The 66,877-nt window shown below is 50.4% G+C and overlaps 1 protein-coding gene and 3 long non-coding RNA genes across 4 annotated transcripts; 2 read left to right on the forward strand and 2 right to left on the reverse strand.

The window, feature by feature from the left end:
* Positions 1–29,782: 29,782 nt before the first annotated feature.
* On the reverse strand, positions 29,783–38,605 carry LOC115287323. The gene is made up of 6 exons (XR_003906403.1): positions 38,043–38,605; positions 34,156–34,562; positions 32,670–33,918; positions 32,253–32,324; positions 31,079–31,206; positions 29,783–30,384 (listed from the first exon to the last, which is right to left on the reverse strand). It is a non-coding gene; the product is annotated as an uncharacterized LOC115287323 (long non-coding RNA).
* An 8,580-nt stretch (positions 38,606–47,185) lies between these two features.
* LOC115286327 lies at positions 47,186–47,871 on the forward strand. Its single transcript, XR_003905996.1, has 2 exons — positions 47,186–47,329; positions 47,612–47,871. It is a non-coding gene; the product is annotated as an uncharacterized LOC115286327 (long non-coding RNA).
* Positions 47,872–48,564: 693 nt separating this feature from the next.
* On the forward strand, positions 48,565–49,515 carry LOC115286326. The gene is made up of 2 exons (XR_003905995.1): positions 48,565–49,159; positions 49,259–49,515. It is a non-coding gene; the product is annotated as an uncharacterized LOC115286326 (long non-coding RNA).
* Positions 49,516–55,966: 6,451 nt separating this feature from the next.
* Positions 55,967–57,286, reverse strand: TEX44 (testis expressed 44). The gene has a single exon (XM_029932899.1). The coding sequence runs from the start codon at positions 57,226–57,228 to the stop codon at positions 56,041–56,043; it is 1,188 nt and encodes a 395-aa protein (XP_029788759.1). The 5' UTR covers positions 57,229–57,286; the 3' UTR covers positions 55,967–56,040.
* Positions 57,287–66,877: the final 9,591 nt, after the last annotated feature.

The following is a 66,877-nucleotide window of genomic DNA, read 5'->3' on the forward strand; positions in this document are numbered from 1 at the left end:
CTGGAAGGTGCATGTCCCAGCATGCCCGTGGCCCAGGCCGAGGAGGCTGCAGGTCTGAACAGCTGCACTGTCTTTGTCTGCCGCCTGCTCCAGGGGGAGTTTGTCAGGGGATTCCGGTCCCTAAGCGGCCTTTGTTGTCTCGTTGGTGATGGAAAAGCCCCGCACCGGTGGCACCTGCCCAGTGTCACAGAGAGCTGGCCTCGAACTCAGGAACTGTGAGATCATGACCTGAGCCGAAATCAGGAGTCCGGTTGTTTCACCAGTACTGCGCCATTCTTACTGCCTGCGACACTGAAGGACTTTGCTTTCTTAGACTAGTTATGGGAGCGAACTTTCTGGATTTTGTGAGGACTGAATCTTCGACACCCTCTTTTGGAATGCTTCTTGCATCCATGGTGAAGCCATTAAAAGACTGACTTACTGGTTTGAGTTACTACTGAGATTAATGTAAGCTCCCTATCAGTGGCCAGATAATGGATCCTCTGAATTAGCTGTATTTGAAAGTGAAAATTTTAAATTAAAAAAGGTTTTTTAACTGTTTTATTTATTTTTGAGACAGAGAGGGGGAGGGGCAGAGGGACAGAGAGACACAGAATGTGAAGCAGGCTCCAGGTTCTGAGCTGTCAGCACAGAGCCTGACGCGGGGCTCGAACCCACAAACATGAGAATTCATGACATCAGCTGAAGTCGGAGGCCCAACCACCTTGGCGCCCTGAAAGTGAAAAGTTTAGAGAGTCTCATCTGCAATCGGCTTACTGGCACCTATGGAAAAAAAAAAAAAGAGGACCCAAAGGAACATAATAAATGGTTAGTCTTAGGGACTCCCTTAAGATGAAAGAACAGAAATTAGACTTAGATAAAAAAATTAAAGTCCACATTCAGCATAAATTCCCTTTCTCAAAATCCTGCTCGTCTGCCTGTTTTAGCTTCCTTTTCCCTGTGACGTTTACAGAGAGCATCCCGGCTTGATCTCCGGGTCCCAGGTACTGGTTGCGTGTGTACCTGCGGAGGACCGGAAGTGAATTTAGAAGAAGCACCAAGCTCGGTAGCTACGCTGTGCCAGCCTCGGGTTTTCTTATACCATGTCCTTTGCTGGAACACCTTGGATCCCAACCACAAAGAATTCATACAAATAGAGACAGGCAGTAGATCTTTTAAATTATAAAAATTCTCTTACCTCCACTTTCAGAATATGCTACCAAATTTAGAGAAGAGTTGGAAAGATCACCAGCCATTCATAGGGCACCTGCATGGCTCAGTTAAGCCCCTGACTCTTGGTTTTGGCTCAGGTCATCATGTCAGTTCATGAGTTTGAGCCCTGCACTGGGCTCCTCCACACAGTGCAGAGCCTGCTTGGGATTCTCTCTCCCTCGTCCTCTGCCTCTCCCCCACTCTCTCTCTCTGTCAAAATTAATAAACTTTAAAAATTTTTAAAAGAGGGACGCCTGGGTGGCTCAGTCAGTTAAGCGTCCAGCTTCTGGCTTTGGCTCAGGTCATGATCTCACAGTTCGTGGGTTTGAGCCCGGCATCGGGCTCTGTGCTCACAGCTCAGAGCCTGGAGCCTGCTTCAGATTCTGTGTCTCCCTCTCTCTCTGACCCTCCCCTGCTTGCGCTCTGTCTGTCTCTCAAAAATTAAAAAATAAATAAATAAAATAACACTAAAATTTTTAAAAGAAAGAAAAATCACTGGCCATTCGCAATCCCACTCCTGGGGACCTTGACTCGCAGCTAAGGGGTGTTCTTCTCACCCTTGATTAAACTGTAGCTGACAGACCAGGCAGGCTGGCTCCCTCAGGAAAATCCCCTTCATAGAGTAAACAGATGACCAGAATTTCTCGTAGGCGCTACTATAAATGTTGTTCAGGAACTGATAGAACCAACAGTAAAGGTTTTTCCCTCTAAGGTAAACTGGTCCAAGGTTGAGTTATGCACTCAGAAAGAAAGCCTTTGTTAAAGCACTTTATACAGACTTTTCAAAGGCATATTGCATTAAACCCTGAAGCTCTAGAACATAGAAATCTTTTGATTTCCACTTTATTTGGAAATCTCCTCTCTGAAAAAAGAAGCAAATTGAAGATAATGTAGTTGGTTGGGTGGATCAGCACCTTAATATCATTTAGGCTTCAACCCAATTCTTTGAGAAATTAAAAGCCGTGGTTTCTTTCTTACAAATGCGACTCTACAAATAATTCAAAGTCCACTTCTCTTTCCCACCCCCACAAAGCTCTCCTATTCATCTCAAAATGCTTGCAGTGTTGTTTCCATAATATGTGGGACATTGTGTCTACAACATTTGGGACACTGGAAACAGAATTGTCCTACATTTGAGAAAAAAAAGAAAAATTTAAATAATGTCTCTAGACCTCTGATAAGAAGGAAATATACTCAAAGCTTCTTGGAGAAAACTTGGATATTTCCTTTATGCCTTAGTGATGTAGATTTTCTACCCCATCTTTTCTAGGACCCAATAGCCAGCTTTTTGACACGCAAACTTTAGAGAGAAGTTTTTTAAAAAATATGTTATTTTTTAGGGGCACCTGGATGGCTCAGTTGGTTAAGCATCTGACTTAGGCTTGGGTTGTGATCTCACGGTTCGTGGGTTCGAGCCCCGTGTTGGGCTCTGTGCCGACAGCTCAGAGCCTGGAGCCTGTCTTCAGATTCTGTGTTTCCTTCCCTCTCTCTCTCTGACCCTCCCCTGCTCACGCTCTCTCTCTCTCTCTCTCTCTGTCTCTCAAAAATTAATAAAAACATTAAAAAATATTTTATTTTCTAAGTAAGCTCTACACTCGGTGTGGGGCTCAAACCCCCAACATCAAGACTCACATGCTCTACCAGCTAAGCCAGCAGAATGCCCTTAGGGAGAGGTTTCTTATCAGCAGGACAAAAGAGGAATTGTTTGTAAATTGGGCTAATGAAAAATCTTAAAGATCCTCTCCACAAATATTAGTAAACAGCTTTAGCTGTGGTGCCTGTCCGGCTCAGTCAGTAGAGCATGCAGGTCTTGATCTGGGGGCTGTGAGTGTGAGCCCCATGTTGGGTGTAGAGATTACCTTAAAAAATGCTTAAGCCTTCTGAGCAGGTGAACTTAACTTATTTCAACTTCCAAAATAAAATTTGAATCCTACTATTCTTTTATAAATCAGTGTCGTTTGTAATGATCGTACCTGACTCTAAAATTCTAATATTCTAGAAAGAAAGCTATATATATGGTCTCTGTATTCGTCTGTATGGTTGTGTGTGTCTACATTTGTATATTGTAGACATGTGATGTGTTCCTATTTCCTGATGGTATCGCCGTTATTGATTTGTAAAAGAACGCTTCAGTTGGTTTGAAATCAGCGCTTATATAAATTAAATATTCCTAAACCCTCAGAAATGTAATAGATACAATTACAAATGCTCTTCCAGTTCACATGATCCAGGAAAATATTCAGTAACTAAAGCTGGTTTAAGTTTGTTGGTTTAATTAAAATAGACCTGATTTCAGGGGCATCTGGGTGGCTCAGTCGGTTAAGCGTCCACCTCTTGATTTCGGCTCAGGTCATGATCTCAGGCTTTGTGGGTTTGAGCCCCGCATTTGACTCCGCGCTGACAGCACAAAGACTGCTTGGGATTCTGTCTCTCGCTCTCTCTGCCTCTCTCTCTCTCTCTTGCTCTCAAAATAAAGTTTAAAACCCATGTGTTCAGAATTATCAGCATTAAACATGATACAGGCATACAACTTTCATTCTACCTGAGATTACTAGTCAAAAAATTCATGTCGTCTCTGGGGCACCTGGGTAGCTCTGTCGGTTAAGCATCAAACTCTTGGTTTCAGCTCAGGTCATGATCTCAGGTTCTTGAGATCAAGCCCCACCTCGGGGTCTGTGCTGGCAGCTCGGAGAGTGTTTGAGGTCCTCTCTCCTGCCGCCCTTCCCCTGCTCATGCTTTCTCGCTTTCTCAAAATAAATAAATAAATAAACTTAAAAAAAACTATGTCATTTCTGTCACAAAATTTGTCAGCAAGAAGAAGAGCTTGGGATGACGGCCGACTGTCTGATGTCTCATAAAACTCTGCTGGGGAGTCCAAGCATGATTGTTAGGAACAAGTGACTTGGTTGTGGTTGGAACAAGAACTTTCAAGTGAACTTCTCAGCCATAATTACATTTTATGGTGTGTGTACTTAAAATAACTTCCAAAATCATTTAATAACTTCCACCAATAGAGTTTTGCTAAGCTAAGTGATAGAAATTCATTGACTATGTAGATAATTTCCAAGTAAGATAAAATCTTGAACCATTAATTACTGAACATGGGTTTATCTACTTTTTGCTTCTAAAAGACATTTATTTGGATGTGTTAGTACTACATTGGCAAATTGCACTAAAAAACAGGCATATGCTTCTAGATATTATGAAATGTATTCATAAATTTGCCAATCTAAAGATGCTATATAACAATTTACATTGCTAAGTTCTTAGTTCTCACTAGGAATTCAGGTTTCATAGGGTTAGGAATTTTAATAAATGACATTAAAACTACAAGAAGTAGGGGTGCCTGGGTGGCTCAGTTGGTTGAGCATCCAGCTTCGGCTCAGGTCATGATCTTGCGGTTCGTGGGTTTGAGCCCTGCGTCAGGCTCTGTGCTGACAGCTCAGAAGCTGGAGCCTGTCTTTGGATTCTGTGTCTCCCTCTGTCTCTGACCCTCCTCTGCTCATGCTGTCTCTCTCTCTTTCTCAAAGATCAATAAAACATTTAAAAATTATTTTTCTAATTTTAAACTATAAGAAGTAATAAAGAAACAACTCTACAAGGAAGGTAAGATGTGCTTTTGGTAAGAAGAGGTATGAGATATGAAGATGCATTTTGTCAAGGGAAAAAAAAAGTAAACCTATCCTACAGTAAAACTGGTTATTTCAGATTGGAAAGAGTATTAAAGGCCTAAAAGGTATAGAAAGTAAGGAAGAGAGAGAGACAAAAAAGGAGCTAGAATTTTACCTTGTGTAATCCAGCTGGCTAAAACTAAATTATTATTTTAAGGGTTCTAAAAATAAACTTTAATGTTAATAGTGGACTTAACGTAAAGTGAACTTCTTTTGCTTTCATCTACCGAAAATATAAAATTTTCCTGAACTATTGGTCTGCTCTTGATAATAAGAAATTTAACAAGTTTTTCTTTATCTTTTAAGTAATCTGGAGGGCAAAGATTTTGTGTCTTACCAAAATAATTTCCTATGCTTCATGTTATCTTAATTAGGTCTTTGATTACTTAAGGAAACTAAGTCTTCTCAATATAAAAAGTTCTAAGTTTTGCTTATTACTATGTAAACTTAGGTATTTGCCTTCAAAATCTTTTGTCACTTTAGTTAAAAATTTTTTTTTAACCTTTTGTACATTTTTGAGAGACAGAACACAAGTAGGGGAGGGGCAGAGAGAGAGGGAGATACAGAATCCCAAGCAGGATCCAGGCTCTGAGCTGTTAGTGCAGAACCCAACACAGGTCTCCAACTCACAAACTGTGAGATCATGACCTGAGCCAAAGTTGGTTGCTTAGCCTGAGCCACCCAAGAGCCCCTGTCATTTTAGTTAAATAGATAAATAAGTATTGTTTCATAATGATTTGTGATCCTATATGTCAAGTCTTCAAATCTTTTGCCTTTTATTTTTAAAGTAAGCTTTACACCCAAAGTGGGGCTTGAATTCACAGCCCCAAGATCAAGAGTCACACAGTCCACAGATTGAGCCAGCCAGGCACCCCTCAAGCCCTCAAATCTTTTGATATTTTGGATAGATCTCTGAAAAACAAATTCTAAGTGAAGTCTTTCTGACCTTCAAGTAACTTTGTTTCCTAGAGGAACATCTTATCTCTCCTTACACAATGAGAGACATTAAAACTAATTAGGTTTATTTGATATGTTAAATTACATGGGAAACTTTGTCAAATAAGAATATTAAACCTTGGGGGCCCCTGGGTGGCTCAGTCAGTTAAGTGTCCAATTCTTGGTTTCAGCTTAGGTCTTGATCTCATGGTTCCTGAGTTCAAGCACTGCATCAGACTCTGCTGTGATGACCGTGTGTTTCCTGCTGGGATTCTCTCTCTCTCTTTCTCTCTCTCTCTCTGCGCCTCCTCTGTGTATTCTCTCTCTCAAAAATAAATAAATAGATAAAGATGAAAAAAAATAACTAAACCTTCTTTACCTTGTATTTGTAAGGCATATGTTAACATAAGTGTTCCAGAAATTACATAAAATTCCCAAAATTCCGTTATGTCCAGGAATGATGTTACCAGTCTTAATGCTAGTTATTGTCTTAAAATATCATATGTCCTAGAAATAATCACATTTCCTTGTTGATTACATTATGATGAATTCTTCTTAGATCTTTAACCATGGCCATTAAACGCCATTGTCATTTACAGAGAGTTATTGTTTTACTCTGCTGCTTTTGCAAAAATGTTCTGGCAAAAGTGCTTCTTCTTCAAGGAAATTCATGGAAAGGACTTTGACAACCATAGGTTTCTGATAACATTAAGATCATTAGCCTGAACAGGGTAAGAATTTCCAGAACTAATGGAAAAACTGGATGTAAGCAGAACAAGAATTACATGAGACTGAATGAACTGAGGAGGACTATTATAACTTTTTATGACTTTTTGTTTGAAATATTGCTGGTTCCTTAATGTTTTATTTCTCTAGACTTAAGGAAACTTTTTTCTCTTTTGCTTCCTTTTTTAAAAAATAATTATATATATACATGTTGTAAGGTTTAATAGATGGAGGCAGAGATGGGAGGAAAGAAAGAGACCAAGTTATGGAGCCAAGGAAGCCTTTATTGGGATCTGCGATTTCCGGGCGAGGTTCCATGACCCTGGGAGTGGGGAGTCAGGGAAGTCGCGCCTGGTAGGGAGGGGCGAGGTGATTTATGGGCGAAAGACTTCCGGTCTGGTCCTGGGAGGGCAGACCACCAAATAAGGGCATTTCAGGGACAGGGCCGTGGTGGGATGGGATAGGTTGCCTCCTCTGTCAGGGTGATGGGAAGCTGGAGCTTCATGATTGGCTGTTTTCAAACTGGCGCGGAACATTTCAGGACTGCAGGTGAGGGGTGGGGGTCATCGGTGCACGGTGTTTTTCTCCAACCCACAGCAAAATGGCAGCTAGTCACCATGCCAAGGTGACTCCCAAGGTGACTCTTACACATATATATACACATACATGCATATATATATTTATTTTTCTTTTTTTTTGTGAGGGAGAGAGAAAGAGCAAGAGCAGGAAAGGGACAAGAGAGAATCTTAAGCAGGCTTCACACTCAGCACAGAGCCTGATGTGGGGCTCAGTCTCATAACCGTGAGGTCATGACCTGAGCGGAAGCCAAGAGTCAGAAGCTCAACCAGCTGAGCCACCCAGGTGCCCTTTCACCTCTTTTTTTTTAAATTTTTTTATGTTTTTATTTATTTTTGATACAGAGAGAGACAGAGCATGAGAGGGGGAGGGGCAGAGAGAGAAGGAGACACAGAACCAGAAGCAGGCTCCAGGCTCTGAGCTAGCTGTCAGCACAGAGCCCAACGCGGGGCTCGAACCCACAAACGTGAGATCTGACCTGAGCCGAAGTTGGAGGCTTAACCAACTGAGCCACCCAGGCGCCCCCTTTCACTTCTTTCTTAAGCTAACTATGACTTACAGCAATTTGGTAAAGCACACCTTTGTAAACAAAGATGAAACATTTACTTTTTCTCCCTGCCTGATCCCTCCGGTATTGGGAACCTTAGCGAATATTCTTTATGATAGTGTATGTATTTGCTTAGGTTCAGTATGAATCTGTTCTCCTGTGATAGGACACCATTGGAAACATTGGTTATAAATTCCCAAGTCTTTGACTGGAATGTCATATTTGAGAATAAAGGCATAGGCTCAGGTATGATCAGACAGCTTTAAGGAACTAATGTTGACTTTTATAGAGTCAATAAAGCCCTTGAAAAAAATTGGTCCGGTATCCTGCTCACAGGGTTCCCAGCAGTTTTACTAGGTGAGTGAAGAGGAAAGTCCATCTCCAGCAGCCTCAGGAACCTTAGGATATTTTGGGGACCTCATGAGAAAAAGAATACACCCAAATCTATACGTACCACAGGCGAAGTCCAATGGTGAGTCATTGGCTTGGCCTCTCAGCCTCTAGAGGCTTTTAAAAGTCCAATATGAGATTGGAGGAGAAGTTCTAGCAAAGCAGAGTTGAAAGAGCCAGATGGTAAATCATTATTCTTGCTTCACCTAAGTAAATAATCAGGCCAAGGTTATCCAAACTAGACTTAATTCTCAAGCAGATTTGTCTTACAGTGGTTATCTTTGGTAGAAATGGGGCTGACTATAGAGAGAAAATTAGGTTTCTGCTGTTGGCACAATCCTGTCTCCCTGTCTCTCTGCCCCTCCCCCTCACACACTCACAAAAATGAATAAATGTTAAAAAAATAAAATACAATAGAAAATTATGACTCAGTGGAAACGATAGTACCCCCTTGTGGATATCAGATTCTAGCCCTTCTAATTGTCTCCCAGGCTTTGTTGCTGCCTATAAACTCGCGTGAGCTCTGAATTCTTCTAGTTCTATCTAATATTTAGCTATAGCTCTTCAAACTAACATTTCTGATTTTCTGACTATTGAATGTACATGAGGAATCATATTTTTCTACTTAAAAACATTTATTTGAGAGAGAGCATAAGTGGGGGGAAGGGCAGAGGGAGGAGAGAGAGAGAGAGAGAGAGAGAGAGAGAGTGTCTCAAGCAGGCCCCACATCCGGTGCACAGCCCAACACGGGGCTTGATCTCAAGACTGAGGTTGTGACCTGAGCTGAAATCAAGAGTCAGACACTTATCTGACTGAGCCACGACAGGTGCCCCTACTTTCTTTTTTTTCTTTTTTTTTTTTTTTTTGGGTTTATTTATTTAAGTAAACTCTACATCCAATGTGGAGCTTGAAGTCAGGACCCCAAGACCCAGAGTCTCATTCTCCACTAACTGAGCCATCCAGATGCTCCTCTTCTACATTTTTATAAAATACTTAATTAAAAAAATTAAAAAAAAATTTTTTTTAAATGTTTTTATTTATTTTTGATACAGAGAGAGACAGAGCATAGAGGGGGAGGAGCAGAGAGAGAAGGAGACACAGAACTGGAAACAGGCTCCAGGCTCTGAGCTAGCTGCCAGCACAGAGCCCGACGTGGGGCTCGAACCCATGAACGTGAGATCTGACCTGAGCTGAAGTCGGAGGCTTAACCTACTGAGCCACCCAGGCGCCCTAAAGAAATTTTTTTTAATGTATGTTTATTTTTTAAAGTGAGAGTGAGCATGAGCAGGGGAGGAGCAGAGAGAGAAGGTGACACAGAATCTGAAGCAGGTTCCAGGCTCTGAGCTGTCAGCACAGAGCCCAACGGGGGACTTGAACCCATGGACTGTGAGATCATGACCTGAGCCGAAGTAGGAAACTCAGTCAACTGAGACACCCAGGCGTCTCTAAAGATTTTATTTTTAAGAGGTGCCAGGGTGTTTCATTTGGTTGAGTGTCCCTCCCCTGGTTGTGCTCTGTCTCTATCTCTTAAAAATAAGTAGATGTTAAAAACAAAAAAGATTTTATTTTTAAGTGGGGCACCTGGGTGGACCAGTCTGTTGAGCATCCAACTTCCTCTCAGGTCATGATCTCATGGGTTCGAGCCCTGCTTTGGGCTCTGTGCTGACAGCTCAGAGTCTGGAGCCTGCTTTAGATTCTATGTCTCCACCCAGTCTCACTGCATTTGAAGAGGTTTCCAGCCACATATCTGGAAATCTTCTCGGCTGGCTGCCCTCAGAACTCAGAAATCGGGAATATAATCTTCTCCAATCATTATCCATTGTTTTTCTTTTGTTTCCATAGAAATGCCTTTTATTAAATATCTGATTGCTTTCACAATAGGCCTAACTTTGAGAGCCCACCTGCATTTCTGTCTCCTAGAATGAGACATAACTGTTTAACTGAACTGGCGTATTCTTGGGACTAAGAGACCGGTTCAATGAGACGGGTCAATCTACTGATTCACCTGACGGACTGTGAAGCTTCTTGGGAAAGTTTCAGAGATGGGACTGAAGGGGAACAGGATGTGCCACCCCAAAAGGTGCCACTTTGGCATGTAGATTACTCTGACCTGAGGGCAGTCAAGTCCCAGCAGACTCAAGAAAAACGTTTATCTCTCCCTTAATTGCCTAAAAGAAATTTAGATGGGGAGCCTGACCCAGAAAGAGAGCTATTACCGTATTACCATATATACATGTATACACACACACACACACACACACACACACTATACACAATATATAAGACCTGAAAGACTCACCTGCATGGCAGGACCAACATCTGCCTGGGAGATCTCTGTTCTTCTCATCTTCCTGCAAACTGCCCTCCTCCCCTTTGGAGGCCCAGTCCCTTCCCTTTCCCTAGCTCAGGATAGCATGTCATCGCTTGACTGACTTTGGGTCTCATTTAAAAAAATATTTTTTTAATGTTTACATTTGAGAGGCAGGGAGAAAGAGTGTGAGCAGGGCAAGGGCAGAGAGAGAGACACACACGCACAGAATCTAAAGCAGAGCTGTCAGCACAGAGCCCGACACGGGGCTCAAACTCATGAACTGTGAGATCATGACCTGAGCTGAAGTCAGAGACTTAACTGACTGAGCTACGCAGGCGCCCCTTAAATTAAAAAAAAATTAAATAATTTTCAACATATGATAAAGTAGAAGAGGGGCACCTGCGTGGCTCAGTCGATTAAGCATCCAGCTCTTGATTTTGGCTCAGGTCATGATCTCAGGAACTCAAAGTTTAAGATTCTCTCCCTCCCTCTCCCTCTGCTCCTCCCCTGCTTGTGTTCTCTCAACTCTATCTCAAAAAAAAAAAAATAATAAGAATATGATTCCTTATGTACATTCAACAACACTTATTCCCATTTTTCAGTTCTTGGCAGATGGTTTTTGTTCCACAACTGGATGAGGGAGGCACACCCTGTAGGTAGGAACCATTTTGTAAGGATCTGGGGAAACTGGTTAAATGGGCAGGTTGAGAAATGCATGCTTGCCTAGGCAGCTCCGGCACTTAATGGAAGGGTCAGGGGAGGGCAGTACCCCACTCCTACTCTGCCCCTGACCACCCGGTCTGTGGGGCTAGGCTCCTCTGGGAAGCTGGCGCTAGTACTATGATGAAGTTGTCTCCAAACAAAAGGACACCAGTGCCCCTCAGGTGTAAGGGACCCAGCAGTCAAGCTCATACTTAGGGCACCAGGAACTGTCTGGCAGCCACATTTTAGTGGACATTGACAGGGTGTGGATTCAAAGGAGCAAGTTCAGCAGGGTAGAGGGCCTCTAGGTCAAGTACTCCAGAACCTCCCTACACAAGTAAGGCTGTGGGCCAGGAAGCTGGTTAGATATGCAGAGTCTTGGGCCGCCTGGATGGCTTAGTTGGTTGAGCATCCAACTTTGGCTCATGTCATGATCTTGTGGTTCACGAGTTCGAGCCCTGTGTCCAGCTCCAGCAGGGCTCCCTGAAGGATGGATGGTGTCAGCAAAAGGGAGCAAGAGAGCCCCAGCTTCTTTCTGCTCACCAGGCAGGCATCTCTGCACTGACCCCATAGTCAGCTTTATTTACTGAAAAAATGTATGGGGTACAAAACAGAAGTGGCAACTGCCTTAGACACTAATTTCTGATGACAAATTCTTTGGTATGTAAAAATTTCCCAGAACATAGATTGGTAGAAGACTCAAGCATAACCTTTATCAACAGTGATTGAAGTAGGTGACTAGATGTTTATCATATGGGGAAGGAAGGGATCTTTAGCATTCAAATACAAGGCAAAGTTTTTAGCAGAGCGAAGGCAAGAGTTAGTTCTTTTTGTGAGCAGGGGTCAATAGCCTGCTTTCGAGGGGAAGAAAACAAGGTTTTCTCTGGAAATGTAACATTTGCTCCTATAATCATAAAAGAAGAAACTCCTATAACAAGTTTTTTCACAAGGTACAATTCACAAAGTTTTAGCATAAGAAGGCAAGTCCCTCCTGATATCAGTCAGTCAGGCGCCTGGAGGGTAGGTGCTCAAGCAGAAATTGAGTGGGGTTGAGTGGGTGTAGACGCAGGTCACCATCTGATGGTGGGAGACCTTGCAGACCCACCTTGCCTCACAAGGGGATTTTTCCTCTACTTATGAGTTCAGGAAAAACTGGCTTCCTGGACGGCTCTGTGCTGACGGCTCAGAGCCTGGAGCCTGCTTTGGATTCTGTGTCTCTCTCTCTCTGTCCCTCCCCCACTCACTCTCTGTCTTTCTATCACAAATAAAATATTAAAAAAATTTTTTTTATTTCCAAGAATGAAAAAAAAGAAACCCTGTAGAGCCCCACCCCAGAGCTACCGAATCAGAATCTGCATTTTAACAAAGCCTCCAGGGATTCCTGACACATTTCACATCAGAGACGGGCTTCTCTAAAGCGCTCAAGTGTGGCCTTTTGAAGACAAAATTACTCCAAATCTAGAACCTCAACAATTCTGGGCTGGCAAGCAGCTGGTCCATCCCTTATCAGAAAATGTATCAGTTCCTTTGGCAAGACCCCAGAGGGGGCGTCTCCAAGATAATCCGGCATCCCCTCCATCCACAGGCCGTCCGCTAGCTAGGCAAAGCCCCTTTCTGGCCTTGGTGAGTTACTGTTGGACGGGCAGGCTGTGGGCATGGCAAAGGGGCAGCTCAACCGGAGAAGGTCCTGCTAGGATATCCCCTGTCTATCATCCCTGCTGGAAATTCCAAGCCCTCAAGCTGAAGTTTAAGGAAGACTTTTCCTGTGTTAATCACAAACCCATTTGCAGCTCCTGTTCAGTGGACGGAGGACAGTACTTCGGAAAAAGGAAGTATTTGAAAAAGACTTTTTCTTATTTTTTAATTTTTAATTTAAAATTTTAAAAGTTTGCCTATTTTGAGAAAGAGAGAGAGAACATGAGTAGGAGGGGCCGGGGGTGGAGAGAGAGAGAGAGAGAATGAGAGAATCCCAGGCAGGTGCCTCACTGCCAGCATGGGCTTGAACTCACAAACTGTGAGATCATGACCTGAACTGAAATCAAGAGTCAATGCTTAACGAACTAAGCCACCCGGGTGCCCCTATTTTATAATTTTTTTAAAGTCCGATGGCAGTACATGCTTGTGGTTAATTTTTTTTGAAAAATGCTGACACCCATACAAATAAAATGCAGAAGCCTGTGTCTCTTCTCCCCTTGCTCCTGCTACCCCCAAGGTACCTTCAACAGTTTGCTGTATATCTTCACAGATCTATTTCTTGGCATTTAACACCATCACTCATGCGCGTGCGCGCACACACACACACATGTGCATACACTTCCTGAAATCTTTCAATTTTATCCCTTTTCCTCAGCCTTTTGCACTTCCTTCTTAAGAGATTATTACTACTTGAGTATTCAACCCTCTATTGGCTAAACTCATTAACTGATTTTCAAAAAATGGGTGAGTCCACCAGGTCAAACAAAATTATCAAAAGATTGATAATGTAGAATCTAGTTGAGGGGGTAAATGGGCATCCATTTGGTCTATTTTCTTGTGCATTTCAAATTTTTTAGGTGAAAAAACAAAGCAAATAAGCAAACTGGAAAGGAATATGCCTCGAGACAGAAAATAAGACTGTTGGGGGCGAACCCGGGCTCATTCAGTAGAGCCTGCAACTCTTAATCTTGGGGTTGTAAGTTCAAGCCCATTGTTAAGTGTAGAGATTACTTAAAAAAATAAAATCATTTATTTACATGTTTATTTACCTGAGAGAGAGAGCATGCGTGGACGCATGTGTGAGTGGGAGAGATGCAGAGAGAGAGGGAGACACAGAATCTGAAGCAGGTTCCAGCCTCTGAGCTGTCAGCACAGAGCCTGATGAGGGGCTCACACCCACCAACCCACCAGCAGCGAGATCATGACCTGAGCTAAAGTCGGACACTTAACCGACTGAGCCACCCAGGCGCCCAAAAAAAAAGGAAGACTATCAGTAAATTGCATCTGGCTGCCCTGTTATTTTTTTTTAATATTAAAAAAAAATGTTTGTTTATTTTGAGAGAAAGAGAGACCGAAACCAAAGCAGCTCCAGGCTCCCAGCTCTCAGCATAGAGCCTGAGGCAGTGCTCAAACCCAGTAAAAGCAGGATCAGGATCTGAGCCAAAGTCGGGATGCCTAACTGTGCCACCCAGGCGCCCCTTTTAGGTTCTTTTGTTAAAGAACAAAAATTCAACTGAGTGAATTGAAGATCTAATTGGCTTTATTCAGCAACCGACAGAATTGGTCAGTATCCTCTCTAGCAAGTAGAGGGGAACCTCCAAGCTTGTACAAAATGGAAAGTTTTTATAGGAACGAGGGTGGAGCAAGGAAGTTATTAGCAAAAGAGAAGAAAGGATTACTTGAGGCAAAGTCACTTTCCTAAAGGGGAAGGGCCGGGAAGGCCTTGTTAGGCCCATTATCTCATGTTCCTTTGGGGGATGCAGAGGACCATGTGACAGGAGTTCAAGCCCTACATTGGTCAAAAAAAAAAAAAAAAAGAATTTAAGAAAAATCCCAATCCACAGTCTAAGACTTCCAATATAGCAGAGGTTGAAACTGCAGTCAGATTAGGTATTAAGCCCAGTTTGGTGACTTGGCCTGGCCTGGTGTCTCCACTCTTGGCCTGGGCTTCTCTCTCTCTCTTTTTTATTAAAATTTAAAAAAATTTAATGTTTTATTTATTTTTGAGAGAGAGCGAGAGACAGTGTGGGCAGGGGAGGGTCAGAGAGAGAGGGAGACACAGAATTCGAAGACAGGCTCCAGGTTCCGAGCTAGCTGTCAGCACAGAGCCCGATGTGGGGCTCGAATCCACAAACCGCAAGATCATGACCTGAGCCAAAGCCAGATGCTCCACCGACTGACCCACCCAGGCACCCATCCCCCCCCTTTTTTTTTTTAATTTTTAAAAGTGTTTATTTTTTTGAGAGAAAGAATGCAAGTGGGGGAGGAGCAGAGAGAGAGAGAAACAGCATCTGACACGGTCTCTAGGCTCCAAGCTATCAGTGCAGAGCCCGACGCGGGGGTTGAACCCACGAACTGTGAGATCAGACCTGAGCCGAAGTCGGAGGCCCAACCGACTGAGCCACCCAGGCGCCCCTGTGCTTCTCTTTTTAATAAGACTCAGAGTGTCTGTTAAGACTGAAGCATGAACAGAAGGAAGGGCTTCCCCCCACTTCCTTGTTATTGGCCATTACTGGGGTGAACTACCTTCCCAAGGGGGAGGCTTCCAGCTCAGGCCTGGTCCCCCTCGCCCGCCGAAAGGGCAGTGGACCGGGAGGCGTTGGAGGGGAGATAGAGAAATGAGAGGGAGAGATGCCCAGCCGGTCCCTGATGTTCCGTCGTCAGCAGAGGGCCTGGGGAGAGGGGGGGGGTCGGAGCATCCCGTGTCCAGCCGGGGCAAAGTGTCCTGGCACCTCCCTTGGGTCTCTCCTGCCCCTGCCATGCCTTTTGTGTCTCTGACGCTCCTTTTTTTTTTTTTTTTTGTTTCTGACACTCACTTTTTTTTTTAAACGTTTTTATTTATTTTTTGAGAGACAGAAAGAGAGAGTGGGAGGGGCAAAGAGAAAGGGAGACAGAGGATCCAAAGCGGGCTCTGTTCTCAGAGCAGAAAGCCCATGCGGGGCTTGAACTCATGAACGGGGAGATCATGACCTAAAAGCCAAAGTCAGACGCTTTAACGGACTAAGCCACCCAGGCGCTGCCTTACTTTGTTTAACTAAAGTTTATTGATTTATTTTGAAGGAAAGTGTGTGCTGGCATGCACATGGGGAAAATCAGAGAGAGAGAGAGAGAGAGAGAGAGAGAGAGAATCCAAGCAGGCTCCTCGCTGTCAGTGCAGAGCTGGACTCAGAGTTCAGTCCCACAAACGGGGACATCGTGACCTGAGCCGAGATCCAGAGTCAGGCGCTCAGCAGCCCAAGCCCCCCAGGCGCCTCTGACGCTTGCCTTGAATGGCTGAAGCACACACCGGTTCGGAAAGATGGGCTAGAAATCCGTCTTTTCTTCCCCACTTGGTGTCCCCCTCCCCCCCAGACCTTCACTCCTCAGTTTCTCAGCCTGCGATTAAGGTTCTGGAAGTGCGTGAATTTGGAAGGGAAATTTTTACTGTCTATTGTCGTTAATCTTTCGTTGAAATCTAGCATTTCCTTCCATTGTGTGTGTAGACATCATATTGCGTTGGTGCAGGCGGCTCCTGGGGCTTTGTCCCTACTGGGAGTGACAGCTGTTTTTGTATCACATTACAGTCGCCAACGTTTTGAATATCTGTGTTCATTCATCATGACTTCAAAACCGTAGTAATCAGACCCACCGCTATACTGTATTTCAATATAATTTGCTTCCTTTGTAATCCTGGGTACTTTTACTTTATGCAGTTAAAAATCTTACTCGGCGAGCGCCTGGCTGGCTCAGTCCATAGAGCATGTGACTCTTGATCTCTGGGCTGTGAGTTGCAGCCCCATGCTGGGTGTAGAGATGACGTAAAAGCAAACAAACAGGGGTGCCTGGGTGGCTCAGTCGGTGAAGCGGTTAAGCGTCTGACTTCAGCTCAGGTCATGATCTCATGGTTTGTGGGTTCAGGCCCTGCAGTGGGCTCTATGCTGACAGATAGCTCAGAGTCTGGAGACTGTGTTTGGATTCTGTGTCTCCCTCTCTCTCTGACCCTCCCCTGCTTGCGCTGTCTCTCTCTGTCTCTCAAAAATAAATAAAAAACATAAAGAAAAAAAGCAAACACAGTCTGACTGTAGGAAGGGTCCAAGGGCTCACCAGACTTGGGCGTGGCCTATGGAACAGAAAAGATGAAGGGACCTGCTTAGCCCTGCCCACAGCACGTCCCCACCTCAGAGTCACCCTGCCAGTCCTCGCCCTGGGCCCCTGGCCCTCCTCCTGGGTGCTGTGTGTGCCTGGCACCCTTCCTTGGCAGGCCAGCTACACGCTGCCATCTGCTGGGGTTGGCCCACATGGCGCCCTGGGGGGTTATGCCAGCCGGCCAGGTCTGGGGACTGGATGTGGGGGATGGTCCCATGGGACCAGCTGAGAGGGTCTCTGGCTTCTCCCAGGATAGAAATCCAACTCGAGCCAGCCGGAGGTGAAAGCAGAGTTTACTGAAGGGAGAGAGAGAGAGAGAGAGAGAGAGAGAGAGAGCGAGCGGTGTGTACAGCGTGTCTGGAAGGCTCAGAAAGGAAAGGCAAGTCCCGTCTATTTTCCTGGGCCTGGGGTTTTACTGAGGAGGGGGTCTCAGATATGGGTCTTCTCAGGCCTCCAGGATCCAGTTAGAACAGGGGCTGGTGTTATTCCTTGGAACCACCAGGTGGGTCTTGGTGGTGAGCCAAGGGAGGGGGGCTTGGGGGGGCTCTGGATTCCACATATCACGGCTTCCTCCAGTCCTTCTCCCCTGGTCCTTCCTTAGAAGTTACACATTCTAGAGAAATCATGAACCCTCGTCCTTTACAAGGAGGACGTACCCATTATATATAATATATATTATATGTGCATTATGAGGCACGTGTAGAGTCGGGTGGGGGTGCAGGTCGTAGCAAGAAGAGAAGCCGGAGAAGGAGCAAAAAGCAGAGTTTTTAATGGAGTCCTTCAGTTTCCCTGACTCCGTGGCTTTGGTCAGATGATGTGGTCCTTCTCGTCCTTCTGGGCATTATGACGAGTAAGTGAAGATACGACTGGGCCACCAGTCTCGCTGGAGGACCCTCTGTGCCACTCCCACCCCACCTCTGCTCCCGGCGCCCGAGTCCCCGTGCAGTGGACGTGCCGGGCTGCCTGGGAGCAGGTGAGCGGCCCAGCGCAGGACTGGGAGCCCGAGGCGGGGGCTCTGTGACTGAGGGTCAGGCCGAAGGAATGTTTAAACACCGATTTTTCTTTGAGCACATGAGCCGAAGGCCAAAAGTCGAAATGACTCCCCGTCCCCCTGGCCTCAGACTTCACCAGCTTCTCCCTTCTTCCAGAGCTGCTCGCCGCAGCTGAAGCGAAAACAGACTCGAGCTGGAACCTTGCCTTTTCTTATTTAAATATGTTAGGCACCTGGTCTGCACCTGGCTTTTTCCTTTAACAATGTTGTCTTGAAAATTGCTTCTATCTACATATAAATAGTTTCCTCCTGGTTCTCTCCTCTTGATTTCTCCAGTCATTTCCAAGCAGTCTGCGGAAAAAGAATGTCTTTCCCCAGAAACAGGAGTACTCAGATACAGCCAGAAATTTCTGGGTGGTTCTAGAATTCATTTACCCACCTACCAAATTCCAAGGATCCGGGGTGAAATAATTCCCTCTTTAGGAGGATCTGCATTTCAAAAGGGGCCTCACAAGACTGTTGTACCTTAACTCCAGAAATGACTACTTGGTGAAGTTGGGGGGGGGGGCGCTCAGAGGATAGTTGCTCTTTGGGCAGAAGACTACTTATGCTGTCTCAAATCCAGGGGTTAGGGTTCAGAATCTCCGTCTATCCGGAGCTTGACCTTGTCTTCCCAAGCCAATCATGGGACTCTGAATAATAAATGTCACTCCTACTGGCAACCAACCAGCTCTCCTCCCCAGCTTCCGTCACCAGCTGGGTCTGGCAGGCCAGCAGCCACCGGCTGGGAACACCTCAGAAAGATGCTGAAAGGTCTGAGTGCTCCCCAGAGCTCCCAGGGCTGGCCGGGTAGATGCCCTCTCCCGAGCTGAGAGCAGTTCTGGGTTTATCAAGGTTTACGGGTCATACTCGAATCAGCTCTGAGCTGCAGAAGAGGTGCTTTCTCCCAGCAAATCACATGTCTCGCAGGGGGCCTTCGTCTCAGGGACATCTGACCCTCCCGTGGCTTTGGGCCGCCCCGATGCACCGATAGATTCCAGGTCCACCCACTACGCTTCTCAGTTTGGTGTAGTTTCCTGCCAGACTCACCAGCAGGAAGAGACACCAGCCACACCTGCCTAGGTAAGCGTCTTGTGGGCCAGGCAGGCTTTTGGCAAAACAGGAAGATAGCATTCTGGTTTTTACATCAGTGCCTGGTGAGTTTGGTTAGTGAGAGTCAGTCTCGCCAAAAGGATCCTCTTTGGCCCGCAGAGCTAAGGGTTGTACTGCAGATCACAGTGGTTTCCCCAGAGTGAGTGCCCGCATCGCCCTCGGAGGCCAGCGACCCTGCTGCTTGGGGGCAGTGGCTTTTCCTGGTGGGCCTTTTAGCTGGAAGCATGTTGATGAGACCGAGGCAGCAGGTTCCAGAATCTGTTAGCTTTGTGGGGAAGAAGCTCAGTTGCAGAGATTGTAGTGTCCCGGATGTGCCGTGCCCAGGTAGAAGAAAAATCAGCACACATCCGTCCCGACTGCTAACAAATGGTCAGGGCCAGCAGGTCCCCTTCCATCTAAAAAACCGCACCACCGGTGTTTCTCCTTCCAAGTTGAACTTGGCATTGTCTGGGGAGGAAAACTTTTTCCTGTACCCTCTCAGGTTCAGTTCTTGGGAACATGCAAATTAAACTGGCAAAATACAGATTTGCAAAAGGAGAGATATTTTAAAATTCACATACATACATGTGAAATCACAGAAAAATGCAAATCAAGGAAGTGGTTAGAATTTGGGGCTTTTATACCATCCCGACGGGGGGCGGGGGGAGAGAAGGGCATTAACAGGAAAACAAATGGCTTGTATTTATTTATTTACGTTATTTATTTATTTTGAGAGAGACAGAGACAGCGTGAGCAGGGGAGGGGCAGAGATAGAGGGAGAAAGAAAGAATCCCAAGCAGGCTCCGTCCGCACCATCAGCGCAGAGCCCAACGTGGGGCTCAAACTCACGAAACCATGAGATCATGACCTGAGCTGAAGCCGTGAGTTGGATGCTTAACCCACTGAGCCACCCAGGTGCCCCATCAGATGGCTTTTAGGAAAGCTACATAGGCCTTTAGGAAAATAGAAGGGAACTATGGCAGTCTTGTGACAATACCTGTTTATGTGATTTCTTATCCCAAAGCAGATTTCTCTCCCGTGGCAAGAGTCTATCTCCTGGGGAGGAGACTGGGGACAGCTGAATTCTTCTGGGAGACTCTGCTTTTAGATCCTGGGCGAACAGGAGAACCACTCCCCGTGGGAGATGCCGGATCCCTTCAGTATGAAGGCACCTCTCCTTGCCCGAAGGCCAGGCTGGCCTGCTGGCTGGGCTGTGGGGCTTGGGGCCTGGTTCAGCGTTCCTGAGACGGGCACAGGGAGCTCAGCGAGGGCGGAAGGAGAGGGGCCGTCTCCCCTGCAGAGGCTGTGCAGGGCTGGAGGGAAGGGCCGACTCACTGTGGTGATCAAGGGCGCGTGTAAGAGCACAGAGGGCCAGGGTCAAATCCAAATCCTAGGTCTTTGGGCAAGATTCTCAACGTGTCTGGGCTTCGTTTTTCTACTTGGGTAAAAACCCTCACAGGGTCGTAGTGAGGTTAAGATGAGTTAATGCATCTAAAGAACAGGATACAGAGCCGGGCACATAGCAAGTGTTCAGTTAATTGGGCCAACTTCTCTAGACTCCAGGGACACGGCAGCGAGCAAAGCACACCCCTGCTCTCCTGGGTCTTCCATCCTGGAGTGGATCCCATTAAACAAAGCGGTACAGGCCCTCATCACATGGCCGTGTGCACCAGGAGAGAAGGAAGCAGGTGAGAGGCAGAGAGGGAGACCCGAGGGCTGGTGTGGATGGTCAGGGAAGAGACATCTGAGCAGGGACCAGAATGACGTGGTTTCGTAGGAACTATGATTCAGTTTCATTGCTGTTCCTCCTGCATGTTCCCTTCATTGTTCCTTCTTGTGCCTGAGTCTCAACTGGCCTGCGATTGGGGGACTACGTTCCCACCTCAGGTGAGCCCGTGGCCTCCTCTCCAGGATCGTTTCTGGGGGTGGAGTTAGTGGGGCGGCGCACCTGTGGGCCCCAGGTTCCGAATGTGAGTTAGGGTGGTGGGTTTCTTCCACTCATGTGTACCTCCCAGTTCCACAGGGCCAGAAGACACGGGGTGGGGGGTGCCCCCTCCGGGAGCAGAGCCTAAATCCACATCCCACCCCCTACCTTGTCTGGAGGAGCAGTTGTGCCGGGAAAGGGCCAGCTGCATGGCTGCAGGGCAAGGCTGAGCTGCTAGAACCAGAATAGAAGGGCTAAATTTAAACCATGTCTGGAGGCTTCAGGGAGCCAGCGGCCTGTGGGCCCTGGGGTGGCTCCGTCCTCTCCCTCCCCCTCCCTTCTGCCTCCTCCCCCTCCGTCTTCCCCACACCCTCCTCTTACCCTCTTCCCCTCTCCCGCCTCTCCCCTCCCTCCTCCCCCATCCCTCCTCCTCCCCACTTCCCCCATCCCTCCCCCCTCCTCCATTCTCTCCTCCCTCTCAGAATGGAAACTGTTTCTTTCCTGGCTGCCAAGAGCTGGTTTCCTCCCAAGGAAATAATGTCTCACCACAGCTGAGCCCAGCTCTGGCCCCTGGAATTTCCCTGCAGTGGAGAAACTCCCGCTGGCCGAGCTGTTGGGAGATGGGCCACGCCTAGAGCCTGCTGGTGCACAACCAGAGGGGGACACGCCCAGAGACACACAAAGGAGTAAACAGAAACAGAAACGGGCTGGGAAAACCTGGGGGGGGGAAGGGGACACCTTAGGATCAGGTTCTAGTCCAACTCTCTCCACCTCCCTGTGAGGCATGAGCAAATCCTCTCCTTTTCTGAACTCATTTTCCCCCTCCTTAACATTAGAATAGATCTCTTAAGAATCAAAATAGAGCAGGGGTGACTGGGTGGCTCAGTCGGTTAAGCGTCCAGTTTCGGATCAGGTCATGATCTCGTGGTTTGTGGGTTTGAACTCTGCGTCGGGCTCTGTGCTGACAGCTCAGAGCCTGGAACCTGCTTTGGATTCTGTGTCTCCCTCTCTCTCTGCCCCTGCCCCGCTCACACTGTCTCTCTCTCTCTCTCTCTCTCTCTCTCTCTCTATATATATATATATATATATATATAAAATAAATAAATGTTAAAAAAATAAAAAAGGAATCAAAACAGAACAGAACTCTAAAGGAATCAACCTAGAAAGTGCTTTGATTATTTCAAAGATGTCTCTTTCTTTGTTCAAAATATTTTTAAATTCCTTTTGTTTTTTCTCTCTGAAAAATCCCTTTAAGGACCAGCGTCAGGCACTCCTAGGTCTCTGCCTTGTTACTTTTCCAGACGGTTCAGTTTTGCCTAGAGGGATCGCTGCCCAGGAGGCTTGGGGCTGGTTCCAAATGCTGAGTTCAGAAGGTTTCTGCAAGGACTGTGCAGAGGGAGCCCGGTGCCTCGCGGTTGCAGAATTCCCCCGATGCCCAAGGCCGGTCCCCACAGAGGGACAGCAGCCCCCGGGGGAGCCCTGAACCCGCAGCCACAAGCAGCGCCCTGCTAGAGTCTTACACAGCCCGACACTCACACACAGAGGGTCTGCACGCACACGGCCCAATGGAAATTTCTAGTTTCAGCCACAGCATCTAGAGGCAGCAGTTTGGGAGAAGCCCAGCCACACACCGCTCGTGTATTTGTGCATGTGTCACTGAGGCCAGACTCAGGCTGTCCCAGACCTGATCATGTGGGGAGGCCGCAGCTCAGACCCCCTCCAAGCGGGCTGTGCCCTAGACTTTAGCAACAGAGCGAGCCCTAAGGGACACACCCAGAAACACAGGGTTGCCTGGGAACAGAATGCCAAGTCCAGACATACACCCTCGCTGGGCTGACACACTTATACTGTTTCCACTCCTCGGGCAGGATCGCACAAAGCCGGCTGCCCCAGGCGCACCCTCTTGACACCAAAACCTGCCTTCATTCAGAGGCGTACCTGGGTGGCTCTCTTAAGCGGCAGATTTCGGATCAGGTCATGATCTCCCAGTGTGAGTTCGAGCCCCATATTGGACTCCTCACTGAAAACGCGGGGCCTGCTTCGGATTCTCTCTCTCCCCCTCTCTCTGCTCCTCCCCCATGCACATGCACACATTCTCTACCTCAGAATTAAAAAAAAAAATCAAACAGCTGTGCAGCTAAAGATCCTGCTATCCGCACCCCAAATGCTTACCGGATTGAGAGAGAGAGAGTGCTGAGAAACCCCCCAAAACTTCCACTCACACTCAGTCACACACGCACTCGTTTGAGTGGTCAGAGCCTAGTCTCATCACGTCTCCTTGTTTCCTCTAGGAAAAACGTTGGCTTTTCCATTTTAAGCAGCCAGTGACCAAACAGTCTATTTCTGTAACTTCTTAGTATCAGCCAGAGACTGTTCTTTTGAAATGTCTACAGTAAGTCAGGAAGAATGCTTCTGACCTTTGTTTTCCAAATTCAATGATGCAAAACACGAAACACAATGTGAAAATTCAGAGGACAAATTTTTTATGGGTTTATTTATTTATTTATTTATTTATTTTGAGGAGGGCAGGGCAGAGAGAGAAGGAGAGAGAATCCCAAGCAGGCTCGGGACTGCCAGCCTGGAGCCGGATGTGGGGCTCCAACTCACAAACCGTGAGAGCGTGACCTGAGCTGAAGTCAAGAATCAGATGCTTACCGGACTGAGGCGCCCCTCAGAGGACGGTCTTTAAAATTCACAGACTAGGGGCGCCTGGGTGGCTTAGTCAGTTAAGCGGCCAACTTGGGCTCAAGTCATGATCTCGCGGTTTGTGGGTTCGAGCCCCGCATCAGGCTCTGTGCTGACAGCTCAGAGCCTGGAGCCCGTTTCATATTCTTTGTCTCCCTCTCTCTCTGATGCTCCCCTGCTCAGGCTGTCTCTGTCTCTCAAAAATAAATAAAAAACATTAAAAAAAAATCACAGACCAACCATGATTGAGGGTTTTTCAGCTTTTTGTAGGAGAAAAGCAAGTTTACTGACTTTAGTGACTTAAAATTGGAACTTGGGAAACAGGAAAACAACTTTGGAGTCTTTGTAAAGTGAGCAACAGGAAAAGGCAGCACCCCTCCCTTCTCAGGGATGGGTAAACTGAGGACACACCTTTGACCTGGTTTCCCCAGCCACCCAGATCCAGGTCCATCTGACCTTGGTTCTGTAGAACTTCCGGGGTGGTGGTTGGACAGGCTGTCTGGTAGACAGCTGTGTCTTCACTTGAGTTCAAGGACAGCCCCCTGTGTATGTTCTTTTCCCTTCTCTGGATGTTTCAGACCCTGTGTTGGCTTTTAAGAAGAGATAGTCGGCTGGGGCACCTGGGTGGCTCAGTTGGTTAAGCGTCCGGCTTCAGCTCAGGTCATGATCTCACGGTTCGTGGGTTCGAGCCTCGCATCGGGCTCTGTGCTGACAGCTCAGAGCCTGGAGCCTGTCTTCAGATTCTGTGTCTCCCTCTCTCTCTGACCCTCCCCTGCTTACGCAGTCTCTCTCTGTCTCTCAAACAACAACAAAAACCGGAAGGTGAGATAGTCAGGTCTTCTGGCCACAGCATTTTCCTGCTTCCGGTTCCATCACCAGACACGACCAACCTAGAGACATTCCTCACATCTGTACACGGGGTCTGGCTAGGCCTTCCCCTGCCTTACGGATCCTTCCTTCCTCTGTCCCTTTCCCCTTTGCCTTTCCTTCCCTCCTCTCTCCAGCCCTCTCTCCACCTCTGACAGGAATCCCAGTGTGAACGTGGATCAGCTATCTTCCGTGAAGAGGGATCTTGCCCCACTCGGCCTCTCCTTCCGGAGGTTACATCATCTCCCTCCCTCCATATTCCTTTCTATTCTTACTATTATACAGTAGCTCCCCCCCTTATCTGTGGGGCGTACTTACCAAGACCCCCAGTGGATGCTTGAAACTGTGAGTAGTACCAAACCCTATATATGCTCTTTCCTGTACATATGTACTTATGACTCGTTTTATATGTTTAATTTTTTTTAATGTTTTTTATTTATTTATGAGAGACAGAGAGAGACAGTGTGAGCAGGGGAGGGTCAGAGGGAGAGGGAGACACAGAATCTGAAGCAGGCTCCAGGCTCTGAGCTAGCTGTCAGCACAGAGCTCGATGCGGGGCTTGACCCACGAACCGTGAGATCATGACCTGAGCCGAAGCTGGACGCTTAACTGATTGAGCCGCCCAGGCGCCCCTGAGTTTAATTTATAAATTAGGCACAGTAAGAAATTAACCACAATAACTGATAATAGAACAAGTATAAAAATATGCCACAACTTGAAAAATATATATGTACCATAATAAAAGTTATGTGGATGTGATCTCTCTCCTTCAAAATGTCTTACTGTACTGGGCTCACCCTTCTTGTGATGAGATGAGATGATCAAAAGCCTACGTGATGTGGGTGCGCCAGGGGGGCTCAGTCGGCTGAGCGGCCGACTTCGGCTCATGATCTCACGGTTCGTGGGTTCGAGCCCCATGTCGGGCTCTGTGCTGACAGCTCAGAGCCTGGAGCCTGCTTGGGATTCTGTGTCTCCCTCTCTCTCTGCTTCTCCCCTGCTCATGCTCTTTGTCTCTCTCTCAATAATAAATAAATATTTTTAAAAATTAAAAAAAAGTCTACGTGGTGAGAGGAGGTGAGCTGAATGACACAGGCGTTGTGACGTTAGCGTTAGGCTACTCTTGACCTTCTGACGTTATGTAGGAAGGAGGGCCACTTCGCCCCAGGCCACGGTTGACTGGGTAATGAGACCCCAGAAAATGAAATCACGGAGGAAGGGGGACCATGGTACCTCATTACCTGAAGTATTGATGAGTACCTCCTTCAAGACAGAAATAGAAATAAACCTAAAAAAAGCCTACTAGACTTAAAAATTTTGAGTTTATTTATTTTCTTTAGTAATCTCTACACCCAATGTGGGGCTTGAACTCATGACGTCGAGATCTAGTTGCATGCTCTTCCAACTGAGCTAGGCAGGTGCCCCTGGACTTACTTTTTTAATGAAAAATTTCTATATGTCTAAAACTACAAGCAAAATAAATTTATTAAAAAATTTTTTTAAAGTTTATTTATTTTAAGAGAGGGAGAGAGAACGAAAGAAAGGCAGAGAGAGGGAGAGAGAGGACCCCAAGCAGGCTCCGTGCTGTCAGCACAGAGCCCGAAACAGAGCCCAACTCGGGGTCACAGTCTCGAATTGTTAGGTGATGACCTGAGCTGAAATCAAGAGTCAGACACTTGATCAGCCGAGTCACCCAGGCGCTCCACAAGCAAAGTGTATTTATTTATTTACTTAAAAAAATTTTTTTTAATGTCTTTTATTTATTTTTAGAGACAGAGAGAGACAGTGCGAGCAAGGGAGGGTCAGAGAAGAGGGAGACACAGAATCAGAAGCAGGCTCCAGGTTCTGAGCTGTCAGCACAGAGCCCGACGCGGGGCTCAAACCCACGAACTGGTGAGATCATGACCTGAGCCGAAGCCGGCCGCTTAACCGACTGAGCCACCCAGGCGCCCCAAACAAAGTGTATTTAAAGGCAAAAGACAAATGTGGAGAATACATTTTCCAGACTTACGTGGCAACAGAGGTAAATATCCTCAACATCAAAGGAATGTTATAAAGCATATGGCCCCAAAAAGATAGACGGATGATGTGAGCAGGCAGAGGAATCAAAACAATGAGACAAATGAAATAGAAAATGTTTAACCTCCTTAATATAAAGAAGTCAAAATAAAAACCATTTAAAATAACATTTCCTCTTATTACCATCATATTATAGCAAATCAATATGCACTGTTGGGCAGGGGCTTTCTCCTGAATTATTTCTAGAAATGCGAAATAACTGGAAGAAGCTTTTCGGAGAGAAATCAAGCCTTAAAATTACAAGTATCTTCTGACCTGTCACTTCCACCTCTCCAAGTTATCTGGAAGGAATCTTTACAGTGTCCAAAATAGACACTTCGAAAATGCTCATTGCAGTACTGTTGCTAAAAGAAAAAAAAGTGTTTCTAATTTTTTCCTCTTTTTCATGATTGTAGACCCACGATTGTATTGCTTTTTTTTCTTAAGATTTTTTTTTAAGGTTGATTTATTTATTTTGAGAGAGGGAGAGAAAATGTGAGCAGGAGAGGGATAGAGAGAGAGAGAGAGAGAGAGAATTCCGAGCAGTCAGCATAGAGCTCAACATGAGGCTTTATTTAACTCACAAACTGGGAGATCTTGACTTGAACCAAAATCAAAAGTCGGACACTCAGCTGACTGAGCCACCCAGGTGCCCCTTGAGATTTTTTTTAAAGTAATCTCTACACCCATGAGGCTCGAACTCACGGCCCTGAGAGGAGTTGTAGGCTCTAGCAACTGAGTCAGCCAAGCCCCGCCCCCTCACCTGTTTTATGTTATATAATTTTTTTAATGTTTATTTATTTCTGAGAGAGAGATAGAGCATGAAGAGGGGAGGAGCAGAGAGAGAAGGAGACACAGAATCTGAAGCAGGCTCCAGGCTCTAAGCTGTCAGCACAGAGCCCGATGTGGGGTTCGAACCCACGAACTGTAAGATCTTGACCTGAGCTGAAGTCGGCCACCCAACCAACTGAGTCAGCCAAGCCCAGCCCCTCACCTGTGTTATGTTATATTTATTTACGGTCTGAACATGCCAGGCTGGAATGTTATTTTGTGTTTCACTACCTTACTAAAAACTGCAGTTGATGAGAAATATTCTGGGGTGACTGGCTGGCTTAGTCAGTAGAGCATGCAACTCTCGATCTTGGGGTTATGATTCTGGGCCCCACACTGGGTATAGAAATTACTTAAAAATAAAATTAAAAAAAAAAAAAAGAAAGAAAAGAAATATTCTGAGCTAGGGTGAGTCTGAGAGTTAACTCAGCCCATCCCTGGTCCCGGGACCCATGGAAGGGTTTTTCCCGTCAGTTCTTCATTCTGAGTGTGCGGGACCTTGGGTTGAGTGAGGTTGTGGAAGTGGGTAGGGACGCCGTGTGGAGGGAAGTTGGCAGAAAAGCAGGAGGGAGGCCCTTGGGAAGGCGCTTGCAGGTTGGGTTACGGGTAACCGGAGCCATGGTGCGGAACCCTATGTCTGGGGCAGAAGTCCTCTATAGGAGGAGAGGGTGTCAACAGATTGCCTCAGGGTCCATGTGCCGCCCCGTCATCCACCTGCCGTTGCCATGGCAAGGGGCTGTCCCAGGCCTCCTGGGTGAAGGTCTCTTGGAAGGAAAATCGACCTGGAGGATACGAACACCCTTTGACGGAAAGGTTGTCACATCACCCGAACCATCCTCTGTGGGTTGACCGAGCTCCCCAGTGTGGCTCAGGCCTCTCTAGGGATCCTGCCCCCCCAGGAGCGCTGCGTGCTCAAGGTGGCCGAGAAAGCAGATTTACCTCGTGAAACTGAATACAGGAAACCTCATTTAAAATGGAGTTGGGAGGCGCCTGGGTGATTCCAGTCAGCTAAGTGTCTGACTTCAGCTCAGGTCATGATCTCACAGTTTTGGGGGGCCGGATCCTCTGACCCCGGCTTCTCTCTGCCCCTCCCCCACCTCTAAAATAAATACACATTAAAAAAAAATCTTAAAAAAACAATCCCGGGTTTCAGCACCAAAAAAAATAAATAAATAAATAAAATAAAAATAAATAAAATGGAGTTGGTGGCAGGGGGCACCTGGCTGGCTCAGTTGGTATCACAAGTGACTCTGGATCTCGAGGTCCTGAGTTCGGGCCCCACCTTGGGTGCAGAGATTACTTAAATAAATATAGGGGCGCCTGGGTGGCTCAGGCAGTCGAGCATCCAACTCTTGATTTCAGCTCAGGTCACGATCTCACAGTTTGTGGGGGTCAAGCCCCATATCAGGCTCTGTGCTGAGCATGGAGCCTGCGTGGGATTCTCCATCTCTCTCTCTCTGCCTCTCCCCTGCTCGCACTCGCTCTTTCTCTCTCAAACTATATAAACTTGAAAATAAATAAATATATAGAGTCGGTTGAAACACGAGGGAGTTCCAGAGCCCCTGGCAGGCTTCCTGACTCGGGTGAGGGTGGGGGCGCTGTCCGTGCCTTCAACGTGCCTCCCAGGGGCCTGACGCACCTGATCGGCAGCTCCTCAGCCACCAGCCCCTCTCCAGCAGGGTCCTTGCTGTGGCCTGGGGGGCTGGCAGCCTTGAAGGCCTGTTACCCGTTCCCTTCACTCCTTCAGCTTTGCCCCCTGAGGCCCCGATGCTTGGTCAAACCCAGGAACCCTATCGTACCCCATCAGTGAATCTTACACCTGTCTGCCACTTTTCTGAACAGCTGACGATACTCAGAGGGCTTAATATATTTTTAATGTTTATTTATTTATTTTTGAGGGAGAGGGAGGGAGAGAGAAAGAGAGAGAGAGAGAATGTTTGTGAGCAGGGGAGAGGCAGAGAGAGAAAGAGAGGGAGAATCCCAAGCAGGCTCCACACTGTCAGTGCAGAGCCCGATGCTGGGCTCCAACTCACGAATGGTCACGATCAGACCTCACGGCCTGAGCCACCCAGGCGCCCCACTGGGTTTAATATATTTAAATTTATTTTTAATCTCAAGTCTACAGGAGCATATCAGTACCGGAAAACCATTCGGTGACCCACACGGAGTGAATGAAGCCTCTTGATCCTCCCTTGCCCCCCACTCCCACAGCAGGCTGACTCTGGGTGGCTGGGGTGGCGTGTCCTGTCAGATGCTCGTCCATGGATTTCTCACCTAATTTCCAGATCTGGAAACATCATTCTGCCCACCCAAGATCACTCCTCCGCCTGTGCCATGTTCTGGACCCTGCAGCCTCCTCCACAGCCTTTGGCCTCCACTCCCCCACCGCCCCCCTGAACTTCTTCCCCCCAAGACCCCCCCCCCCACCTATACATGCACACAAATATACCCAGATGTTTCTTTTCCTGAAAACAAGTCTTTCTGGATCCTTCCATGCCTTTAACCCCCTCTCCTATCAGTCTCTCTTCCAGCCAACTTCTTTAACGAATGGCTCCCTTGGCCAGACTTCACTCCTGTACCCATCAGGCCTCAGGAAGTAGCCCCCTGCTGAACTCCCCTAGGAGGGCCTGCCCCCCTGCAGGAGAGTTCTGGCCTTGGAGGGGGCCTGGCCATCCAGCATCCGGGTCTCCACTCCCAGGCAAAGCCCCTACACTGGCCAGCCCCCGGGCGGTCCACACAGCCTAGGCAGGAGAGAGTGAAAGGGCCGGGGAGCCTTGGGGGGGCTCCTCACCCAGTGCTCACGTTCCTCTCTGTAGTCACCTCAGATTTCTGTGGGCTTCTGGCCGCTTTTCCTTCCAGGGAGGGAGGACGAGCTGCGGAAATTCTCCCGGATGTGGCTCACCCCTGTGGGGCGTGTTCTGACAACCAGAGCTTCCAGAAACTCCAGGGCCCACAGGAGGTGGGCACACGGCTCAGTCTCTTAAGTGCAGAGGTGGGGGTGAGGAGGGCTCCTCAGTAGCTCACCGGCCTCTGGAGGAGAAACAGGAAGACAGGGCTGAGGCTTTACTGCTCTTCTCCAGCCTCCTATCTCGAAAGAAAAGCAAAGGAACTTCTGAATGACAAAACAATGCCCCCCAAACATTGTGTTAGTTTCTGTTGCTGCTATACCAAGTTATCACCAATTCACTGGCTTAAATCACAGATTTACTCCCTTACAGTTCTGGGGGTCAGAGTCCAACAACAAGATGCTGACAGGGCTGCATTTCTTCTGGAACGTCGGGGAAGAATCTGTTTTCTAACCTCTTCTGGCTTCTAGGGGCTGCCTGCCTTCCTTGGCTAGTGGCCTCTTTTTCCATCTTCAAAGTACAGCCCTCCAACCTCTACATCCATGATCACATCTCCTCTCTCTGACTAACTCTCCTGCCTCCTTAAGCACCCTGGTGATCACATTGGGCCTGGGATAATTCCGGATAAACTCCCTATTTCAAGATCCTTAACTCAGGGCGCCTGGGGAGCTCAGGCAGTTAAGCATCCGGGTTCGGCTCAGGTCATGATCTCACGGTTCGTGAGTTTGAGCCCTGGGTCTGGCTCTGTGCTGACAGCTCAGAGCCAGGAGCCTGCTTCGGATTCTCTGTCTACTTCTCTCCTGGTCGTGCTCTGTCTGTCTGTCTGTCTGTCTCTCTCAAAAGTAAATAAACAACAAAAAAAAAGATCCTTAACTTACTTATATCTGCAAGGTCCTGTTTACCATAGGAGGTAGAATGTGCATGGATTCTAAGGATTAGGACACGGAGGGACATCTCTGGAGCCATTATGCAGCCGACAAGTATAAAGTGTAATATAGATGGACATCTGTAGACAGACACTGAGATTAGACAGATGCTAATATTTTGCCTTCTTTTCTTTAGATCTTTTATTTACTTATTTATGTTTAAGAGATAAAGCTCTACAAAAATAGCTAAAGCCCTACGCGGCTTTCCTTCCTTCTCTCCTTCAAGGTCACCACTTCCCTGAGGTTGGTGGAAATCACCCCCATGTATGTTTCTGTCCTCGGTACTTATTATAAATACATAAAAAATATTTTTTAATGTTTATTTTTGAGAGAGAGAGAGACAGACAGACAGAGACAGAGCACAAGCCAGGGAGGGACAGAGAGAAAGGGAGACAGAATCTGAAGCAGGCTTCAGGCTCTGAGCTGTCAGCACAGAGACCAACGTGGGGGCTCGAATCCACGAACTGTGAGATCATGACCTGAGCCGAAGTTGGCCGCTTAACCGACTGATCCACCCAGGCGCCTCTAAAGATTTTATTTTTAAGTAATCTCTACACCCAGTGTGGGGCTTGCACTTAAAACTCTGAGATCAAGAGTCGCATGCTCTACTGACTGAGCCAGCCAGGCGCCCGAGTGCATTTTTAAACGGAAGAGTACCATTTGTATGTGTTTTGAAACTTCATGTAAAAGGAATCACTGTGTGTACCCTATTGCATCCTGCTTTTCTCATGCAATATGTTTTTGGGCTTCTACATGTTGATACATGAAGATCTAGTTCATTCACTTTAACTGCAGGATAGAATGCCTCCCATGAGCAAGAGTGCATTTTGTCCTTTCTTTTGCCTAGAGACAGATTGTTTTCACTGTTTTTGCAAATACAAGCAGTGCTTCAAAAAAATAGCTTTGTGATTGTTTTCTGGAACACCTGTGCCCAAGACCACCGTGGGGGTGCCCCCAGGAGCAGCACGGCTGGGGCCCGGGTACGGACAACTTCGGCTTCCTGAGAGCACTGCCATGAGGTCCCAGGGCACCTGCCAACAACAGGGTTTAAAAATACCCATTTCCCACATATCCTCAGCATCTGGTATTTTCAGATTTACTCTTTTTTAGGATTCATTTTCCTTACCCATTTTCCAATCTGTTCTGTTCTCAAGCTTCTTGAATGTTCTGCAGCAGCAACCTTTCCCCCATCTTGACCCTGAACGACAAAGGCACTCAGCACCCTCTGTGCTCTGTGTGTCCACTCCATCCCTCCAATTCTCTCTGAGTCCCCTGCTCCAGCCAGCCCTCTGCCCGGGCTGAGCTGCGTTTGGGCCAGTCCCAGAAGAGCTATCCCTAGTGTGGTTCTGAAGCTCTCTGCTCGGCCCACAGAACGCTGTGGAATGTGCCGAGGGGGTCTCCTGGCAGATGGAAGCCTGCGTTACTGCCCCTCAGCCTAAGCGGATGAGGCAAGTCCCATCCTGGCAATGTGAACAATTCCTCAGTCCTGAACTCCCCCCAGACACATGCTTGTCTACGTGTCCCCGAGGGTTCTGAAACATACCTGCCAATGAGCCGAACTGCATGCTGGAACGTGGCCGCGCGGAGGAAGAAATCCAAAGACTGTGCCCTTTCTTCCTCTTTTCTCGATCAGCCTGTGGCTTTTAGACACCAAAGCTTGGGTTCTAAGTTTTAACACCCCCTTCCCCACGGCCCCAATCCAACGACGGTGGTGGGCTAACTATCCTGAGCTGCCTCAGCACAGGGAAGTCATCTCTGAGTTACCTGGCCCTCCTAACGATCGTTTCTCCCTGAGATGGCCTTGTCCTCCTGTGTGGACGGTGAGCCGAAGGCGTTTCTCAGCCGTGTGATCCAGCCTCAGAGTCTCCTGAACGTTGTATATTCCTGTTAGCTGCACGCACCCATCTTATGTGCTCCCAAATTCCTATTAGCAACGGCTTTGCCTAAGATACATATATATCCCTGGCAACGACGGGGCCTGAAGGGTTGTATCCCAAAGGGGATCCGCCACATGCTTCCAGGGGAACCCCGAGTGCCGCGGGGGCGTCGTCCACAGCCTCCTGTTGGACAAGTATGGCGGGGGCCACATCCACGGCTCTTTAGACCCTTGACGTCTTAGCGTTTGGAGTGAAACGCTTCTCAGTTCCAGGCATAAGATGGAGGCTTTGGGAGGGACTCCGTTCCCACAAACTTAAGTCTGTGGTACTAGTGCTCAATATGGGTCCCCTTCTCTATTCCTGGGATTCAGGCACAGGAGGGGTTCACAGAGGCCAGCACAGCACGAGGCCCCTTCGGGACCCCATTTCCACTGTCCGTGAGAAGCAGCTTTCCAGGGACTAACCCAGACCCACAGAGCCCAGGGGGGCCCAGCTGTGATGATCACCTTTCTGACAAAGACTGCGGGAAGCTCAGAATGTCTGACAGCGGGGCCAGGGGGCAGGGGTGGGGGGGAGGGGCAGCCAACCGCACAGGGAATCACCCAGAAATCCAGGGAGCTGAGACCTCTTCTCAAATGCTTGTTTTCCAAAAAACCAATGTTTCTTAATGGAGCTCAGAGGGAGTCATGGGCAGTAATCAAACTGAGTCATCTGGGGGATTCTCAGGGCTGGTTGTCCAGCTGCTGAAGAGGACCGAGGAAGCCCGAGGTCACACGCTTGCATGTGACATCGCTCATCCGGCTCCTCTCTCCAGGATTTTAGATTCCTCAATTCTCTGGAGCTGGGAAGTTTGATCAACCCTCTGAAGTTTTTCTTTTTTTAAGTTTGTTTGTTTGTTTAGAGAGAGAGCACGAGCTGGATAGGGGCAGAGAGAGACGGAGAGAGAGAGAGAGAGAGAGAGAGAGAAGATCTAAGCAGGTTCTGTGCTGATAGCAGAGTGCCCGACACAGGGTTCGAACTCACGAACTGTGAGATCACGACCTGAGCTGAAACCGGGAGTCTGATGCTCAATGCAGTGCACCACCCAGGTGCCCCGCAAATTTGTGTTCTTCGGAAATGACATCTCACCAATTCGATTCTTAAACCTCTCACCTCATCGTTTGCCTGATGACCCTTCATGGCTTTCTGCCCCACGCTTCTCAGTGACAGACTCTCCCCACCTACTGTCATCTGTGAGGAACGGATGGGTTGACACATCCACCCCACTGTGCTTGCTGGCCTTGGCTTCATCTCCCCGGGAAGCAGGTGCAGGACAGAGTGAGAGTCACAGGATTCCATGGCTGTTGAATGGTGCACACTTGACCTTGCAGAGCGGGGGCGGGCTCTCAGCCTTAGCTGATCATGCCTATTTCTTAACTCCGCATTCACCGATACCACGTTGGCATCTTGAAATCATGGTGGGAGTATTTACACCATGAAAATTGGCAAACGGTACAATCAGGGCTTTGTGTTTGGTGGGGAGGGGACAGTGGTGAGGCGAGGCGAGTCCGTAGAAATGTCTGGAAGAAACAAAAATTTCCAAAATTAGTTACCTGTGCAGCATGGAACTGAAGAACACAGGTTCTGGAGAGACCTCCCCTCCTTCTAAATTTTTTTTTGTTATGTGCATAACTATTTTTTTAAAGAGACTTTTCTTTTTTTAAGAACAAAGACTTCCTGCTGTGTTTATTAATCCCACACCATCAGCTGGAAACTGCCTGGGCCCAACGGCCTGACTGGGGAAGAGATCAGAGCCTGGAGCGCTGTCTTCACTGCGCCTCGGTGGAGTGACTTCCTGGGACTGGGGTTTGGGGTCGGGCACTCGCAGGGTGCGGCAGCGGGCAGTCCTTCTGGAACCTCATGCCAAGTCTGGGGGGCGGGGAGGAGAGTCAAAATAATGCCAGGCCCCCAGCCAAGACGTCAGGCCAAAATTCGGGTCACCAAATTCCAAGGATGAAGTGGAAAAATGAGTCCTGAAGACAGGACACCCAATCCGGTCCCGCTCTAGGGAGGCTGGGGCCACAGACCTGACAGACGGGGACCTTTCACAGGAGGGTCTCTGAGATTATGGGGCTGAGGCGCAACTTTTTAGGCCATGCCTGAGGCCATCTCCTCTGCAGCTTAAGTTAAGAGGACATCGGCTCTGGCCAGGAGGGAAGGAGGGTGCATCAGGGCAGTGAGGAAACAAGTAGGAACTGGTCCTTCAGCACGGGGGGGGGGGGGGGAAGGCTCCCCAAGACTCCCCAGGGAGGCCACAGGCTCTGCCAAGCAAGTTCCAGCTAATGGAGCAGAACTCGGCCAGCCCCAGGAAGCTCTTTCGACTCCAGAGAGGAGCCCTTGAAGCCCTGGTCCGGTGTCTGGGGGTGGAGTGGGAGCCGCCACCGCAGGATGTGGGGAGTGCCTTGGACACTCCAGGTAGAGCTAATGGGGTTGGGCATGCGCAGAGTGCAGCAGCGGGCAGTCCTCTGGAACCTCTGGAACCAGGTGCAAGGCAGGCCATGGCCAGAAAACTCCATCAAATACATAGCAAGATGCAGGATCTGGAGGGAGCCCCAGGACAGGCTTCTAGGTCCCCTCTGATGGGGGGGGTGGGGGGAGAAGTGGGGGACTCAGGGCAGCCTCCCATCCTTCCCTGAGGGCCAGGACGCTTGGGGAAGGAGACTCTCCAGGAACCGGAAACCATGGGGCCAAACCTTTGCCTAGGATGGCCAGGGAGTTGGGGGAGGGGGCCCGGGGGAAGGGATAGAGTGGGCGCTCCTCTAACAACAGCCAAATGCCACAGCCTGTGTCCTCCGGGGTCCTCAGACACTTCCAAATTCAGCCTGACAGCAGGGGTGGCACCCTTTGAAGTTTTGACCCCACCTTATAAACACCCAGCAGGGGGGCGCCTGGGTGGCTCAGGTCAGATCTCACGTTCGTGGGTTCGAGCCCCGCGTCAGGCTCTGTGCTGACAGCTAGCTCGGAGCCTGGAGCCTGCAACCTGCTTCTGGTTCTGTGTCTCCTCCTCTCTCTGCCCCTCCCCCTCTCATGCTCTGTCTCTCTCTGTATAAAAAATAAATAAAAAATTTAAAAAAAATTATAAAAAAAAAATAAACACCCAGCAGGGGCGCCTGGGTGGCTCAGTCGGGTAAGCATCTGACCCTTGGTTTCGGCTCAGGTCATGATCCCATGGTTTCATGAGTTCGAGCCCTGCATCAGGCTCTACACTGACAGTGCTTTAAGGATTCTCTGTCTCCCTCTCTCTTTCTGCCGGTCTTCTGCTCATGCATCTCTGTCTCTCTCAAAATAAATACACTTAAAAATAATAAACACCTAGCAGTAGTGCCAGGCAACAGGGGCTAACAGGGCCACGTCTTGATCCCCTTTCTTTTTATTTTATTTATTTAAGAAAAACCATCTTTTAAAAGTTTTTATTTATTTTTGAGAGCGAGAGAGACAGAGCGCGAGTCAGGATGCGGCACAGAGAGAGAGGGAGACACAGAATCCGAAGCAGGCTCCAGATTCTGAGCTGTCAGCACAGAGCCCGATGCGGGGCTCCAACTCACAGACCGTGAGACCATGACCTAAGCCAAAGTCGAACACTTAACCGACTGAGCCCCCCAGGCGCCCTGGCCCCCTTTCTTTTTAACTTGCTGCGAACATCAAACAATTTTTAGATAAATTAGATGCATACACTTCCTATCACAGGCTTAGCAGATCCCTACCTCCCCATACTGCGGAGCCTTGAACAACCTTAAAATGCCGCTAATCTGTTAATGACAGTCAGTCCCCAAAGCCCTATATCAATTACAGGTAAATGAAGTCTGTTTCTCCTGACATTTGCTGCTGACAAGTTGAGTGTTACATTACCAAATCATAATATGCAACTGATTTCAGCTATTTGGGAACCTATTTGACAGTTAACTCACCCCTCAAAAAGGCTCATGAGGCCAGGAACGCATCATGAGGTACCAGAGGAAGGCACGAAGAGCCTCAGTGGCACACTTAACCAGGACGAACTTAACAGCTGCTGGGTTTGCTGAGTGCTGAGGATGCACTGGCCTTAGGTGGAGGAGAGGCTGGGCCCAGGACTGAGGGCCCAAGGCCCCAAGGACAGCTCTGTGCTATATTTGTGACAGTATCTCTTGCACCTAACGGGAGGCCTAGCACTTAGTAGGTGCTCAGTAAAAAATCAGAAATGAATAATACAATATGACGCCTTTGATAACAAAGGTTTGAGGGGGCGCCTGGCTAGCTCAGTTGGTTAAGCATCCAACTCTTGATTTTGCTCAGGTCATGATCTCAAAGGTTCGTGGGTTTGAGCCTCACATAGGGCTCTACACTGGCAGCACCGAGCCTGCTTGGGATTCTCCCTCTGCCATCCCCCGCCCCCCACCTGCTCTCTCTCTCTCTCTCTCTCTCAAAATAAATAAACATTAAAAAATTAAAACAAAAAACCCATAAAGATTTGGGAAATCAAGGAAGTGGTTAATGCTGCTAGGGAATTAACGCTTTGTAGAAGAGGCTGCCGGTGAATTGGTCCTTGAAATGGAGCAGTCAGTGAGCAGAGAAGGGAGAAGAGGCACACGGTGAAGGAGGGCAGTGAAAGAGAGGGGGCGCTGTAGCGAGAGGTCAAGCAGGAAGTGAGGCGGGATGCGGGGGGATCTTGAACTGCAGGTGGATCCAGGCCTTTCAGACTCTGCACTCCGTTCACAGATTCTACTGTCGGTGTGACAAATTCTTAGGCTCAGGAGCCAAGATGCCTCTTCAGAAACATTACTTTCCTTTTCGCAGATGGTGAAACCATGTTGGGTTTCCTTTCTCACCTTGGCTGCCTGGAAGCTCCTGAAATGCTCCCTTCCTTATCACTTTTTGTATCCCGTAATATTACCAAGGCAGGATATTTCACCTAATCCTGAATTCGTTCTCTGTTGTTGTATACATAACAGCAAACGTAGTATCTCAAAACGGTACACATTTATCATCTTGCAGGTTCTCACAGAAGTCCAGACAAGGCTTACCTGAGTCTTCGGGAGACTTCAGTCAGGGCTGGGGCCTCATCTGAGGCCTGACTGGGGAAGGATCTGTGCAAGCTCATGTGGTTGTTGGCAGAGTTCAGTTCCTTGCAGCTTGTCAGACAGAGGCCTCAGTTTCTCGCCTGTGTCAGCCAGGATCTCAGTATCCCACCCTCTCCGTAGGTGGTCCACAATATGGCAGCTTGCTTGTCAAAGCCAGCCTGGAGGTCTCTGAGCAAGATGGTCACTGCCATCTTCTACAGTGTAACCGGGGGCACATAATCACAGCCCGGCCATGACCTTTGCCTCATTGCATTGGTTAGAACAAGCCCCACCCACACTCAGGAACAAGCCCCACCCACACTCATTCTATTGGTTAGAACAAGCCCCACCCCACACTCAGGGAGGCACTTATGCAAAGACATGAAGGCCAGGAGGAAGGATCAATGGACCACCTCAGTCTGCTCACCACTGGTGAGCTCAGTCGGTGGAGGGTATGACTCTTGATCTTGGTTGTGGGTTAGAGCCTCATGTTGGATGTAGAAATTATTTAAAAATAAAATCTGAAGGGGTGGCTCAGTCAGTTAAGTGTCCAACTCTTGATTTCAGCTCAGGCCATGATCTCACAGCTGGGCTCTGCACGGGCAGCTGGGAGCCTGCTTCAGATTCTCCCCCCCCCCCCACCTCTGCTCCTCCCCTACTCATGCTCACGCTCTGTTTTTCAAAATAAATAAATAAATAAACATTAAAAAAAAAGTCTAACAAATAAAAGATCAGGGCACCTGGGTGGCTCAGTTGGTTAAGCATCACTCTTGGTTTTGGCTCAGGTCATGATGTCACAAGTCATGAGTTCAAGCCGCGCATTGGGATTGGGCATTGGGATCCTCTCTGTCAGTGAGGAGCCTGCTTGGGATTTTCTCTCCCTCTCTGCTCTCTCTGTGTCCCTCCCCTGCTCACATGTGGGCACATTCTCTCTCTCTCTCAAAATAAATTTTAAAAAAGATCACCATTACATAGACATAAATATCATCTCCCAAGAAGGTAGTAAAGTGTGCTCTCTGCCCTGCTACGCATACTCTCCCTGCCCCCACATCATCTGCTGCGATGCTGGGTAAAAACAAGTCAATAAACACGAAGTGAAATGTCATAGGATTCACATGGCTGCTGGAAGGACCTGGAGTTTTCTACCATCAAGGTAATTACCAGCTTGTTAGAAATCTCTTGATTAATATATGTAATTTAAAGAAGCCATAAAATAATCGTAACACTCACAAACTGGGAACAAGGTCAGACATCACCATTATGAAGGTGGCCCTTCTCTAGAAAAATGTCTCCTAACCCCCAACACCCATGATTTTCCTCTAGTCTGTACATGAGTAGTTTCCCAATTCTGCTAGAGCATATATATAGCGTAGTATAAAAGCATGGGGGAGGGCACCTCTGTGGCTCAGTCAGTTAAGTGTCTACTTTGGCTCAGGTTATGATTTCAACGTTCATGGGTTCGAGCCCTGTGACGGCTCTGTGCTGACAGCTCAGAGCCTGGAGTCTGCTTTGGACTCTGTGTCTCCCTCTCTCTCTCTCCCCCTCCTCTGGCTCACAGTCTGTCTCTCTCAAAAATAAATACACATAAAAATTTTTGTTTTAATTAAAAAAAAAAAGGAGCATGGGCTCTGGGACCAGCGACCTGGGTTGGAATCAAACTTAGCCACTTAACTGTGTGACCTTAGCCAAGTGTTGCTTAACCTTCAATAATGATTGCAAATGCTTGTTTGCTATGTGCCAGGCTCTTTACATATATTAAACCCATATAAATTCATTTAACCCATATAACCACCCTGGAAAATAGATTCCATTAGTATCCCCATTTTATGGATGAGAGAATTGAGGGATAATGGTTAAGGGCTGGGATTAAGATTCCTTTAAAATTTTTAAAAAATGTTTTTAATTATTATATTTTTGTTTTTGTTTTTAATTATTTTTGAGAGACAGAAAGAGACAGCGCGAGCAGGGAGGGTCAGAGGGAGAGGGAGACACAGAATCTGAAGCAGGCTCCAGGCTCTGAGCTAGCTGTCAGCACAGAGCCCGTCGCGGGGGCTCAAACCCACGAACCGTGAGATCATGACCTGAGCCGAAGTCCGACGCTTAACCGACTGAGCCACTCAGGCGCCCTCCTTTTTTTTTTTTTTTAAAGTTCATTTATTTGAGAGGGAACGAGAGAGAGAGAGAGAGAGAGAGAGAGAGAGAAAGAGAGAGAGAGAGAGAGCGCGCGAGCGAGCGCACACAGGTGCGCGTGAGAGGGGGAGGGGCAGAGAGAGAGGGATAGCGAGAATCCTAAAATTCTCTGACAGGGCAGAGCCAGACACCGGGTTCAATCTCACAAACTGTCAGATCATGACCTGAGCTGAATCACAAGTCCTCGGCTTGACTGAGTGAGCCCCCAGGCCGCCTATGGGTTTACGATTCTAAGCCTGGTCAAGAACAGGGACAAGACAACCGAGGACAAAGGCACAGCAAACAGAAGTCTGGGGCCAGCAGATTCTCTTTCTAACCTGCTGTTCCCACCACCAACTCTGGACGAGTGGGACTGGTAAGAACTGTGGTTTACCATTTGAATCACTTACAAGTGGTCTAAGACCTTAAACACAATTTGCACCCCTTTGCAGGGCGTGGCGAGAAGAAAGGAGAAGGCAGAATGCCAGCGTTGGGGGAAGTTGGATTGCATCCTGCCTACAGTCAGGGCAGCGAGGGCTCCCCGCCTCCGAACTGCTTAGGAAACAAGATAATGCACCGGGAAGGAGGAGAGGAGCTGGCAGTCGGAGAGCAGAAGGCACGTCCCTCCACCCCCAGCAGCGAGAGCCCTGGGTGCCCCCCCTTCTGGATGCTCCTCATCCCTCGTCCTCTTCCCAATCCTTCCTTTTGATCTTTAGCCACGTGGGGCCGCCTCCCGTTGAGCGGTGGGGAGGGGCCAGCCAGGGGTTTCGAAACCGCACACAGACACCCTCTTATTCCAGAGCCCCTTTCCCGGCCCAGATGCCCCCCTCACCACTGTACCCCGGCCAAGAGACCACCCAGAGAGTCTGGCTTCCGTGGTAGGGTTAGCAAGCCTCACTGTGAAGCAAACACAGCATTTCCTACGCTTTTCCCGCCAACAGGGCCGAGGAACAGCCGAGAGGCTCCCCACGGGCATGGGGCCACCGTTGCACAGAGACCAAACTGGACGCAGCTCAGCGTGGACTGAGGACTGGGTCCGGCAGTGTGGACGGGCTGGGGCTGCGGGCACACAGTCCCCAAGCGGCCCGTGAAGATCCCGTGCCTCGAACACCGCGTTTCTGCCTATCTCCCCTTCCTTCCTGATGTCGGAGAGGGGGCGCAGGGCACAGAGAAGTCCCCCGCGCCCCGGCGCTGCCCCGGCGCTTTCTGATGCGAGCGTGCCGTTTCCCGTGGGGGTGGGGACCGCTCGATGGCTCCCAGCTGTGCCCGGCCGTGTGCGCGCCTGGTCGCCTGGGCAGTGGGGTCGGCCAGGCCTCCCACCGCCCCCCTGCGCACCCTGCCCCGTGGGAAAAACGCGAAGCCCTTGCACCAGCCCGAGGCCGGGGCTGCCCGGCTCCGGCCGCGCAGACGCCTCACCCGCCGGACCTCCGCGCCGCGACGCGCAGTCGGGCGAGGGACGTGGGGCGCCCAGGGCGCTTCCGGAAGAGAGGAGACGCGCGGGCCAGGGGGTCAACTTTTCTCACAAATGTGGGGCTCGGGGACCGCCGGCCTTGGGGACAGCAGGGACGGAGCATTACGTCCGGAGAGGGCTCGGCTTCCCGCAGGGGATCGCCGGGGTCCTTGCGGGGCCACCGCCCGACCCGGGAGCAGGACTCGGCTCCGCCATGCTCCAGTTGAGCCCTGGAAAAACCCCGGCGCGCAGGAGAGAGGCGGGCCAGCTCGTAGGGACGGCGGGAACAAAGGCGGCCGGCGGCCGGATGCAGTCATGGAAAAACCCAACGGGGCGCCGGGGCGGGGGCGGCAGGGGAGAGGCGGCGCTCGCGCCCAGCAGCCCTGCCACCTACGCCGGGCGGCCCGGGAGGGGCCGCTCCCGGCCCCCGCCCCCGAGCGCCCCAGGCTGGCGGAGCGGGGAGGCCCGGGAAAACCGAAAATGCTGGACCGGGAAGGGAGGTCTGTGTCCGCGGGCAGAGAACCAGTCGCCCCCAGTCCGGATGCTCTCGGCCGCGAGGCGAGGGACGGGTGGTCCAGGCTGGTACTCGCCTGGCACACGCAGCGCTGCACACGGCCGCCTGGCAGCTACGGCAGTCGGTGGTGGCCAGCCCGTAGGGGGCGCACACAGATCCGGGCATTGGCGCGGACGCATGTTCCGCGGCGCACACGCTTTTGCACACACATGATCATTTACTCGCACGTGCGCACAGACACGCGAGCTGCCCACAGCTCCCTGGGCAGAGAGAAGGGAAGGGGCCCTGTGAAAGGGACCAAAATAGATGTTCGTTAGGGCAGTCCCCGGGTTTAGACACAGAAGCTCAGAAACTGGGGGCGGGGCCTTAGCAGACTTGGCGGTTGGGCACCCCCCTCCCCTCGGTTTTGCAGGTGCCGGGCTGGGCCACCTGGGCCGTCGAGTTGCCCAGGACCCGCCCCAGGGCTGGAGTTTCCCTCCGGCGGCGCGGGAAGCTTCTTGCCTTGGCCTGGTTTTGTGAACCTGGCTGCAGGCCTGGAGGCAACAAGGAGGTGGTGAGGGGTGGGGGTTTGGGGGTGGGGGTTTGGGGGTGGGGGTTATGTAGATAAGGAAAGTGTTGGCTCAAGTTGGATTTAGTGACTCCTGAAGGCCTTTTCCAGCTCTGACTTACTATGAAGAAGGAACTGGACCCAGAGGCCATAAAAGGAGTTGATGGGAGCGGAGAGAAAAATCTTTGGCCCCAACCACAGGCTTCTCTTGGTCAAATGTCCCCGTGTTTATTTGTGCTGCTACCTGCCGTGGAGTGCCAGGGGGCAAAGCCTGAACCTGTGGAGTCCCTGTGGTGCGGAAGGGACATAGAATTTGAGGCTAGGATTAGAGGCGACCCCAGAATCTGCCCAAATTGGAGGCTGCTGTGTTGGGCTAGCATGTGGGGGTCCCTGAAGGCCAGAGGGCAATGAAGCAGGCCATGATATCAAAAGTTTCAAGACGGGGTCTTTTTTCTGAAGGCTGTGGAAATTGTTGCCAGAACACAGCAGAGAGTAGAGCAAGGTAGAGATTCTGGCCACCAATCAGGATACAGGGTCAACAGAAGCAGGACACCAGCGACATGACAGGGTCAGATGAGCTGACATCTACTTGTGGTCCCCTTGGCAGCTGAGGTTTAAATCAGATGACCCAGCTCTGCTTCTCCCTAGCTTCCTGATTTGAGGGATCTTATCCAACATCTTTGGCCCTCAAATTCCTCATCTGTAAAATGGGAACAAGAGCTCCTGCACCAGGGTGTTTTTGGGTACAGAAAGTGTGTATAAATCCCCCTTCCACCTTGCCTTTCCTCCTTTTCCACTTCTCAAAGTCCCTGGTACTTGCTCAGGAGGACCCCTTCCAAGTCCTAGTTTCTTGCAAGCAGGTGGGGTCCGGTGGGGCGAAGGCTGGGGAGCAGCACCCTCTAGTGGTCAGCATCTGGAGGGGCCGTTCAGTCGGTGAAGACGCGGAGGCTAACCTGCTTAGTGCCTGGGATTTCTGGCAAGTTTGAGCTTCCCAAGCGCTAATGGTGGGGGCTTCACTCAGTAAGCAGAGAAAATGCTGTTCCCCCACAGAACCTCTCCTCTGACTTCTGGCAACGCAGCTTCTCCAGCTTTCACCGGCTTCTCTCACTTCTACCCGGGAGGAGTCTATGCACATGGCATTCATACTGGGTTTTATAGCTTGCAAAACACTTTGACACACATTACTTGTCCCTGAGGAGTGCCATTTCTGGGTGGTGATGGCACTAGATGGATAGAGGATTGTGGTTTAGAATGTAGCTCCAGCACAGTGGACGGGTTTGGATCCTGCCCCTTTCTCCAGCTCTGTAACCAGGGCAACGTTCAAAACATTGAATAATCAGTAGGGCAGGCAGGGACCAATCAGAACAGACTCTGCTGTAAATAGCCCTGGTACCGACACATGGGTGTATACCTGCTGAAGATCCTGGAATAGTGTCAACCTCACCGGGCCTCGGTTTCTTCATCTGCAATATGGGCATGGTGACTGTCATAGTGACACTTTATAAGGCTGTTGTGAAGACTAAATTAGTTAAAACGTGTAAAAGATTGAGAAGACAGTGGCTGGCACATGGAAAGCACCAAAGAAGCGTTAGCTGTATTACTGGTCCTCTCAGACCGAGTGACTCAGGGCCATTGCCACGTTTATGGGAGGCTTCCCAAGTGAGCCCACTGCGTGCCCCGGGTTCACCTCCTGGCTCACCTCCCGGCTGCCCCATTTCCTTGTCTGGCTCTCCAGTTACTCTGCTCTCTAGAAGAGCTTCTTAAACTTTACCATGCACTCAGATTTCTGGGGGAGCTTATTAAATTGCAGATTCTGATTCAGAAGGTCTGGGTCGGGACTGGGATTGTACCGTTCCTGTAAGCTGCCAGGTGGCGCTGATGCTGGTCTGAGAAGCAAGACTTCAGAAGATCGCTGCAGACGCAAAAGTGTCATCTGGTTGGCCTCTAAATATTTATTGAGCACCTACTCAGTGCAAGGCATTGTGGAGATCCAAACACGTCCAAGAAGTGGCCTCTAGCCTCAAGGAGCAGAGAGGCTATTGCACACGTGCTGGTTAGTAACAATTAGACCAAAGGGCAAACGGGTGCCAAACAGCAGGTGGTATGTGTAGTGAATCCATTCTCTGCCCAGTAGCCAGAGTGATGCTTTAAACAGGTAAAGATCCCATAATTGCCCTGCTTAAAACTGCCCAATGGCTCCCACCTCAGAATAAAAGCTGAATTCTTCTGGATTCTTCTGCCAGGCCCTGTATCATCTGTCCTTGCCTCTGACCTCATCTCCTGTCACTCGGTTTATTCTAGACTCACCTTTTGTTCCTTTGAACCCAACATCCCAACTTCCTACCTGAGAGCCTTTGAACTTGCCTGGTTGATGCTTGTCCTTCAAACTGGTGAGTGCCTGGCCTCTTATTGCCTCCTCAGAGAGAACTTCCTTGACCCAAAGAAAGTCTGATCTAAAAGCTGCCTCCGGCTCAGATCAGATATTCTCTATGGTATCATTCTGTTGGTTTTTTAAAATAGAACTTCTGAGTTCAGTGTTATGGCCTTGGATTTTTGGTTGCTTTATGTCTGCTCCATGAGGGCACAGGTGCCTGCCTGCCTTGTTCCACTTTACCCCCAGCACCTAGAATGGCATCTGGTGCATAGTAGGTCTTCAGTGTAGGTCTGTAGAATGAATGGAAGAACAACTGTTACAGGGCATTTAAATAGATGGGCGGGGCCCAGGGGTGCCTCACGTGGTGTGAGGAGACTTCCCCGACTAGACTACAAGAAGTTTATCAGGGGGCGCTCCTGGGGTCACATCCGGGGAAGGGTCGGGAAGGTGGCAGGAACAAGTAGAGAGAGAAGAGGGGGTGCAGGTCCAGCTGATCCCGGGGAGCTCCCAGGCAGGGGACTTCTTTTACCAATGTCCCCACTACAGGGTCTGATCCCAGAGTGAAGATAAACCCAGTGGACTGTGGGGGCACCTGGGTGGCTCAGTTGGTTGAGTGACTGGCTTTGGCTCAGAGCATGATCTCACAGTTCGAGGGTTCGAGCCCCACGTCGGGCTCTGTGCTGACAGCTAGCTCAGAGCCTGGAGCCTGCTTCAGATTCTGTGTCTCCCTCTCTCTCTGACCCTTCCCTGCTCACGCTGTCTCTATCTCTCAAAAAAAAAAAAAACCAAAAAAAAAAAATTAAACCCAATGGGCTGTGGAAGACTTTCCCTCCTCTGGTTCTCTGAGGGCAGAGTGAGATGAATCATGGGCGTGACCTGGACCTTAGGAGGCCAAAAACACGCCCTTGACTTCTGTTGTTTTATATTGTTTTAATGTTTACTGCCAAACCCTCATCAATCAGCTGCTCCATTTCATATTTCGTCATCTTATAGAGAAGGCCCTTATCTCTTTTTTCAAGAGCAAGTGTTCCTCAGCTGAAAATAGAGAACCAAACATCCAGCATTTGCATAAACGAACATTTCTGGAAGTATTCTCTAATTTTGGTCCTTCGATGGGAAGGCAGTGGGCACATCCCCTCCACGTGATATCTGGTGGGCCTGTCTGAGGACCCCGTGGATGCCCAGATTGGGTTGAACGCATGCTTAGGAAAGCGCCCCCGGAAGTGTGGGGCTGCGGTGTGGGGAGAGGCCCGAAGAAGGAACAGAGAGATTCTGTGGAGGAGGGAGGTTTGCTTGGTGTCTAGGCCTTGCCAGCTGGGCGGGGTGGGTTTTGTAAGTGTGCGGCCTATGCAGCCACACAGGTTGCCTTCTCTGATGTCTGTCGTCACCATCTTGACATTCTTTTTTTTAAGTTTGTTTATTTTTAGTGTTTATTTTTGAGAGAGAGACAGAGAGACAGAAAGAGACAAACAGAGCTCGAGCAGGGGAGGGGCAGAGAGACTGGGAGACACAGAATCCAAAGCAGGCTCCAGGCTCCTAGCTGTCAGCACAGAGCCCGATGCCCGGCGGCTTGAATCCACGAACTGTGAGATCGTGACCTGAGCCGAAGTCAGACACTTAGCCGACGGAGCCACCCAGGCGCCCCAAGTTTACTTATTTATTTTTACGTAATTTCTGCACCTAACATAGGGCTCGAACTCATGACCCTGAGATCAAGAGTCTCATGCTCTTCTGACTGAGCCAGCTAGACACCCTCCTGTCTTGATTTTCTCAACACTTTTTGAAGAAGGGGCCTTGCGAGGTCACTCGGCCCAAGGCCCCACACATGATGTAGCTGGTTCTGCTCACCAGCTCTGGTTCCTAGGCCCAGGGCAGGTTCTCGAAGGAGAGTCTGGCAAATCTGGGTGGCAGGGGCGGCGCCTGGGGGGCATTCTAGAACATTCATCCCCTGTGTCAAACTGGGATTATGGAGCCTGCTGGGTGGGGGGAGGGGCAGCGCCTGGGGGGCATTCTAGAACATTCATCCCATGTGTCAAACTGGGATTATGGAGCCTGCTTCCCACGGAGGAGAGGAGAAGGCAAGGGCTGCAGGCTTTCCTCAAGTGAGGATCACTTGAGGGAAATCACTGCCCTGGAAAGAAGGCCTTGCGGCTGCGCTTCAAGAAACACCAGATGCCTCCGGTCCTCAGAGCCCCTGGTCAGCTGTCAGGCTGTTGACAAGAAGTGAAGGTTTCCAGGACAGGGCAGATGCTTCCCTCCCCTGGGTGGGACAGGCAGAGCAGGCCTGGCTCCTGGGCAAACAGCTGGTCTCCTTGTGCCGCATACACACCCTTCTCTGAGACCCGTCTGAGACCCAGGCCTAGCCAGCCATGTCCCCGGGGCCGGCCTGGCCTGGCTTCCGTGCTGGGGGTGCTGGGGACATGGTGGTGACTCCCTGGAGACAGACTGTAAGAGGCTCGATGTTATCCTCTTGCAACAGGTGCCGCGGGGAGGGGAGAGCCAGAGAGGCCCGGCCAGACTGCATCGGCTTAGTCCTGAGACCCAGTTCCAGCGCCCGGAAGCCCTAGGGCCCCCCCACCCCGGGGAACCTGCGGCCAGTTCTCAGGCCCGGATTTAGGTCACTTCTCTATGTTGAACTCCTGCGGGTCTTTCTGCTCCTGCTGTCTTGTCCCTGACTTCTTCCACTCCAGATGGGAACCTTATCCTCTCTCTGTGACCGATGCCATCTGCCTCAGTTTACCCACGTATTTGTCACTTTCGCTCTCTTGCAGTTGTCCTCAGTGGGCAGGATAGGGGCCTGTTTCCTACATTGTCCCCTCAATCATTTTTGAACAAGGGGCCTCTCAATTAATTTTTGCACCGTGGCCCCCCAAATATGGAGCAAGTCTGCCGATGCGCTCGTGGGGACACGGAGGACAGGTACCGAGGCGCTCGAGTTCAGAACCTGATGCGGGGTTCTGAGCGTTGGACGCGGCGGGCAGCTCCGAAAGGGCACAATGTCAACAGTCCCATGGGAATGCCGCGCTGAGCGCCTACTGTGTGCAGTGAGGGTGGCGGCGCGGGCCGCGCTGCCGCGAACAGAAGCCCCTTTCTTCCTGGAGTTTACCCAGGGGAGCGTTTAGAAGTAGGACAAAGCCTGGCGGTCCAGGGGCCGCCCCCGCAGGAGTGGGGAGCAAGCCGGGGCGGCGGGTAGCGGAGGAGGGGCGTCCCCCTGCAGGGCGCAGACGCCGCCCCGCCCCGGCTCCCAGGGCTGAAAGGGCCTCTGTGTTCTGTCCCTCGCCTGCCCGCGGGCCAGCAGCGCATTTCCTCCGCTGCGCCAGACCCCGGAGGCTCCGCAGCCCCTCTGGGGACAGACACAAATAGTTCCCGGCCCAGCTGCCCGGCCAGTTACCTTGGGAACCAAACTCAATCGCCTGACGTCACCGGCCGTTGCGTAGCAACCGGCGTCGACTCACCCTCCGGCGGCCCCCGCCCGGGCGCTGAGGTCTCGGTCGCCAGGGACACGGCGGGGCGGGGCAGTGGCTGTCCTCGCCGCCCCTCGCCTGCCGGGCCGCGCCCTCGGCCCCTCCCCGGAGCTGTGCCCACCCTCCGACCCCCGGAGGAAGGGGACAGACCCCGGCGGAGGACACGGCGCCGCCTGGCCTCGGGCCGCCCGCGAGGGCCCCGCGTGGCCCGAGCGCGACCCTCAGCCAGCCGGCGTTTCTCTCCCGGAGAGAGGCCTTTGTTTGCCGTCTGACTGCCCCAGTTTTCTGTTCCAGTCTCCCTTCCCACCAGGCCCCAACCTGGGCTCCGGTTCGGGCGACGAGGAGCAGGTGGCGGTCCGGGGCGGTGTCGTTCCCCTCCCCTCCGGTCGCCCAGGAAATCTCTCCCTCGCTTGGCCACCTGCCTTAGGGGAGGAGACACTGGGCTCTGCTCACGCCACGCTGCTCCCGTCCCTGGTTCGCTCCCCGACTCCCGTGCCTTCCTCTGACGTCTGGGTGACAGTCGCCTGCTTACCCTGGCTGCAGACTGACCAGGCAGCCGCTGGGTGAGGGGCGTAGGGGGGAGGGGCCTGCCGGGGCACCCGAGTGCGGCCTGAGTTCTGTTGCTCAGCTGCTCCGTCTCCCATCTCTGTTTCATCCCGCAGCAGACGGTGAAGGGCTGAACCCCAAAGCCCGGGGACCAGGCAGGGGCTAGCGGTAATCTGCCGCCATGCCCCGCCGGCTCTGCCTCAACGGACCCATTTTTGGCCGAGGGCAATCCTAACTACCTCCTCTTGCTAGAGGGCCTCACTCATCTTGTTCAGGTTCAGACGTGGGGAAGGCCGTCTGTGGGAGGTGTTTTTCCTCACCCCAAGCGGCATTTTGACAAGGACTAATAAAATGCAGGTGGTCCGAAGCAAAACCAGGTGTTTTCAAGTGAATCCTTTTTCCTCATTGGTTGATATTTTAAATTTAGAGATGCAAGGGAATATTTTTTTCTTCATAGAGTTAGAGGGAGCACACTTAAGAATGTCTCAGATCTTTCCAAGGCACATACATGGTCAAAGGAAACTTGATTGTGAGCGGTCTCAGTCTGGAGGGAAAGGTGATTATTATCTGCTGGGGGCCTTTAGTTGCAGAGCAGTGTCACCTGCGGTGAGGTACCCAGGAGAGCCAAGAGGGGACAGGCTTCCTTAGCCACCTCCTCCGCCACCTCCTCTCTGGGAGGGACACAGCTCAGGGTGCCCGGAGGTCCTGGGAACTCTGGATGGGGAAGGCCTTTCCAGCACGTGATCCAGGCTAGGTCTACCAGAACACTGCCGCTAGGATTTATGGGGCAGGAGCGCGGCAACAGAGAACTTGCCTCTTCTTAGTCTTGGAAGTGCGAGCCTGTGGGACTGGGGCCTCCAGGAGCCTCGTTCCCTCCCAGGAGCAGACGCCCGGAGGAGAGGCAGAGTTGCCAGGAGGGGCAGAGGGCTCCTGGCGGCTTTGAGGCCCTGGCACGGGGCATCTCCAAAGCCAGTTCCTTTCTAGCCCTTATCCGCCTGGCCCGTCAATCTGTTTGTGCCTCCGTAAGCTACTTCCAGCTGGTTTCTGTCACTTCCAATCAAGACACTTCTGATCAGCACACAGACAATGCAGAAAACCCCAAAGAAGGGAGAAAACTGACGTTTGTCACATGCTCACCATTAAATGCTATTTTTAAAGATATGCCTTATTGATTACAGCATCCCTGTGAGGCACAAGGGAGACTCATGTTATAGATGGGGAAACTGAGGCTGGGAGACAGTAGGACCTTCATCTAGTACCTCAGGGTCCACCTGAGGACTCCACAGGGTGGCTAGCTGCTCCCAGGTGCAGGTTTCGGGGTGGGGAGTACTGCTCTTCCAGGGACCCTTCAGCCAGGCCCCGCCCGTGAAGGCCTTTGCCATGGTGGGATCCTTTCTGGAGGATTCTGGGCCTTCCAAGGTCTGAGTCTTGGAAAACTGTTCTAAAACATTGCCATGATGTTGGGCTCTGGCAGTAACTCCAGTTGGAGGGCCTGTCCTCTGCCCTCCTGCCCTTGTTCCTAAAGGCTTCCTAGAGAGACACTTCCAGCCTGAGTCAGCTCAGTTGTTGGTATCTTAAGGTTTATTCTGAACATGTGACATAATAAGAAATATATATTTGGTCTCTGCCTCACCCCTGCCGGCTTCCTGGCAGAGAACTTCTAAAACTCTTGGGAATTAGGGGTGAGAGAAACATCTTTTGTTATTCATAATATGCGCATTCAGGGGCGCCTGGGTGGCTCAGTTGGTTAAGGGTCTAACTTTGGCTCAGGTCATGATCTCAGGGCTCTATGCTGACAGCTTAGAGCCTGGAGCCTGCTCACACTATGTCTCTCTCTCTCTCTCTCAAAAATAAATAAACATTAAGAAAAAAAAACAGAAAAAAAGAAAGTTGAAAGTTTCAGCAACCCCTCCCCTGCCCCGAACTCTGGGGAGAGGGGCTGGAGACTGGGTTAATGGCTAGTGATTTAATTAGTCGTGCCTACAAAATGGAACTTCCTTAAAATCTCTAAACAAAAGAGTTTGAAGAATTGGAGAAAGCATCCATGTTTCAGGAGGGGGGCACACCCTAAATCCTGGGAGACCAAAGCTCCTATGCTTGAGACCCTTCTGGACCTTTCCCTATGTACCTCTTCATCTGGCTGTTTCATTTGTATCCTTTCTTACATCCTTTGTGATAAACTGGTGATCTTCCTGAGTTCTGTTATTATAGCCAATTATCGGACCTGAGGAGGGAGTGAGGGAATCCTTGATTTGTAGCCACGTCAGACAGAAGTGTGGGTACCTCGGGACCCGCTACGTCAGGCTGGCATCTGAAGTGGGCACGCTGGTGAGACTGAGCCCTTAACCCGTTAGGGCTTGTGCTAACTCGAGTTAGTGCCAGAATTGAATTGTTGGTCACCCAGGTGGGTGTCTGCAGGGAACTGGAGAACTGTGTGGTGTGGGAAACCTACACATTTGGTGTCTGAAGTGTGTGAATGGAGAAAGTTTTCTTTTAACCCCCACTTCTCTCTTGAATGTGTCTCAAATCCCCAAGTGAACATTTTCAAGGCTCTGCTTTGGGTCCTCTGGGTGCAGTGGTGCCTTCTCTCCAGCAGAGGGCGCACTCTCCACTCTTAGGGACTAGAAGCTGAAAATCTGGAAGCTTAAAAAATGGGGCTTCCTTTCAGCCCGGAGAGGATCCAGTCTTTCATTTAAATAGGTACATGTGTTCTTAAGACCTCAGTTTACCTTTACACTTTGTTACATCGCACTAGAGGGACTGCCCTTATCTATGGTCACTTTCTTTCCTGGATAGAATCTGTGCCTCACCCAGCCAAACCTATAAACTTGACGACCGGCACATGGTGACTTTTACCAATTAGCCAAGTGCTGTAGACTAAACAGTATTATTGTCCTTACAAAACAAGTAAAAACACTGACAAAAATTTAGCTTTTTAAAATCATTCTCAAAACGGCCTCAAATTTCTAACTTTTCTTACAATGAAGGTTCTTTTTTAAAAAGATCATTCAGGGGCGCTGGGTGGCTCGGTTGGTTAAGCGTCTGACTTCAACTCAGGTCATGATCTCACTGCTTGTGGGTTCGAGTCCCACGTCGGGCTCTGTGCTGACAGCTCAGAGCCTGGAGCCTGCTTCCGATTCTGTGTCTCACTCTCTCTCAGCCCCTCCCCCACTTGCACTCTATCTCTCTCAAAAATGAATAAATGTTAAAAAAATTTTTTTTTAAATAAAAAGATCTTTGGGGGCACCTTGTTGGCTCGGTTGGTTGGGCCTCTGACTCTTGATTGACTCTTGATTTCGGCTCAGGTCAGGGTCTCACAGTTGGTGAGTTTGAGCCCCACATGTGGCTCTGCGCTGGCAGCCTGCTTGGGAATCTTTCTCTCCCTCTCTCTCCCCCTCCCTGCTTGTGCTCTCTCTTTCTCTCTCTCAAAAATAAATAAATGAACATGAAAAACAAAAGATCTTTGAACTTTTCCCACAGTTCGAATTTGTCGGTCGTCCCCACCTCCCCGCAAATACACACACAATCTCATGAAGAAAACCAGTAGCCTGTGGTCACAGGTTGGGTTCTCTGGACCATGGGCTCTGAGCCAGAGTAGGCGGAGGGGGTCGGAGTCTATAATGCGAACCCCGGCTCACCCCGGCCAGCCCCTCGGGCACTCTGGAGCTGGAGCCGGTCAGGCCTGACATGCTGGCCATGACGTTGGGCGGCGGCTCTCAGAAGGGGTCGGCACCAAAGGCTATGCACTGCCTGTGCTCCCAGCAGCTGAGGGAACAAGTCCTCCATTGAAGGGGATTGGGTGGCCCATCACAGCGTCCACTGTGCCACCGGGCGAGGCCACAGTGTCCCTTATGCTGCCTGCCAGGACTCATTGGGCCCTTCTCTTAGCCAAGCCCCTGTCAGGCTCAGATGTCAGGATGTGCCCGCCCCAGTGGCTCTTAGCCTGGGCCTAAATGTCTCTTTAAGCAGAAACTCTGCTTACAGACCAGTCTCTCCGTGGCAGAACATGCGCCCAGAAAGATGGCTGTTGGCCCTGGAGAGCACTGAGTGTTGTCAGGTGTTAGCTCTAGCGCACAAACGAGAAGTAGTGAGGAGGTGCTAGCTTTTTGGGGGTGAATTAGTAACCTTGTGCCTCAATCCTCAAGACCAAAGAATACATGGAGCCACCCCATGATTCTGACACCTGCTCACTCTTTTTCCCCTTACACGTGACCCTCTGTTCCCGCTGTCTCTTCCCAGTAGCGCTCCCATTGTTGAATTTTCATCAGACACTGTGGCCCACATGGCCGTGGTGGGCTGGACCTGTGTCTTGGGGACGGCTTCCTCTTGCCTATGGCATGGGGGCCTTTCCTTTCTCACTCGGGCCATCTCATCGGGAGCTGGGCTGCACCCACTCCTGTCCGAGTTGGACTCCTCAGCCCCCAGCGTGTGGCCCTGACCTTTTCCCCAGGTGTGTTAGCGCCCAGGTGCCCGGGGCAGGGGGGTCCCACCTACAGAGAAGGCGAGCGGCCAACACACTGTTCATCCGCAGCAAAGAGGGAGTCTGGACGGAGCAGGGAAAGTCAGCCCTTGGCCGGAACGCCACAGAACCCTGTCATCATAATCACAGCGATGCTGCCACAGAGCCCTCAGCCGCGTGCCAGGCACTGCTCTATGCACTTGACTCATTAGCTCTTGGGACCCTCCGGGCAGCCTGATGCCATAGGCACTGTTGTTATTGACAGGCTACAGGTGAGGAAACTGAGGCACAGGGAGATGAAAGTAACACAGGGAGTGGGAGGCAGCCCGGCCCCCGAGGCCACACTCTTTACAGTGCTGCCGGCTTTGACACACAAAATGGTGTCGGTCCGGCAACCCTTCCTGTGGGGGACCCCCACCCCCCACCCCTGCCCCGAGGGAGGGGGCGTGAGGCCCAGGCCAGGTAATGAGGTATTTCATTTCCGAAGCTTCCGTGACTGGGGCAGGAGAGAGCCAGGGAGCCGAGCCGGCACTGTCCTCCTCTGGGCCTCTCCACCAGACAACAAGGGCCTCTGTCTTTCCTGGAAGGAGCTGGCACAGGCGGGCAGAGCCGGAGAGACAGACAGAGCCCGGGGCTGGCCATGCCCCCTCGGCACCTGGGCTTGCCGCCAATCCCTCCACCTGATCCGGTTTGGGTTTGGTTTCTGTCCCTTCACAGTCTCTCTCCAGCAGTGCCGACCAGACAGCGGCCCGGTCTGGCTCAACAATTATTTGTGGAAAGCGTCTGGGGTCTACACCCGCGGCCTCTGCGTGTGTTCTCTGCTCTGGGCTGGGGTCAGGTTGAGCTCTGCGGCCCTCCCCAACTAAGCAGGCCTCACACCTGCCCCAGCTTTGGTTTGTCTCCCCTCTGTCAGGGGTGGGGTGGAGGTGAGGTGAATAGGGGTAGGGAGGGGGGGTTGGGCACTCTGTTTCCTCTCTTTGATTCTCCAGAAGACCCTGATTACTGGGATCTGAAGGGACAATCTTCCTCCTCTGAATTCTTTGCTTTCACGATGAGGACATTTCCTATCTCCCCTACAGCATGGGGCAGCTCCTCGAGTCAAGGGGATAGACATGTCTGGGTTGTCTTGGCATCCCCTTGGGGCCTGGGGTGGTCTGCAGGGGAAGGGTTGCAAAGGGGTGCCTTGGGGCTCCGGGGAGGTGACGTCATCATGGCTGCGGGCCAGGTAGGGTCCCTCTAGACAGGGCATCTCAGCTACTGGTTGCTCTGAAGAACTAAGGCCCCTGGGTTTCTCAAGAGAAGCAGAAATATCTTTTTTTTTAAATTTTTCTTAATGTTTGTTTTTTAAATTTTTAAAACATTTTTATTTTGTTAATTTTTAATTTTTTTTACATTTATTTATTTTTGAGAGACAGAGCGTGAACAGGGGACAGGCAGAGAGAGAAAGAGACACAGAATCTGAAGCAGGCTCCAGGCTCTGAGCTAACAGTCAACACAGAGACTGATGCGGGGCTTGACCCACAAACTGTGAGATCATGACCTGAGCCGAAGTGGGACACTCAACCGACTGAGCCCTCCAGACGCCCCAAACATTTTATTTTTTATTGAGAGACCGAGAGAGACAGAGCACAAGCATGGAAGGGGCAGAGAAAGAGGAAGACACAGAATCTGAAGCAGGCTCCAGGCTCTGAGCTGTCAGCACAGAGCCTGACTCGGGGCTCGAACTCACAAACTGCAAGATCATGACCTGAGCCGCAGTCAGATGCTTCACTGACTGAGCCCTCCAGGCGCCCTGGGGGTTTCCTGTTTTAAATCTGGAAGTCACACCTCCCCGGGACCCTCTGAGTCTCGGGCAAACAGGACAGCCGGTCACCCTACTAGATCCCTGTTCCCACCATGTCCCCAGCCCGCTGGAGGAGAGCAGTGATGGCGGCTGCAGCGTGTGAGCTGCGTCAGCGGCAGGCACCCTGCGTTAGGCCCTGCATCTTCCCTCTTGCCTCTTAACATCTTCAGGATGTGGATCTGGTATCCGTGCTGTGCATGAAAATCACAGGGTCAGAGGGCCAAGTGACTTGCCCAGGATCAGTAACAGCACTGGGGTGTGAACCACAGTTCACACTGGTCTGACCCTGTGTTCTCCCACTTGGAGAGCCCCTGCAGGGACTGGGGAAGGGTCCTGTCTCACTTCCTCAGGACCACATGTATGTGGGTGGGGGGCCCTCTAGGATCAATGTTTGTAAGTCTGAGACCACACGCCTGGCCCCCACAGGCCTGCCCAGCTCTTCTCTTTCCGGACTTCAACCCCCAGCCCCTGAATGGGACAGCCCGAGAAGTCCTCAGGGAACACCTTTCTGCACTTAGAAAATAAACTCTCGCCATTGATTTATTGCCTGATCTGGGGAGCGGCTGAGCCAGGACTCAGGGCTCCCTTCGCAGTCCCTAGTCAGAGTTTGGGCTGGTGGGGGTCTGGCGTGGACCGAGGTGGCTGGTCAGGTAGTGCAGGGCCGAGCGGATGCCCTCTGTGGTCCTCTGCTCCACTGTCTCCAGCATGTGGGTGACAGAGTGCAGGGCCGAGCTAGTCCTTGTCATCAGCCCAGAGGAGAAGGTGCTCCCCAGGATGCTGGAGACTGAGCGCAGGCTGGGCCCGGTGCTCTGCAGCATGTCTGTCACAGAGCTGTGGCCGGAAGCCAGGATGGCCGTGGCCATGCCCACGGTGGTCTCGGACCACACTAGGATGTCTGCCAGGGAGCTGATGGACGCCTCACCTCCACCCAGCAAGCTGGTCATGGAGCGCATGTAGCTGTTCTCCTCATCGGCCATGTAAAGGCTGGCATCCAGGGACCTCCTCCCTGGGGCCACCTCATGGGGGCCAGGCGAGGGCGGGGCACTACCTCCTGGCATGGACGGCAGCTGCTGATCCTGCAGATACTCTGAGCCGTCCACCAAATCCCCCTCAGTCACTTCCTGGGACTCAGATGTAGTCGAAGCTTCGGTGTCAGGGTTCAAGGTCTCCAGACCCTGAGATTCCTCCGCAAGAGCCCCTCCTTTGGTGGTGGTGGTGCGGCTGATGGTCTCAGTGTCCGCCTGACCCCCCGAGTGTGCGGGGCTCATGGCGGGCTGGCCATGCAGCTTTCCAGGGAGCTCTGCTTTAGTACCTGCTGGAGCTGGAGCTAGTTCTCGGTCACTGTCCGGGACCCCTGATATTTGTGGGGTCTCTTCTTTCACCAGGGAGTCGTGTTGGAAGGTCTGAGGACTTGAAGCCATACTCACATTTTGCACCTGTCCATCCCATGCTGGGTCCTGGGGGCTCGTGGGCATTTGTGGATTGTTTGAGGCCTGGTCGCCAAGCAGGGCCCTGGCCTCCTTGGGCTCCTGCCTGTCCCCTACAGCATCTTCATGCTTGTCCTTGTCCCCAGATGCTGATGAGGGCTTGGAGGAGACTTGCTCAATGGAGGCCTGATCTACATCCTGTTGTTCAGGTGATATAGTGGCCCTGTTAGCTGCTGGGACATCGGCAAGGAGGGGGACCTGACTCTGGAACCCCACTGTCGAAGTGTCCGTGGGGCTGCTGTCACCATGGGTGGGGACGCTGCCAGCTCTGGCCTCTCCCGAGGGTGCAGTGGTCATCTAGCCCCTCTGTCCCTGTGCTGGATGAGGGAGTGGCCATGGCCATGCTGGGCCAAGTTGTCCAGGTGGTGAGGTCACAGGGAGCTGCAGGCAGCTGGTGATGTCACAGGTGCTGGCACAGCAAGGGCCCTGAGCCTCTGGAGAGGCTGCCTAGTGGGCTGAGGAGCCTGCTTGGGATTCCCTCTCTCCCTCTCTCTCTGCCCCTCTTCCGCTCTCTCTTTCTCTCTCTCTCTCTCTCTCTCTCTCTCTCTCACACACACACACACACACACACACACGCACTCATGCAGAATAAATTAAAAAAATATATTACAAGGAGCCACCCCAAGCACTTCTCTGTCCACATTGGTGACTCAGGACCCTGATTTGGCCAGCCTTTCTGCCGAGAGTCGGTTTCCCAGCAGTGGTGAGTAGAAATAAGTGAAGGCTAAGGGCCTGGGCAGCTCCTAGCAATGACCTTGTTGGTTGTGGGGCACCATGGACTGAATATTCGTGCCCCACACCAAAGTTCATAGGTTGGAGGTTAATCCCCATGTAATAGTACTTGAAGGGGGAATTTGGGAGGTGCTTAGGTCATGAGGGTGCAGCCCTGACCAACAGCATTGGTGCCTTTATGAGAGAGGCTGCACGTGGCTGCCTGGCCCCTGCTCTGTGTGAAATGCAATCTACAAACAGGTGGCAGTCCACAAACCAGGAAGCAGGTCCTCACCAGACACTGAACCCACCCATGGCTTGATCTTGGACTTCCCAGCCTCCAGAAATGGAAGAAATTGGGGCGCCTGGGTAGCTCAGTTGGTTAAGCCTCCGACTTCAGCTCAGGTCAGATCTCACGTTCGTGGGTTCAAGCCCCGCGTCAGGCTCTGTGCTGACAGCTGGCTCAGAGCCTGGAGCCTGTTTCAGATTCTGTGTCTCCCTCTCTCTCTGGCCCTCCCCCTCTCATGCTTTGTCTCTTCTGTATCAAAAACAAATAAAACATTAAAAAAATTAAAAAAAACAGAAATGGAAGAAATTAATTTCTGTTGGTGCATCTGGCTGGCTCAGTCAGCGGAGCGTGTGACCCTTGATCTCTGGGTTGTGAGTTTGAGCCCCACATTGGGCATAGAGTTTACTTAAAAACAAATCTGTTGTGTATAAGCACTCCCCACTGCCGCAGTCTCTGGGCTTTTGTAATAGCAGCCCAAGTCGATTAAGACAGAAATTGAAGTCGGGGGGTGGGGGCTGCTGTAGAAATACCTAAGCCCGTAGATGCTGCTCTGGAACTGGGCGACGGGCAGGAGTGGGAAGAGTCTGCGCCAATGCTCACAAAAGCCTCCGCGGCTCTGAGGATCTTTAATAAGGGTGGTTCTGGAGCGAGCTCAGCAAGACAGGGAGAGTTCTGGAGCGAAAGCCTCAGTCTTCCTAGACAGCCCCTAATAAAACTGAACCGCATATTGGGAGAAATATGGATGGTAAAGGCATTTGGATGAGATCTCAAGTGGAAATAGGAACATCTTATTGGAAACTGGAGGAAAGGTGATCCTTGTTATAAAGCAGCAAAGAACTTGGCTGAGTTGTGTTAGTGTTCTAGTGTTTTCTGGAAGGTGGAATTTAACCTGTGAGTGATGAAATTGGAAGAAATTGAAGCAATTTCTAAGCAAAGTATTGAAGGTGTGGCTGACTGTTTAAAGTAGAATTTGAAAGGAGAATTGTTAAACTTTTAAAGAACTAGAACTTAGAGGTCTGGAAAATTCTGTCTATCCATTCTGCAAAGAGTGAGGTATATTTGGATTTTTATGGTTTAAGGTTTTACACTTATTTTCTTCTCCTTTTTTAAGTCTGTTTGTTTGTTTAGAGAGCACAAATGAGTAAGGGGCAGAGAGAGAGAGAGGAAGAGACAGAATCCCAAGCCAGCTCTGTGCCATCAGCACAGAGCCCTATGCGGGGCTGGAACCCACGAACCGTGAGATCATAACCTGAGCCAAAGTTGAACACTTAACCGGCTGAGCCAACCAGGTGCCCTGGAATTTGATTTTTGATTCTACATGTTGTACTTTACACTTACCCTTGTTAAATTTCACCTGTCTTAAAAATCTGAACCAAGGAAGGGTGACTGGGTGGCTCAGTTGATTGAGTGTCTGCTCTTAATTTCAGCTAGGGTCTTGATCTCAGGGTTGTGAGTTCAAGCCCCAGGTTAGTTCCAAGCTGGGCGCAAAGCCTACTTAAAAAAATAAATAAACAAAATAAAAATCTGTGCCAAGGAAAGATAAAGTAGACTAAAGAGGGATTAATGTCAAAGAGCAGAGAGGATTATTAAAATTTGGAAACAAAAATATTATTTATACATAAATATTAAATAATATTGGTGTAGAACATTATGTATATTTATTCTGTTATATGTAATATATATAGAAATATATACATAAATATATTTAAAAGAGTTTTTCTCCTTAATTTAGTTCAAAAGTTTCTTTCCTTTATTTTATTTTTTTAAATACTTATTTTGAAAGAGAGAGAGAGTGAGCATGAGTGGGAGAGGGAGAGAGAGGGAGAGAGAGAATCCCAAACAGGCTTTGTGCTGTCAGTGCAGAGCCCGACTGGGGGCTGTGAGATCATGACCTGAGCCAAAATCAAGAGTCTATGCTTACCTGACCGAGAGAAGCAGGCACTCCTTGCCCTTAGTAAGTAGTGCTCAGAGGAGCAAATTAGTCTAAAAACTGTTGCCTTTGATTTCTTTTCCAATCCTGTCTAAGAATATTCAATATGAGACATAATGACTCTCAAATAAATAAATGTTCTCATTTTAGTGTAAACCCAGTTTGTGGACTCTTATGAAATTATATAAAGCCTACATGGATACATAGAAAAATGCTTAAATACTATTCTAAAAAGCAGGATACAGTATTTTATGCACATTATGTGTATTTGCTGACACTGCGAGCTAGAAGTAATGGAAACCCAATTCAGACCTGCTTAAGCTGAATAATAATAATAATAATAATAATAATAATAATAATAAAGGAAGTTGTTGGTTCACAGAAACTGTAAAGTCTAAGGGAAAACTTCTCTACAGCAGGGGCCCCGTGATAATGTCAAGATTTAGTCTTCTCTGTCTCCCTTTCTTTCTTTTAAAATGTTCATTTATTTTTAAGAGATAGAGGACAAGCAGAGGAAGGGCAGAGAGAGAGGGAGACACAGAATCCAAAGCAGGCCCCAGGCTCTGAGCTGTCAGTCAGCACAGAGCCCCATACAGGGCTTGAACTCACAAACCGTGAATCATGACCTGACCGGAAGTCGGGTACTTAACCGACTGAGCCACCGGGATGCCCCTCCTCTCTCTCTCCCTCCCTTGCCTTTCGTTTATCACTGAGGCTGGATTTGCAGGCAGATGTCCTCCCCGTGCAGAGGTGCAGGCTGCTGGCGGCTGATACGCAGTTATAGCAAACTTCAGGCCTGAGCCTCGTGGGCTCCCGCTCCCTTCTCTGCAGTGATCTCTACGGCCTGGACCATATCCCGGTTGGTCAGGCCTGGAGTAGGAGCGTGGGGTCTGCCCCACTGAAGCTTAAGGCCTGCGGGTGGTAGTGGAGGGGGTCCCCAAAGGATTTTGGGGTGCTGTAACCAAAAGAAGGCAAATGGATGCTGGATGGGAAATACAGAAAAATCCCACTGTAAGGTGAGCACGCACAAGTAAAAAAAGTCCACTGGGGAAAAGCCTGGCAGGAAATACAGCAAATTGCCCAGAAGATAGTCTCTTTTTAAGTTTGTTTATTGATCTTGAGATTTTGAGAGAAAGAGACAGCTCTCATGCTTGTGTGCATGTGAGTAGGGGAGGGAAGGGGTAGAGAGAGAGAGAGAGAGAGAGAGAGAATCCCAAGCAGGCTCTGCACGGTCAGCACAAAGCCCGACACAGAGCTCGTACCTACAAACTGTGAGATCATGACCTGAGCTGAAATGAAGAGTCAGATGCTTAATCAACGAAACCACCCAGGTGCCCACCCCCCCGCCGCAAAAGACAGTCTGATTATTGTAACAAAATCAGAAAACACATATCAGAAATAATTAAATAAGTAAATAAGAATAAAAAGAAGACTCACCGTAAGCCATATGGTGGGCTCGGTGAGTCAGGAAGTCTGTTACCCCAGCACTTAGAAACCCACGCACACACCTCCTTCAAACGCACAGAAATGCGGGATTGAACACTGTCCCCCAGAGGGTAACTGTATAGCTGAACTAGGAGGAATGGAAGATCTCCAGGTTCCAGAAGAGACAGCTTAACCAGCAGTAGAGGTGGGGATTCGGCTGGGGGACAGCTGAGGTCAGAGGCTGGGGGCTTCCGAATGCTGTCAGAGCAGGAGCTGTGGCCCTCGGGTCTGACACCTGGAGCTGTGTGTAGAGAATTTAACAAATGAGCTGGGGCCCTGGGTGGGCTGCCCCGTCAGGGAGGAGGGCTCCAGCAAATTCTGCCCATCAAACCAGAGAGATGGCTGTCTGCTCATGCTTGGGTGGGGGGTTAAAGTCACATGACAGCAGGAAGCTTCTGCCTCACTGTCAGCTGCCGTTGGAATTGGACACTGATACCCCATTGGACCTACGAGGGGTGCCCGGTCAGCCCCCCCAAACCATCCAGCTCCATGGTGTGCGGTAGGCGGCTTGCACCTGCTGGCCTAGCGCATCTCTTCCCAACTCTGCGTTCAGTGGTTTCCGCCTGGCAGCCGGAAATCAGACTTGGTGGGATTATTTACACCGTGGAAAGCGCTACTGAGCAGGGTTCATGTTTCCTCGGTGACCGGGTAGTTTAGCGGCCCTCCGCTGGATCTGCTCACAATCCTTTCGTGGTAGGAGTGTCTCATGTCATTGGTAAGGAGCCCCTTTCGACCATACCTGAGTTTGTGCCAACAAGGTGGCCAGGGAGCTTCAAGATGGGGACTTGTCTCCAGGGGGACCAATCGTACCTTTAAGGCGGTTGGAACTTCCGGCCTGCAGGCTCTCCAGGGGTGGGGGGCTAGGGGACAGGAGGGCTGCAGGGGGCGGTTGGGAAGGGGCTGGAAGTGAAGTTAATCACCAAAGGCCAGTGATTTAATCAGTTGTGCCTACACAATGGAACTTTGATAAAAACTCCGAAACAAGGAGACTAAGGGAGCTTGTGGGCTGTGAGCACATCCACGTGCAGGGAGCATGGCCACCCCGACTCGGAGGGGACAGGACCTCCTGCTCTTCACGAGACCCTTCCTGACCTCACCCTGGGTACCTCTTCACCTGGCTGTTCATGTGCATCCTGAGCGCATGGTTTTCCTAAGTCCTGTGACTCGTTCTAGTGAGCCTGAGGGGGGCGGAGCGGAAGTGCAGGTGGCGGGGGGGGGGGGGGGACCCGTTTGCTGCTGGCGTGCGAAGTGGGGGCAGGCAGTGCTGTGGGGACCGAACCCCTATCCTGTGGGGTCTGTGCTGAGTCCAGTTCCAGCTGGGGTGGCCGGCCCAGCAGGGCTGATGCACGAATGCAAGGAGGGGATGGAGATAAAGTTCCCAGGAAGCACAGAGCCTTGCGTAGGGTCCACCGGCATGACCGCGACGGCAATGAGCCATCTTTTTTGGATGGCTTCCTGTCTTCCTTCCTTCCTTCCTTCCTTCCTTCCTTCCTTCCTTCCTTCCTTCCTTCCTTCCTTCCTTCCTCTTCTTCTCTTTCTTTCTTTTCTTTCTCTTCCTTCCTTCCTTTCTTTCTTTCTTTCTCATGAGCCTGACTGCCTGACCTCAGTGCTCATGGATGATTTGCTCTTTCAAGGAGTCTCTTTACCACGTGAGCCCGAGACTCCCTTGGAGGGGATGTCTGCCTGTGGTGACTCCCAGGTCATTTGCCAGACTCACTAGAAATCCGTCCCCTGCCCCGTGTATAATATTCCTGCAGTCACTGCAGTGGATGATTAATTAGCTTGGCCCACGCGGGGGAGGGGGGAGGGAGGCTCCAGCGCACTGCGCTCCCCTCCAGACCCCCTGGGCATTCTGGCAGCCACAACCCCGCCCCTCCCCTCGTTGAGGTAGGCTCGCCCTAGACCCTCCTTTGCACTAGCATGTGGGGCTGGGAATCCTGTATTGGGAGCACGGGTAGCGAGGAGGAGGAGGGGGCATAGCGGGGGAGGCAGTCTGGCCGCAGTCCAGCTGTAAGGGTGGGTTGAGCCTGACGGTCTAAGCTGTTTCCCCGAGGGGGTCCCTGGGTCAGGCGCAGGCCTTCATGCAATGCTGGCTATGGAGTTATGAGAGGGAGGTGAGTCTTGCTAGAGACTTTGGGAAGTTTCCTCGCTCATTAGGAGACCCAGGAAGAGACAGTCTTCCTCTGCTCTTGTACGTGATCACATTTCATTTGGCTTCTTGTAACCATGAGGACACCCGGCCTGAAAAAAAAAAGCCCCACAGAGAGAGTAGTGAAATCATGGAGATTATAGAAAAGTAGAGCAAAGCCTTGATCAAACTGTACCTGCAGCCACCCAGCCACCAGGTTTCCCGTGATGGGCGGTGATTTGTTTCTAAGTTGTTTCAGCAAATTGAGCCAGGGCTTCCTGTTACAAGCAACAAAGACCTCTTAAGGAGTAGCATCCCTACCCTGAAAGTCATCCAAGGAAACTGAGCTCTGGAGGCCCCACCATCCTGTCTCTCCAGAGCACCCTGGGTCCTCTGGCTACCATGGCCACTGCTGTCAAGTCATCTCCCTTCTGCCTAGGCTTCAGACTTCTCCATCCCAAGACTTCTGTCCACATTGGTCCAGAAATCACCCCATAGGGCCCCTCCCACACCCTTCCTTGGGTTCCTTCCGGGCCCTGGCACTCAGCTAATGCTACCACCATGGAAGAAACAGTGCAGGGCTCATCCAAAGAGGCAAAAGCTGGCATTTCTTCCCAGCGTCTGCACTAAGGAGCAGAGCTATAAACCAGGCTAGGCACTTGGCATCCATAGTGGGTTGAACTATGGGCCCCCCCAAAGATATGCCCTTATCCCAACCCCTGGAACCTGTGAATGTGACCTTATTTTGTGACCTTATTTGGAAAGAGGGTCTTTGCAGACATAATTAAATTAAGGGTCTTGAGATCATCCAGAATTGAGGTAGGTCCTAAATGCAATGGGTAGTGTCTTTATAAGAGAGAAGTGTTCTGTGTTTTCTTAGATTCTATACATCGGTTTGGCATTTATCGATCACAGGGCCACACTATTGGCACGAGTATCCGCCTCTCTCCTGCAAGCCAGCTTGCCAGGAGCTGTCCCTTCGGGTGCAGGTGGGCTGTCTAAGGCTGAGCCCCCACCCACCTCCTTATCTCTTACACCAAGCCAACACTGTCCCTGCCCCAAGTCTCCCCACGGCCAGGTCCCAGCGGCTGGAGACCACTCCTACAGCCCAGGGCCTGTTGGAATGATTCACACTAGCCAATCCTAGTGTTTACTCAGCCTTGCTTGCCTCCCCCGCACGGCTCCGGCCTTTGCCTCCCCCTCGCTCCTGTCTTCTGCCTCCCGTCCCCACCACGTGTTGCCCACGTGGCCCTGTGTGGTGGGACACGCCCCTTCCCTCAGGAAGTGTAATAAATTCTTTGAATGGCATCGACCTCTCTGTGTGATCTTTCAATCACCTCCACAAATTAAAATCCCTCGGGTACAAATGACATGATACGGGAGAAGGAGAAGGGAGGGCACTTGGAACTAGGGAAGGTGGCCATGTGAGGACAGAGGCATGACTTGGAGTGATCTGAGGAACACCAGGAGCACCAGAAGCTGCAGGAGGCAAGGAAGGAATCTACAGAGGGAGGAGAAGACGCCTCGGCGCGAGCGGTTCCTGCAGACACCATGATTTTGGCCCTCCAGCCTCCGGACCTGTGAGAAAACAGCTTTCTGCTCTAAGGCCCCCTGTTGTGGTCATTTGCAACAGCGGCCCTAGGAAGCTGACAGAGCAGCTAACAGTAATTGACGCTGCACCCTCCACACACGTGCACGGCCACTGCGCTACTTAATCCTCCCACCAAGGCCCGTGGTAAGTACTGTTATCCCATTTCGCAGATGAGGAAAGTGTGGCTCAGCCAGGGCAAGAGCTGGGGTGTGCGCCATCTGACCAAGACCAAGCCCATAAGGCCGTGCTCTTAACCATGGTACGATTCTGTGAGCTAACCCGTTAGAGCAGGTCAGGATTTGCCCCCATAAACCCGTGTATTCACATGGAGGGGGCACCGGTCCCCCCCATCTCTGAGTCCCTAAGGCTGCCGCCCACTCTCTACACCTGTCGTGATGGGTGCCCTTCACTGTGGTCACTGCTCTGGCTGTTGCCACCGAGGGGTGGCCAGTGGGCTCCGGCTCCTGTGGGGGTCCCAAGGCTGCTCCTGGGAGTGTGAGCCTGGAGCCCTGTGGGCGCTCAGCCGCCCTGCCCACACGTGCCCCAGGAGCCCATCCACCTTGAGGAGGGGGTGCGCGCGGCCCCGCCCTGCCAGTGAGACCAGCTTGAGCACCCGGGAAGGGCCCTGGGTGTCTGACTCTTTGACTGGCTGCTCCCAGTTGCTCAGTGCCAGCTCTCTGCTCCCAGGGGGGCCTCTCTGAACACTGGCGCTCCAGCGGGGGGGGGGGGGGTAGTCCAGATTCTACTTCTTCCAGAACTCCCACTTCCTGCGTGTGCAACACACTGAGGGGACAGAGCACCCGGGGGCTCCATTAGCAGATGAGATGGGAATTCCACTTAGATGCACACTGGATTTGTTTGGAAGAAATAGGTTAATAAGCCCCATGGGGCGGAGACTCAGACCCCCCAAGGAATTCTCAGGTGACAAAAAACAATTGCTACTCTGCTTTCTAAGGAGGTGGATGCTGTTAGTGGAAGGTCTTTGTTTGGGAAGAATTGGATTTGGGCCAGCTCTGCGGGAGAGAGGGAATGAGGAAGGATTCTGAGGTTTCTCAGAAATGAATGCTGAGTTACAGGTGGGCAGGAAGGCAGCTGCCCTGAGAAAGGGGGCAAGGTCAGGCCCCCTGGGGGTGGAGCCAGGGGAGGCTCAGGAGAACAGAAATCCCTATAGGGAATTATTAAGTTATTTGCGTGGAGATCTCCAAGGTAAACTCCTCACCTCCACAACATGAAAAATCACACTTGTTTTCTAGTCCTTTTGTGTGAGTGCTGCCAGCCAGGCCACGGCAGGCCCTGGGGAGGCTGTGCCCCTCTAGGGTGGCTGCGGCTGCCCTGGGTGACACAGACTGCAGGGGCAGTGAAGGGCCTGCATGCACAGTGGTGGTGGGAGAACATTGGGTAAAATTCTCACTTTTGCTTCCAGATTTTAAAGAGATAAATACAAAGAAAGAAAGAAAAAAAAGAGAGCAGTCAGAAGTAAACTAAAAGAAAAGATTTCATTTTGGGAAGGAGAGTCTTTTCTAAACATAAAAGCCAGTAAAGAAATCTCAAAGGGAAAAGATAGACACAGAGAGACACAGATAAAAACAAAACAAAACATAACATAAGAAAACAAAACAAAACAAAAGTGTAACCAGGTGATGAAAAGACCACCAAACTCGAATAGAAGCGAGGCAAGGTTTTATTTACGGCCGGGCCAAACCTGATCTCCCGGGTGTCAAGGAGCAGAGAATGGCCCCGAACAAAGGCAGCAGTGAGTTTGCATTGACTTTAGCAAGGCAGCAACATCATCATTCAGTTAACCAATTAAAG

The sequence above is a fragment of the Suricata suricatta genome, chromosome 3 (assembly GCF_006229205.1).
Source record: "Suricata suricatta isolate VVHF042 chromosome 3, meerkat_22Aug2017_6uvM2_HiC, whole genome shotgun sequence".
NCBI lineage: Eukaryota > Metazoa > Chordata > Mammalia > Carnivora > Herpestidae > Suricata > Suricata suricatta.

Bases quoted from the DNA above. Each gene is read 5' to 3' on its own strand.
- TEX44 (XM_029932899.1), bottom strand. From the start codon at position 57,228: ATGACCACTGCACCCTCGGGAGAGGCCAGAGCTGGCAGCGTCCCCACC.